General features: G+C 35.5%; 1 protein-coding gene across 1 annotated transcript; it reads left to right on the forward strand.

Moving 5' to 3' along the window:
• Nucleotides 1-27688: 27688 nt before the first annotated feature.
• LOC129234334 (ras-related and estrogen-regulated growth inhibitor-like protein) lies at nucleotides 27689-57611 on the forward strand. The gene is made up of 3 exons (XM_054868326.1): nucleotides 27689-27758; nucleotides 32059-32156; nucleotides 57092-57611. The coding sequence occupies exons 1-3, from the start codon at nucleotides 27689-27691 to the stop codon at nucleotides 57536-57538; spliced, it is 615 nt and encodes a 204-aa protein (XP_054724301.1). The 3' UTR covers nucleotides 57539-57611.
• The last annotated feature ends 2358 nt before the right edge of the window (nucleotides 57612-59969 follow it).

The following is a 59969-nucleotide window of genomic DNA, read 5'->3' on the forward strand; positions in this document are numbered from 1 at the left end:
AGTGCCAACAAACTGGCAGATAAAGAAAATATATCTCACCAGCGAGAGTCCGCAAACACGTAAGTTTTGATTTCTTTGTAAAAGCAACAGGGGCGTGCACAGGGGTGGGGGAGGGGCGAGAAGGGACACCTGTTGGCCCTGGTCCGAGCTCGAAGAGGGCCCGATATTTTTAAAATGATGGGTGAAATATGTGTAGAGGGACGCACGGGTAAACAATATGGTGGGGGCCTGTAACAGACTCCAACATTTCTAAGCACGCCCCTGATGTTCAGCAATGCAATAATGCAGTCTCTTGGAGTGAAAATAACACTGCTAAACAGCGGTTTGATTGTCTTACTTGGATGTCAAATCTTTCACATTAATTCTTTGTCATTACCTGAGAGCAGGGCTTTAGGAAGCTAATGCGGGCCCCTTGTCAGTTATGTCGCCGAGTCCCTCCCGTCCTCCAAAAAAAAGGAGGAAATTGAAAAGAAAAGGGGAAAAAGAAAAAAGGGTGGGGATCAAAACTGCTTATTAGAAAACAATTAACTCTATTTTAAGTGCCACAACAGTAAATACTAAAAGAGCAAAAATTTTACTTAATCTTTACGTTTTCTCTATTTTGGAGTGTTTTCGCCTTTTTTTTTTTCTTCCTTCCTTTTCTTTCTTTTTTTTTTCTTTCCTTCCTTTCGATTTTTTTTTTTTTTTTTTTTTTTTTTTGCGTTAGTGTCGTCGGGCCCCCTAAGGCCCACTTGAGCATAATTAATTTTCAGAAGTTCATACTGTCTTGAAAACTAGAATTTTGGGTGTGACATTGAAAACAAAATTTTTATTGATACGCATAGTGACTAAGAAAAAACCGGGACAGTTTTTATGGTTTTGCTTCAAGGCTTTTTGGATACCGACTTTTATGCACAACATGCATAGTAAAAACATAGAATCTTCCTTCACTAACAAATCAGAAAAAATATTTCTATTGTCTAGGAATGGCTCAAAATTTTCGATGTGAACGTTTTTGGTTGTGCGTCACCGACGTCCGTATCCTCGTTGGTTTTGGCCTCTTTTATGACAGCATGTTTGCACTTGATTCAGAATCAGGAAAAATCACTTAAATTAACAACATGTTACAAAAAATGAAGAATTCAAGTGGCGCAACTTCAGAATTTTTCCTTGAAATTAACTTCCGAAATTTTGGGAATACTAACTGGATTCCTTACGTAAATTTAAATGTTCATTTCGAAAGATTTTTGATTTCGGCATTGTTTTCGATCAAGTTTCTCAGCAAGCAATGAATAAAAAACCAGAAGCAGTTGTAAAGTGATGGGGGAAAACTGATTAAAAGTAAGGATAGTGTTGAAGTAAATAGAAACTAATTTAACAAAAGTTTAAATTACATAAATAATGATGTGCATACACATGGCACTATTGATCTTTCTCACGGCAACCAAGAACTCTTCAGAAACTACAAGCGAACGTATTTTTCTTAGACGTGCTAAATTCGTGGGACTTGCATATAACATCTGAATCAGTATTTCTTAAGATGATTAAGCTACGTTTAATTAGAGTTATGTTAAAATCAGCGATACTCAAGCTTTTATTTCCCTCAGTCGCGTACACATAAAACGTATTTCTCAGTCGCCGCAATATAAAAAGTAATGTAAATGGAAGTGATTTCTATGAAAATGTCTCTAATATATCTAACAGATAACAGACAGTCCTTTTTAGGAGTCAAAGTATAATGTGCTTGCAAAATGGGGCAGAGAGGGGGGGGGGGGGGGGGTTTGAGGATGCTTATACAGAAAAAAGTTGTTTGGTTTGTTGAAGAAAAGAAAGGCAAGGTGTGTTTTCGGACAACATTTATGTCTTGTGTTGAATATACATATCGTGCAGCCAGCATATAATCTGCTTCGTGATTACTAAGACTTTTTTTTTTCACTTTTAGGTAGTTTTCTAAACAAATGTTTACGCTTCTATTTCGAACGAAAACTCAAACTAGTGTTTAAGGTGTCTAATTTTATTCACACATCTCACAGTCTCACATATAATCTGCTTTATGACTAGTTAGGCTGTATGTTTTCTTTTACGCTGTTCTTTAAGCAAATGTTTACGCTTTTATCCCGCACGAAAATTCAAACTGTAGTTTGGGGAAGCCTAGCCCAGTAGTATCGCAATGCTGTGATTAGGATCTGCGTAGCTTTCAACAATGCTGCCAGGATAGGTTTGCCCCGACAATTGTATTCAAGATGTTTAATTTTACTCACACATTTCACAAAAAAAGGTAGATTCGTTTTTCTCGCCTCAAACAGGCTAAGTGGGCGGAAAATAACAGGTTTCGAATCGGAGCAATCGAGAAACATCTCCACTCGACTTTCATGCCATTCAAAGGAAGAAAACAAAGAGCGTCGCTGATCTAGTGTGTTATTCTTGTTGGCAGGTAGATAATGATAAGAGTTGTCCAAAATAAAAGACATGAAGACGACACCAGTAACTCATTTGCATGCAGCAAATTTTGGGGTAAAGTACTCGTATCTGCTGTTAGTAGATTTTGAACCACTCTTTTTTTCTCTTTATAACATTGCCTGGACAATGGGTTTCCAACATGGAAAATTACTAAGCGCGTTGCCATTTGATGTAAGGTTACGTGCGAATTTGATGACGCTAAGATTACTTAACTTAACTGAAAACGGTGTGAAACCAGTCTGGGTAGAATTTTAAAGGAAAGTAACCGGAGAGCCAAAATTTTTATGAATATATCGTTTCGGAATTTTTTTTAATTTGCGTTATGCTTTGAACAGTTTTTCCTGATTGTATCTTAATAGATAGTTTAAAGTACGTGCGATGTTTGAGACTATAAGTTTGGGAAACATATGCAGATTATGTTCTGAGATGTTTAGGGATCATTACGTGCAGAAGATTTTAGTCTATATATTAAAATAAACATTTTTACTTTTGATTCATTTGTTAGCATAAATATGCAAAAAAGAAAAACCACTTAGATATATTTGTACCTCAGAGTCAGACTGGCGTAAGTCACTACTTTACAGGAGAGAAGAAAAATGTTTGCCTGGTGCGTAAAAAGGGTGAGACTTGCGCTCTTTTAACGCTGTTAAACAATTACAAAGGTTTTGTATTTTAGAATTACGTTCAAATGTCTAGATGCGGATTACGAATCTACAATCAGGGTTGCCAGATGTCCCGAATTTCAAGGGACAGTCCCGTATTTTGAAAAATTGTCCTGCAACCCGGAGAACATCCATACGAGACGGCTAAAGTCCCGTATTTTGGCTGATAATAATATTTTACAGAATGAGACATTGTTTTAAGGGAAAAAATAAAGTAAAACAAAAAATGTGAAATAAAGAGCAAATAAAATATCACGTGACAGCAAATGCAAAAATTGCTTTCCTTTTGATTTGTTTGGTATGTTTTTGTTTTGGCAGCAGACCATGAGACTAATGTTGGAAATTATATATCTACGCATGCGTCGTCGATCGCAATAAAAACGATTTTTATACTTTGATAGGTGACATTTTGGGAGGTTTAATGCTTTGATGCGATTGAATTTTTCAGATTTATGTTGAACAGACATCTCAAAAATATCCCTTCCCCTCCCGCCTCCTTTTTAACTCCCAGAAGCCTGTCCCGTATTTGGTGTTCTTAATTCTGGCAACCCTGTCTACAATTCTACATACAACAGGCTAATAAACTGAAAATCGCAATTTTTGGGCTTACGCTAGTCTGGCCCAGCTCTGCCTACCTCTGAGGTACAGATACGTGTGCCTGAAATAAGTATGATCTTTAATCCTGTAACATATTTAAACGGTACATCACGCTCTTCAGAGAATTTGAATTAAGCGAGAATGCAGTCTTGTTTGCATTTTTACGCATGTGCAAAATTCATTATTGCGTTTGAACATTTTAGGCTTCTTTCACACAAGGTAACTTAGTTGAATCAACTTTCGAACGGGCGGTAATCAGGATGTGTAACCAGGTAGGGCTCGACCGATGGCATTTTTTGGCCGATGGGCCGATGCCGATTGTTGGCCGATTGTTCAAAGATGGCCGATGGCCGATGGCCGATTGTTTTCCTCCAAATGGCCGATTGCCGATGGCCGATGGCCGATGCTGTTGGCCGATGGCAAAAAAAAAAAAAAATCTAACAGAAATAAATTGATAAAATTGTCAAGGATTTAAAGGATCACTGATTCATTTCACTTTACTTCCTTTCTACGGATAAGGAATTGTAATACTCTCCCCCCCCCCCAAAAAAAAAATCAGATTTCGACCTAAATTTGTATTTTATGATCATCCAATTTAAACTTCACAAGTTTTTTCTGCGCATATGTACATGCATATGTACCTAAGAACATATAGATGACCGAAATATCCATTTTGAAAGCCTCCTTAGTTAAAATTATCGCAAATTCTCTTGTGATGTTTTCATGCGCGTAAACTTACGTCACTCAAAAACGTTATGAAATAGTAAGTTGAAAACTCATACGTAGGTAGTATGATCTAAAAGTTCGAGGACAAGTTGTATAAAAATTTACCGTGAATCTATCTACAAAATAGTCACCTTTAACAACTATGCACTTCTGCCACCGTTCGTATAGCTTTTAGAAGGACTCCTGGAAGACATTTATCGCAACCACCTGTAAGGGCTCTTTCGCTGCTGCTTTGACTTCATCGTGGAGAAGAAGGCGACTTTCATGTTGAGGATGCAAACCAATAACATCACGTTTCGTCGGACTTAGCTCCGTGTGACTTTTACCTGTTCCCAGCAAAAAAAACATTTGCATGGACGCCGCTTTCTTCCGTCAGGAGAAGATAAAGCTGCATCACAGAAGGTAGTGAAAAATGGCTTCCAGGAGTTTTTCCAAAAGTTATATGAACACTGGCAGAAGTACATAGTCCCTCAAGATGACCTTTTGTAGGTGGATGTACTTCGGTAATGTGAACTATTCTGGGTAAGGTTTTATACAGCTTATCCCTCGAAATTTTGGATCGTACTACGTACAATCTGTATAGGGTGTAGTCATGCTTCTCCTTTTTTGACTGCTGTATGATGGAAGACGAAAAACAGCAGCCAAAAAAAAAAAAAAAAAGAGGAAAAACAAAGAGACTGTTTAATAACCAATTGATTTTTTTTTAATTGAACATATAACTAAGATTTCAGTAACATTTTAATAATGCTTGGATTTAGGTAAACTAAACATAGTTAAAAAGCATTAAATTATGTTGTTTAATCATTCAAAAAAAAAAAAAAAGCTATGAAACCGTCAACAAATTACGCTATTAAAGTGGAAAGATTGCACGTAGACATTTTTTAGTCATCAAGTTAAACAAAAAAGGCAACAGATAAATTACAATATTAAATCATAATAGGAATATTTTTATATTTATTTAAAATTTATGAATAGAAAAGTTGGCATTTTTCATAAAATGTATAACAGTGGCGTAAATTTTGCGGAAAAAAGAAATAGCCACGAAATGAGTGAGATTCTTAAAACGCAGCTACCAATAAACAAACTCAATATTTACCCCAAGTTAATAACTGAATACATATACATACTACTTGATTTGATGTTTGCACACGTAATATTGAACAATTTGATTGATTAATCTTTTACGGAGCACTACAAACACGTTCAAATCAAATTTTTCAATTTAACAATAATTTTTTGAAATTTAAAAAATTGCATAGTAGAAAATCCTTGAAACTTTTCTATAACATATTATTAAATATATGATGAAAACGAAAATAACTTATTCATTGATTTTATATTGTTACAAATCCTGTAAATAGTAATTATTGTAGTAACGTAACCTGTAATAGTTTCCCGTAATGAATATACAACCCCTTTTTCATATGGCTAAAATATACGACCCCTATTCCCTTTTTGTTCATTGATAAAATTTGATAACGGTCTACGCATTTCGAGAAGCGTGTGGAATATTTGAGAAAATTCTTTTCGGTGTATTTAAGCCGTTAGCGATGGATAAACAGGGAGTTTCGATTCAGATTTCGAACTGAGTGTGTGTATTAGCTCTGTTTATAGCGAGGCATTTCGCTGTGTTGTTTTCGTATTTGGAAGTAAATACGTGTGTAAACGTTGAGTTTACGGTGTTGTGTGATAATTGCTGATGAATAATTTAGCAGTTGTTAACGGTTTCTCCTGTACATAGTGTAAATAAATTTCCTGTGTTTTTATCAAGAACTGTGTCTTCATTTCAAGAAAGTGGAAGTCGCACCGAATCCGTTACAATTGGCGCCCAACGTGGGGCTTCTTCTGGACTTTCTTGGAGTAAGTGTGACTTTGGACATTTTTTCATAAAGACTTTTTTGAATTAGGACTTTATTTTTATGGTGATTACTCGCGCAATGGATGAACAATTAAAACAACTTCTTGACGCAATCACCTCTGTGAAGAGTGATATGGCGGCTAATCAAGAACAATTAAAAAGTGACTTGACTGCAAGTTTTACAGCTAATCAAGAACAATTAAAAAATGATATGGCAGCTAATCAAGAACAATTAAAAAATGATATGGCAGCTAATCAAGAACAATTAAAAAATGATATGGCGGCTAATCAAAACCAATTGAAAAGTGATTTAACAGTGCTGAAAAATGACCTAGTTTCTAACCAGGAGGAAATTAAAAACGATCTTACTTCGGTAAAGACTGTGATGGAAAATAAATTTAATGAGATAGAGCATCGAGTTGATGCTATCGAAGAGAAATTTGAAGAAAAATTAAGTTCCGTGGAAGGCCGATGCAATGCTGTAGAAAATAAACTGGAAGAAGAAGATAGAAAATTTCATCAACTTAAAGAAGACATCTTTAAAGACCTGGAAAGGAGATTGGCGACCGCGGAAAGCAGCTCTGTACAGTTTGGCGCTCCCACATCGGTTGCTCGACCGTCCATTAAACTTGCCACATTTGATGGGAAAACTTCGTGGCAGGTTTACAAAACTCAGTTCATGATAGTGACGGAAGCGAACGGATGGGACTCTGCTACCAAGGCCTGCCATCTTGCAGCATCCCTGAGAGGTGACGCAGCGGACATTCTTCAGAACCTTCCGGACGGCCAGCGCCTGGATTTCGCCGCCCTCACATCTGCGTTGGAGCTTCGCTTCGGTGAGAAGTGCCAGAAAGATTTCAGCCGACTCCAGTTGAAGTCCCGTTTCCAGAGAACCGGAGAAACCCTGCAAGAGCTCGCGGCGGACATCGAAAGACTGTCTCATCTTGCTTTTTGCGACTGTCCTGCGGATGTTCGGGACAACCTGGCACTCAACTACTACATCGACGGGGTTCGAGATCCGGAAATCCAGAAAGCTCTACGAATGGCGGATGTCAAAGACCTGAATTCTGCCGTTGTGTATGCGATGAGATACGAGGCCGCCCAAGAAGCAGCCCGTGTGGATCGCCATCTAATCCGGACTCAGGAAGCTGATGAGTCTGATTCCAGGACGTCCCACCTCGCTGAACTTGAGAGACAACTCGGTGACTTGACAAGACATCTGAGCAGCATAACAGCCCAAAAGAAACAAGAGCAGAAGTGCTGGAAATGCGGTAGTGAAGGACACCTGCGAAGGAGTTGTCCGGCTCGCCAAGCTACGCGAGGGAAGGAAATCACCACCACTAGAGCTCTGCAGATTTCCTCTTCTAGTAGTGGCAGTGATGGACTTTTCATTTACGCACATGTAAATGGGAACCCCTGCAGACTGATTGTTGACACTGGAGCCAATGTGACAATCATTAGGACAGATGTGGCTCGTGAATTTGGATTGAAACTGCTGTGGACATCGCCACGCGTAAGTCTCCAGACTGTGACAGGTGACAAGATCGAGATTGACGGTAAAGTGGACTTGGAAATAGTGTTTGGGAATGCCACCTACCATCATACGGCATTCGTCGCTAACATCACGGACCCCTTCATTCTCGGATTGGACTTTTTGAAGAAATATGACTTCACTCTCGACTTCAAGACTAATGAGCTGCACTCGATGAGAGAAGACATAGCCGTTTTCCCTGCAGAAAGTGATGTAAAATCCGCTCATCAAATAATAGCCCAAACAGATATATCGATTCCCTCAAGGTCAGAATCATTAATACCTGGCTCCCTTGCAGAAAGCAATAGCTTTCGATTTGGAATCATTGAATACCCTAACCTAAGCAATTACCTAAAAGGAGTGCTGGTAGCATCTACGCTTGTGGACCTTTCTAAGGATGTAATTCCTGTGAGAGTCGCCAACGTGAGTGAAAGGCCAAGGAATATCCGGAAAGGTGAAGTGTTAGCAACTTGTACTCCAGTAAACTGCATCATTAGAAGAATCAATTCCCCCGAGACTGTGTCTTCTGAGTCCTTGACATCGAAGTTAATTGGGAGTGCACCCTTATCGAAGGATCAAAGAACTGCTGCGGAACAATTGGTGGACGACTTCAAGCATCTGTTTTCATCTACATCGGAGGATGTTGGCCGTACGAATTTAACGCAGCATAGGATTTACACTGGAGAACACCCCCCTATTAAACAGCATCCAAGACGACTACCGTTCGCTAAGAAGGAAGAGGTTGAAACCCTTCTGAAAGAGATGAAGGAGAATGATGTAATCGAACCTTCAGCCAGTCCTTGGGCCTCTCCCATCGTCTTGGTCCGAAAGAAAGATGGCTCCACCAGATTTTGTGTCGATTACCGACGGCTGAATGAAATCACCAAGAAAGACAGTTACCCTCTTCTACGGATAGACGACACCTTGGACACTCTTTCCGGACACAAGTGATTTTCGACCCTGGATTTGAAGAGCGGCTACTGGCAGGTTGAGATACACCCTGATGACCGAGAGAAGACAGCGTTTACAACTGGACAAGGCTTATGGCAGTTTAAAGTGATGCCCTTCGGCCTCTGCAATGCACCAGCTACGTTCGAGCGTCTTATGGAAACAGTGTTAAGAGGACTTTCCTACGAATCCTGTCTGGTCTACTTAGACGATATCATCATCGTGGGACGCAGTTTCGAAGAACATCTGGCAAATCTTAGGAAGGTGCTGCAAAAGCTTAAGGAAGCCAATCTGAAGTTAAGCCCGTCCAAATGTAATTTGTTCCGCCGGGAAGTGAACTACCTTGGTCACATCATCTCTTCTGAAGGTGTACAAACCGATCCAGAAAAGGTATCTGCAGTCAAGAGTTGGAGTCGTCCCGAAGACATCCATCAGCTGCGAAGTTTCCTGGGGCTCTGCACGTACTACAGGAAGTTTGTAAAGGGTTTTTCCAACATTGCACGACCTTTGCATAAGCTGACGGAGAGCAAGCAAAAGTTTGAATGGTCCAAAGAATGCGAAGATGCATTTCTACGACTGAAGGAGGCTTTAACATCAACGCCTATCCTCGCCTATCCTCAGCCTGAAAAATCCTTCATCCTGGACACTGATGCGAGCAACGAGGGCATCGGAGCTGTTTTATCCCAAGAAATTGACGGAAATGAACATGTCATCGCTTACTGGAGCAAATGCTTATCCAAGTCGGAGCGAAATTACTGCGTCACCAGAAAGGAGTTACTGGCCATAGTGAAAGCTGTAGAACACTTCCATCATTACCTCTACGGCCGAAAATTTCTGCTTCGGACAGATCATGCCTCATTAACTTGGCTTTTGAACTTCAAAAATCCGGAAGGCCAGATAGCCAGATGGATACAGCGGCTCCAGGAATATGACATGGAGATCAAGCATCGAAAAGGGTTATCTCACGGTAATGCTGACGCTTTATCAAGGAGACCCTGTCCTGAGAACTGCCACTATTGTTCCCGAATCGAGAAACAGTATGGAACGACTAGCCCTACTGCCTATCAGGTGACAGTGACTTCAACATCATCAGAACCTGATCCATGGAGTGACGACCAAGTTCGAAAAGATCAACTTGAAGACCCCGACATAAAACCAATTTTGGAATTCATGGAAAGTGACAGTCGGCGACCTAGCTGGCAGGACGTTTCCATCTTCACTCCTGCAACAAAAAGATACTGGGCTTTATGGAATTCGCTCCATTTACGGAACGGCGTGCTACACCGAAAATGGGAATCTGACGACGGCAAAACATCTAGGTGGCAGTTACTACTTCCCCGATCAAGGATTTCAGATGTTCTGAAAGAAATACATAGTAGTGCGACTGGAGGACATTTTGGTGTGTTGAAAACCCTCAATAAAGTTCGGGAGCGCTTCTTCTGGAGCAAGGCGAAGGATGACGTGGAGAAGTGGTGCCATTCTTGTGACGCCTGTGCTGCTCGTAAAGGACCGAAGAAGAGAAGCAGAGGGAAGCTACATCTGTACAACGTTGGAGCTCCTTTCGAACGAATTGGGATCGACATCCTGGGTCCTCTACCAAGAACTGCTGATGGGAACAAATACATTCTTGTTTCCATCGACTACTTCACCAAATGGCCGGAAGCATATCCCATTCCAGATCAAGAGGCTACCACCGTAGCAGAGACTCTAGTCCAACATTGGATCTCGAGATACGGAACACCTTTGCAGATTCATTCCGATCAAGGGAGGAATTTCATCTCTGCTGTGTTTAAGGGCCTATGTCAAATTTTCGGAATTGAGAAAACTAGGACAACACCACTACACCCACAATCGGACGGCATGGTGGAGAGATTTAACCGCACAATCCTAAATAATCTCTCGCTTATGGTATCCAGAAATCAACAGGATTGGGACAAGAAGCTACCTTTGTTCCTGCTGGCTTACCGCAGTGCTGTCCACGAGACTACCGGATATGCCCCATCTCAGATGCTCTTCGGACGAGAGCTTCGGCTACCTTGTGATCTCGTCTTCGGTCGTCCTCCGGATGCGCCTGCATCGCCTGAGGAGTACATCCAGGATCTCCAGGCCCGGTTGGAAGACGTTCATAACTTCGCACGAGAGCGAATCAACATCGCGGCGGAGAAGATGAAGACCCGATACGACACAAGGTCTACTGGACATGAATTCAATGAAGGCGACAAGGTTTGGTTATGGAATCCCATCCGACGGAAAGGTCTGTCACCCAAATTGCAGTCGCATTGGGATGGACCCTACAAAGTCCTTAACCGACTAAATGACGTCGTAGTGAGGATCCAGAAATCACCTAATGCAAAACCTAGGGTTGTACATTATGATCGGTTAGCCCCATACTATGGCCATAGTTCATGAGTATTACGTAAACAACCATGGTTGATAACATAAAAGTTGTAGATAATTTTTGCTTTTAATGTTTAGTAATATTTCTTGTTATTATTGTATTTTCTGTATCTGTTAGTTATTAATTAATGTGTATATTTGTGAACATGTGAGAGAAGTTTGGCACCCTTTCTGGGGATTGTACTACCCGGGACGTGCAGTCCTTAGGAAGGGGGCAATGTTACAAATCCTGTAAATAGTAATTATTGTAGTAACGTAACCTGTAATAGTTTCCCGTAATGAATATACAACCCCTTTTTCATATGGCTAAAATATACGACCCCTATTCCCTTTTTGTTCATTGATAAAATTTGATAACGGTCAACGCATTTCGAGAAGCGTGTGGAATATTTGAGAAAATTCTTTTCGGTGTATTTAAGCCGTTAGCGATGGATAAACAGGGAGTTTCGATTCAGATTTCGAACTGAGTGTGTGTATTAGCTCTGTTTATAGCGAGGCATTTCGCTGTGTTGTTTTCGTATTTGGAAGTAAATACGTGTGTAAACGTTGAGTTTACGGTGTTGTGTGATAATTGCTGATGAATAATTTAGCAGTTGTTAACGGTTTCTCCTGTACATAGTGTAAATAAATTTCCTGTGTTTTTATCAAGAACTGTGTCTTCATTTCAAGAAAGTGGAAGTCGCACCGAATCCGTTACAATATAAATACATAAAAATAGTCACAACAGAAAAAAAAATCGATCGCTATTAATGATGCGAAAAAGGTGGCGCATTACAAAATATAGGTATAGGAAACAAGTATAAAAAATACGCAAAATGACATTTCGTGACCAAAATAAATAATCGCTAAATATTTAAGAAATGCTTGAAACGACGAGGGCGGATTAGGGGGTCACCCTCTAATTTTGGAGTAACTCACAATGTTAAACTTCGGCCCCAACTTCGGCTTAATTCTTTTAGTACAGAAGCGCTACCACCAACGCCTCGGAAGAGTTTCTGAATCTACTTCAGCACTTCCGAAGAAAAATTCAAAATCTCTTTGTTTTCCGAATTGTGTCACAATTCAAAACGTTTTTAATCAATTTCTAATTAATGCTCTAAACTCTTCCTAAACAATAGATAAAACTTGAAAAAAAAAAAAAAAATCTCTAATTTTATGAATGGTGTTAGTTTTAACCCTTTCAGGGGCGCGTCATTAATTTTTGAGAAATCTTAAGAAAAAAACACCACAAATGGGTTTATTTGATCATCTAGACATAGATTTTTCAGTTAAAAATTTTTTTTTCAGAATTTTTTTTCACTGGGGGTGGTGTCCCCATTTATTCACACCCCCGCCTGGGGAAGGACAAAAACATGTTTATGCATGTAAAAATGAATTTGAATCTTTTCGAACAATATGATTGACTACCGCAGTAAAAAAGAAGAAAAATGATTCACTCTTTCAGCACTAATTAAAAATTTTAAAATCTGAAAAAAATTCCAATTTTTGGGGTAAACGAAAAATTGAAAATTTGATGATTTGAACAAGAAATTGAGCCTACGAAAATTTTTTTTTGTTATTTTGCCATTTAATGCTGTTTATTGAACTTAAAAGAATAGGACTCAAGCGATTTTGATTCAAAAAATTTGGAAAAAAGAGAGAAAAAAATTCATAAATTAGCGGTTTCACAGCGCAACCACCGCCCCTGAAAGTGTTAAACAACTCAGAAGTACAACTTTAGTTTAATTTCAGAAATTGAGGGAGTAGGAGGAGGAGCACGCAAGTGTTCTCGGAAATGCAAAAAATAGTCGCAAAAAATAGAGTTCAAAATAATAATAAACAATGAGCAGAAAAACCCTTTTAAAACTTGCACCCGAGTTTGTTTTGACGTGCAGTGGCGGATTTAAAATGTAGCAAATGTTGCAATTGCGCGAGGGCTCCATAACCATAGGGGCACCGTAGGAGTTACAACAATGCTTTTGATAAATGTTTTACAACTTCTGTGATAGAGAAATACGGCCCCAAAATGTATTTCGACGGGCCCCAATCTTGTAGCTCCGCCGAAGCGATACAGAAGACTGCATTACTGTGATTCATATTACGAACATCGAAAAATTAAAAATTACCGTCGGTTCAACGGGAATCGAACAAAATGAAACAAAACCGGTTTCGCCATCTCATATTTGTTTCCACGGTCTCTAATTCGGTAATATATCACCAAATGATCGTCAGTCAGAGACGCTATATTAGTTTCGCATTGAAATAAGTAATTAATAGCCACAAAAAATCAGTTAATAGGCTTTTTAGAACATCCGATCGAAAACAAAAAGGGAAGGTCACAACTGGAACGTGCGCACTTCCCACAGGCGAAAATTTAGCCTTCTACAGCTTACCATTTTTTAGTTATGACTTATGAGAGATACATACGTGCATCTAGCCGCAAGAAACAACGCAATAATTAACGTGTTTGGTACCTGAATGCAGTATTAAAAACTCTTTCAGGGGTGACTAAAATATAAATTCATACTGAAATTTAAGTAAACAATTTTGTTTGAAAACAACAACTCCCTTTACCTTGTATTAAAAAGTAAAACAAAGGTCTTTTTTTTTTTTCAAAAACATCGGCCAATTCCATCGGCTTTTCGATGTTTTTAAGGCCGATGGGCCGATGTTTCCTGCAAGTTAGCATCGGCCGCCGATGCCGATGCCGATGGCTAAATTGTTGAACCATCGGCGCCGATGCATCGGCCAGGCCGATGTTGACATTGACATGATGCATCGGCCAGGCCGATGCATCGGTCGAGTCCTATAACCAGGTAGAAAAATGAAGGAATCGCCCGCCATCCTTCACACGACAGTAAACTCGTCTGGCACGCCAGGCATATACGTGCCGCCACCATTCTCATCCCGATGAGTTTTAATAAACTATTTAGCTGATTCAACTCAACATTGTTTTTTTAAAGTTATTAATATATTTATTTTTAATATCCGTGATTGTGAATAACCGTGTAAAAAGTGGACAGTAAACTTCCGAAGAAACAGAAGAAGTGATTCTTAGGGATGCAAAATGCTATCAAACCAGGGCCTTTACCAGACTTTTGTATCGGACAGGGTTTTACTAAACACATTTTTTGTAAAATCTATACGATCAATAAAATTTGATTTTATTTGTATATTCTACTGATTTTTGTTACAATAGGGTTTTTAAATGAAAAGGTGCTGCTTTAAGGGCTGTAACATGGGCAAATGTAAAAAAAAAAAAAAAAAAAAAATTATAAGTATCTCAAATGAAGGAAAGAAATCGGATGTGTACACTACATAACTTCAATCCTGTTAATATTTAATGCATTTTTAGCAACAATAGAATAGAATAGATGCGTGCACTCAAATACGTGCATTTGAAAACCCTAAAACCTCACCCCTTAAATACAGCCCTGTATTGAACCTTTTAATTCGATGTATTGGTAAATAGTAGTATGAAGATGGTTTCATGTGACATTTAGAACAAAACATGATTAGCTTAAAATAGGAAAATTTATTTATGTTTCATCTAAACATCTTCACAAGAAGAACCGGAATTAACGCAAAATATTTTTCTTGATAAAATAATCTGTGATGATGTTAAATCTGAAAGTTTTGTCATTATCTTTTTATTTGCATTATACAATCATTATCTAAGTATAGTTTTAAATAAACGAGGTTTTGTGCACTTTGTTTTCAAAAATGGGGGGAAAAAACCCACCCATTTGCCTGTGTTGCATTTATAAATGTGTTTATGGAAAATTTCAAGAAAATATAACAAATTATTTTTTTTTCTGACAAAAATAAGTTATATTTTTGAGGGAAAGTTCCAAAAATAAATAAATAAAAGACAAATCCCAGCATTCCCAGCATAGCAAATCAATCAGTTCTGGAGCCCTAAATGTATAGATGCAAAATACGCAATGCGTTTAAAAATTTTATAGTTGAAAACTACATGAGAAGTATAAAAGACCTCAACTGGCCAATACTTATAAAAATCAGCTGAAATTTTAGCAATACCGTAAAATTTCCATTTTAGTTATCGATATTTTTTGTATCTTTCACATTTTGTTGCAAAACTTTCTTAAAATGCTCTTTTTTTCGGCTTACGATCACAATCCTAGAAAGTTTTGAACTCAGTATCTAAATTTATGCCAGTTATTAGTGATGGCTACACGTATGGTTAAAATCCCTGCTGAAAAACCAGTTTAATCAAAGCAGGAGTGAAAGCAAAATAATAGAAGAGCCTAATTATAGAAGGCGCGCCGTGGCTGTCGTTTCAAGCTGATTTCAAACTTGATCGCAGGTTAATAACATTTTTCAAATGCTCCAGGCAACTTTTAATGTCTTTATTTGAGCATCTTAAATTTTTTCATGCCTCGCGAAACAAACTCGAGAAGAATATAGCTCATTCTTCTAACATTTTTGGAAATTTATACGGAGAATTTCATATTGCCAAAATTTATTCAGTAGCTTCAAATGAGTGATTGAAATTAAATAATTGTGAGGATTGAGTTTTGAAACCCCCATGTATTTGTGATGGGAACAAGGGCTTGCCCAGAAATTCGGGGGTCCGTCACAAATGACTTTTATTGGCCCCTTCCATATTGTCCCTACGTCCCTACATATTTCACCCTTCATTTTAAAAATCTCGGGCCCCCTTCAAGTTCGAAACCGGACCAACAGGTGTCCCAACAGTCCCATCGCAGGCTAGTGTTATCCGTGCATTTTGCTTTCCTGAGCTAATCTAAAATTAATTAGCACATACACAGGGGTGCGCCCCTCTAAAGGCAAAGACGCACAGTCCCTCAATATCGCGGAGATCCCCTCAAATGCAACAGCTCTCCCCCCACCAAAAAAAACAGGAAAATACCCTTCAAAACAGCCCGTCCCTAGACATTTCAATGTCGCAGCCTGCGCCATGACCCCCCCCCCAACCCCCCTAGCTGGGCACCTCTGACCAGGGCTGCGGAGTCGGAAGGAAAATGGCCGATCCCGACTCCAACTCCGACTCCTGATTTTATTATTATTATTTATTTTTTTTTAATTGTACTTTTTCAATTCCCTTTTTCCCTTCAGGGGAAGGGGGAAAACCTCTAAACAGAGATTGAAATATTCATTCTTTTTTTATGAAAATTTCGCATTTTGCTTTTTATTGTAAACCCAAGACGCATACAACGTTAGAAATTCAATTTAAAAATCAAAGTTTCCAATAGTTACGAGTTTAAAAGTGAGATGACTGAAAAATCCCTTTAAAAAAATGAAAAAGATTAGCTGTAATCCCCCCCCCCCTTTAATGTTCAACAAATAGATATTGATCAAATCGTGTGCTTTCAATTTTTGAAAGCTGTAACTTGATAAAAAAAAAGCTTTTTTTCAAAGTCCAAGTTCTTGAGAAGGGGTGGTTTGGGCCGGGTGACAACCATCTGGTAGGTGACTTCCAAAGTTAATTTCAGAGTTTATAAAAAATATAAATACTTTAATTCTGAAAATTTTCCCGAATATATTTTAAATTATACTTCATCAATGAAATTTCAACAAAAATAGGGCACATATACGTCAGGAGCTAAATTTACACAAAATGCGGCGGTATACAAATGTGTGCGAATAGCTTTTACTATACCTATATTTCTTCTTCGCGAAATTTTTAATTTAAATTTTATTGGTTGCTTTAGAATTTACCTTCATATGAAGATTTTAAGATTAACTGCAATTATTGAGTGCTGTAACCAAGAAATCATTTTTACACTTATTTTGTTCCATACTTTTTAGTGAGAACCAAGCTTATAGAAATAGTCTTAATAAAGAAAAAAAATAGATTATTTCATCGGATCTTTTGGATTCGTGCTTTCGCGCCAGAACTTATTTGAATTTGCGACTCACTCTCAAAAGTTTCCACCTGAGCTACGAGCCTCGTCTTACTAAATTGTTATTTTCCTTTTACTATTTTATAACTGAGATTGAACAAAACACCATATTTCTATTTTTATTTGAAAGTGATTACTTGAAAATGTTAGGCAACAAAACCGTCTGCTGACAGTTGCTATTAGTTAAGTTAAAAGGCAAGAAAACTAGGGGACGGCTACAGAAAGTTCGGTAAGCACCCAAGCTAGCTGATTGCCATAATGGCAGTTATTTTCTCATTAGTAGCTTTTTATACATGTAATTGAATCAATTGGTAGTCAGTTTTTAAAAAATGCAAGGAGAGTTTGAAAATGAAAGAAAAAAAGAAGTCGGAGTCGACATGGTTTCTAACAATTCCGACTCCGACTCCTTTACCCAAAAATCAGTCCGACTCCGACTCCACAACCCTGCCTCTGACATACAATTGTAAGTTCAGTGCAGATCAGTGCTTATTTTCTTTATATTTATTAAGGCTACGGACGCTGAAAAAATAGTGATACATGACAAGCAAAAGAAAAACAGAATACCCCTGCTTTCAGCCAAAATGCATCCCTTTCCATGCGAAAATTTCGAAATATCCTGGTTTACACCTTTAACCTCTCATATTAGGGTCGCGAGATATGTTAAAGATAATGCGACAAGTGCAGACGTTTCAGCAGGTTTTTAAAAAACAAATTACAATAATTCAATTATGCAGCGTATTAGATACTGATTCTTTGAAGGTCAAATGAATGCATGTAGGTCAGCCAGATGCCAAGGGTCAAGAATTAGAGATGTGTGTTAAAGATTTACATCTCTATTTATCTCTTGTTACTTGAAGCAAACTCTAATGAAGTAAAATAAAGTTATTTCTTGACAAGCCAATCGTTCAAATCAGTGCTTTGGTAGCTTCTTGAAAAAAGCAAAGCAAGTAAAAAGACGAAAATTTTATCCATTGCTAATATGTACCAGAATAGTAAGCAGTAGTGTAGGCTCCCCATCAAAAACTAACTTTTGCAATGAGTTACCACACGATTACTCATGAACTAAAAAACGAAATATTGTGGAAAAAGTATTTTATATTTTTAGTGGGTATAATTTGGGTTTCTGAAACACCTATCTCTCACATACAATATTTAGTTCTTGTTTACTAAGATTCGATAACATCTTTGGCCATCAACGTCTTAGTAGTCAAGATTTTTTTTTCCCACTGCAGCTGAACTAATGGAAGAAGGTATTTAAATTCTTCCTAATGTTTTGTGATACGGGTATTTTATGTTTGGATCATCGTAACATCCATCAACATAGTCACTCACAATTTTTTCGTTGCTCACTTTAGTCTTGATATCGGTGAAATTGTAATCCCACAACCACAACTTAGGATCTATGCATAGAAATAAGAAATTTTTAGGAGACAGAATTGACTTAAGCAATTCCACAGGTAACTGACTGACATTTTTGAACCAAACAATACGTATTTTGCAACATTCAGCGAAAATTATACATTGTAAAAACAATCTTTTCCCGTTGTATTTTCTGTGCTGAGTTCAATGGCACATTTAAATTCTCAAAATACATTTTGGACAGCTTAAAAAAGGTATTAAAAGCATGGTAACAGAATGGCATACTTGTTTTTTAAATGTCAGTTAGTTAAAATGTTTTTAGTAAATATTTAAAAATCATCCAAAATGTACTTCGGGGATTCAATTATACCGTTAAATTCAGCTTAAAAAATACAATATTTTAGGGCAAAAGATCGTTCACACAATATATATTTTGCGTTGAATGGTTCAAAATTATGCTTCAAAAATGTCAGTCAGTCACCCGTGGAATTGCCCACTTATCGCTATTTACTGCAGTCTCTAGTGGTTTTATGTGGTGACATCTGGATATTGTTAAAATGCTGAAAACTTATCCAAAGTCAAACCACAGGTCTTAGAATCTGCACTAACAGCAAACATGCATTTACAATAAAGATTATACTTGGGGAACTAGCGGCCCCGTGTCCGTATGTATCCTCCGTGGTTTTCTTGTGCGGTCAAATAAAAATTTATACATATTAGAATAAAACAACCCGGATTATGTGCAAAAGAAGTCAAATTATTCGTGCCAGAGTATCCACAATTGTGGGTTTTTAAATCTGTTTACTGAGCATAGCCATTGTGATGAAAGTTGACGAGCATAGTGAGTGTGATGCGCGAGAGACAAAATTTTGTCTTGGATGCTTTAATGCGAGATTATTATAGAAGAGAAATATTTCTTTCCTAATTTGGAAGTACTTATTGATGCAAGTCAACATTTTCGCTTTTGGTCAAGGTTAAAAATAGTTTTAAAACGGTAAATTACAGATGCTTAATTAGAAGATCAATAAGACCTTTCGACTAAGAAGTTTGATATTCACTTACTCTTAAGTAAGAAACAAAAGCCAATGACCCGTTCACGTTTTCATTGAATTTTAAAATTATTTTATGCATTATTGTTATGGTTATGTTATTTTTTTGTAAACTTAACTTGTTGCATTGCCCAGCTTTGCACGGCCTAAATCGAAAATAAAGGTTGTGTCAAGTGGCGTATGTTCAACAACTAGGCTTAAATTAAAGAAAAAAAATGCCTCTCCATCCTGTATAAAAGAGCAATTAATATTTTTCCAATAAATATCTTTAAAATTCAAATCTGAATACTTTTTGAGAAATATTTGCAAACACTTCTACTTTATTATTTTCATTTGAAGTGGAATTTAAATATGTAGTTGGTTATTAAACATAATTAAAGACTAATGCTGTAGCAAATGGTTTCCCTTTTGTAAGTATAGTACAACTAGAAAATCACCCGTCGAGGAATGATGGGTGAAAATTGCTTCTACATTTGAACGAAGCAATTGCCTGTTTGAGGATATTTTGATAAAGAAAATTTTAACCCTAACTCCTGTGGATTAACCCTAAACTCCAGTAGATAAAGTTAGTTGTTGACCACTTTTTCGTTTCTTCTTTCTCCTAAAATGACAGTCTTACCAGTAAAACAGTTAAGTTACCGGATCTAGTTCCGCTTAGAGCCGCTATATATACAGGCCGACGCATCAGCTTAAATTTAGCCATTTTGGATCGGATTTTTCATTGTTGCACTGCTTGAGTTACCACAGCAAAGTTTCGAATTTCGCCAAATTTGCAGAAAATAATATTTTATTTTATAAACAATTCACGTGCCGCTAATAATTACTTACAGTGAACAATCACCAACGCGATAACTCGCCGGAAAAGACAACCACTCAAACACGCGCTCCGAAGGGGCCTTAGTTCCGCTGGTCGAAATAAAGCATTTCCCTGCATGTCAAACGTTACTGAAAAATATTATGAAATTATGATGCTATGGCGCGAGTTTCATTGTTGGTGACGTCAGCGTTACGCGATCAGGAGGATTCTTTGATTTGCAGAGGATACTTTTTCTTGACTGGAATAGACTACATGTTTTTTACACAATTAAAATATTACCAGGTGGGAGGCTCTAAAAGTAGAGTAAATATTTCACCATTTCACTTTTCCCCCCACATTCCTCTACTTTTAATTTCAATTTCAAGTGCAGATTGGGTATGGTACATTTTGAAGCATAGAGACCTAGTTTCAAAATGTTTATTTATTTTTTAATACAAAACTGATTACAAAAACTAGGCTTGTTTTTGGAAACAAAATGTTGATAAAATGAAAAGGTTATATGGTTAAGACATCGTTAATAAAAATGCGCTTCGATACGAAGAAATAATGACTTAGTTAAGCGTAAAAAGTTAGAGAAGGGGATAGCAACAGTTAATTTTCTCTTGAAAAAGCGGCTAAAAGTGCAATCGGTAACTAATGACATTTACAGTTATCTTAAATGTGCAAAAAAGAGTAGTTTGAAACTTTTAATTTCTTAGTTTTTAAACTTATATTCATGCTGTGCTAGTTGAAACTTCAAAAGTTTTTTAACTGAAAGAAAGTGCTGAAATTCTACAGAACAGACTGCTTAAAAAATAATAATTATTATTATTATTAATAAAAAAAAATACAGTTGAAATCTCTTATATTGTTTTCTATTATTAACACTATTTATTTTTCAAGATATGAAGGATTAAAAATATTAAATTATAAATTTTGCAATATCATTACAAGCTGCGTGCACTACATAAAACTTTGCTGTCATTCCCTCTGTTTTGAAAATACACCTCATAAACTAACTTTATGTTTGAAGAAACTCAACATTTGAAACTATTTTATGTCGATGATATGAACTACGGAACAATTTAATTTAAACGGAACTTATCTGAAAATGTATGGACTATATTCTTGTATATGACGGGAATATTGTGCTAAAATGTCTCAATAGGGAGAAGTATATTACTTCGAACACAGCAGCGAAGAATACTTACAAATCTGTTCCATTGTGCAAGTACATTCTCGGTGTGATTGCTTTGTGATTTCTCAAATGAGTGAAATTACTTGGCAAGTTATTGAAGACACGTTAGTTGAATTGGGCTGTATATTGGAGCGGATGTATGCTTCGCAGTAGACAATAAATGTAGAAATAATTCACTTTCTTTATAACCTCTAACTGGTGTGACTTGTAAATCTTATACCACAGAAGAACTGAACTTTTGCATTCAAACGTTTTGTAATGCTTACATAAATGACTTTATATGGATATGTATGCCTTTTGCGATACTGTTTCAGTTGTATTTATAATACATTATATTACACTCCATGGTCCCCCGTACCAGGCTTACACATGGTGTAACCGGTTAGATGAAGCCCTAAAGATAGCTATTTCTTTGATCCAAACCCAGAGCCGAGAAACCCCTGGCCCAACACTCCCAGAGGTATTGATTGGGAATGAAAATTTGGGGGACTCTGTGACCACGACATATTTAACGTGCCTCGGTCACCATTGTACTCAACGTGCCTCAATCATCTCTCTACATTTGTCACTGCACCCTATTACTTTTCATGTATTCCTTTAAAAGAAGTAATAAATCTTCTAGAAAAGCTGTCTTTCTCTTGTGAAGTTAATCAATGCAATATTTAATGGATACTTACAAAATTCATTCCGTGACATTGTTAGAACATCACCCTCTGAAATAATAGAAGATGAAGCAGGGTTCTTAAACAGGCTTTAAATTTTTTTTTTTCAAAAATACTAAACTTTCTTGAAATTACTACATAGTTTATAAAGTAGTGACTAAATAGTTATCCAGTCAAATCCCGATATAACGAACACTCAGCGAACTGGCTTAGGAAATTATTTTCAAATCCCCACTTGCTAACATACTTCTATAATGAATGTTTTTTATTACACGATATTTCTATTTATAGGATAAAATTAAATAAAATATTAATAGTCTACTACTTGTTTACCTAGTTTCTGCAGTAAATAATCTCCTCAAAACATTGTCAGTTGCCTTAGAATTACAGGGTGGGGCGCGGAAATTTCCTGTTTTGAATTAGGCGCGCAAAACGTGTGAAGCATCACAGAGTAGTGGGGAGGGGCTCAACGAAAGATCTGAATGGGAAGTACAGTTGCCATCGTGCTTTGGTCGAACCAGCATCGCGATTTTACTGTGGAGGCGTATTTTTCTAACAGCCGCTCGATCGGAATAGGGACTTTAACTGGCCTGAACGCTCGCCTGATTTAGCCCCCTGTGACTAATTCTTGTGGGGTTATCTGAAGTCGTGGGGTTTATAATGATCGTCCACGAACCCTGGAGGAACCGCATCCGAGCCGGAAATGCCAGTATACCGGTCGACGTGCCCTGAAGAGTTGACCAAAACTTCAGAGTTCGACTGAATCAGTGTATTGACAATGGAGGCAACACTTACAAGATATTATTTTCAAAACAGTGTAAAACATAATCTCCCGTTACATACATTAACTACATAGGGCTTCCGTTGAGACTTTTAAAAAAGTTCTACAGCCGGAAGATCGATGTATCCCGGGTTCGCTCTTGAGGTGTTCGATTGTAATAGTAATTATAAAGATTATTATTTTTCCTTTAATTGTTTCTTCGCACGGTTTCCTTTTTGTTTGGAAGCATATCACAGAATTTTCAGAAGGAGAAAATAGTTCTTTGTTTTCTTGTTATGAGGCCATGTTGAAGAAAACAGACTTATTAGTTCTAGACAAGCAACTTTTGCGATTTTCTGGCAGAGTTTTACTCTTTCGTCACCCTGTAATCCATTTTAATTTTGTTTTGAGTTACAAAACACCTTTCACCCATTTCGTGATTCGACATTGAAATTAACCGACTTTGCTAGTATATTTAGAATTCTGTAACTGCCACTGTCTTTCATTTTTTCCCCCGTTTTGTTCGTAAAAAATGCGCGTATCTTATAAACATTTTCTCCTATTTTCAAATTCCTCGACTTTTTCTGAACCAGTTCTCGAAAATTGTTCCAGAACTCACGATTAAAGACTTTTTGCTCATCTACTCTTACAAGCACGACTCCCGAAGGCGATATTCTAATATAAATGATATTTTTGCAACAATGGTGTTTCATTTTCGAGTTCTTTTCTAAAATGCCTTCCATTCCATCTCAATGACTTATATTTTGTTGCATCAATAGAAATCAATCTCCAGAAGCAAGGAAAATCACTCAAGAGGCCAATGCTTCAAAATGGTTCGTTAAAAGGCGACCTCTTTATTCCTCGAAATGGAACGAGACTCCATCACTGAAGTGAAATGCATAATATTAACGAAGAATAAAAAGAAAAAGAGGACTGGTAGCCGCGGACGTCTTAGAGTATCGGATTAAGTTCTCAATAGCCACTTCAAACTTACCTGGGCTCGGAGAAGTAGCGGAAAGCCGAAAAGAAAATAAGAACCGGATAGAGTCGTTCGAAGTATCGAATGGGGGCTGTGGAATTTGCTCGGTTTCTCACGATGGAATCTCCTTGTAAGGTTTGAGAACAGAACCTTTGATTTTCGAGTAAAAGGCGGGAACAAACAAAAAATAAAATGAAAGGGTTACGCAATAATTCATGTATTGAGTTTCGTGATCAAAAATTCGTAGTTTTGAGGGGAAAAAAAATTGTCTTCAAACTCAGATTGAATCTGCTACTATAAAAGCACTTATTTTCGCGAGGCTTTATTCTTCGCGATTTTCGCAATCCCGTCGTGATCGCAAAAATTTTATGCCTCGTGAAATATTTTTTTCGCGGCGGATTTTTCTACTTTTGATTCTTGTAAAGTAAAATTCGCCTGTAGCAAACCGTAAAACCCAGTAAAATTCGCGAAAATTAAGGTTCAAGAAAATAATTACTTTTAGACCAGTGGTTTCCAAACTTTTTGAGCACATCCCCCCCCCTTTCTTCCTTGAAAAAACCGTAAGGTGACGCTGTTGAACATCAATATTTTTGAAATTATAAACAAATGAAAGGGGGCACATGTGAACATTTTTTTTTTTAATTTCTTAATTTCTCAAAAAATATTATCAATTTCTCGAAGCAGAACTGTCGCCATGATTAAATAGTTTTTTTTTTTTTTTTTTTTTGTGTGTGTGTGTGTGTGCCCTGGAATTTTTTCAGATTTTTTGAAAAATTATTTCTTTATTTTATAGAATTTTTTTTAAAAAATGTCTTCAATTGCTCACATGTGCCCCTATGGGTATCAACAACGCACATAAAAAGATTTGATTTAGTTCTTTTAATAAAATAACTTTCCTTATAACAAACTTTTTTCTTTCTTTCTTTCTTTCTTCTTTTTTTTTTTTTTTTTTTGATACAGTATCTGCTCAATGACTGTTTCTAGGTTTTCAAGCCTAGTATTAACTTCACTAAATAGTAACATGACAATGCAGGAAGTATAGCAAAAACAATTTTTCCAACATATTTAACAAGCACATTTGCTCATAACTAGGACATGATTCAATTTAAATTTCAATAAACAATTATTCATAGTAACAAATTGTATTTTTGAATTAAAGTTCGTAGAATAATTAGCAATTAAATATAGTTTTAAATAATAATTATAGATTTAAATAGCAAAACATCATGTTTGTAAATGAAAACTAATAGGCGGCACTTAAAAGTAAGCGGTACTTGTTTATTGTTAAATATTAATTAGTTTTTCATTTCGCGAAAAAACATTTTTCTCGTTTCATATCAAATCTATATCTATTTGAATACTGGTTGCAAGAACGGATACAAGGGAAGGAAGGAGGCGATGGGGTTGATCGCCCCCTCCTTGAGCCGAGAGACAGGAACGTTCTTCGTGTTCGTTCGTCCTTCGTGTCTCTTTCGATATTCAAGTTTCAAAAATGCAATTTTATTCAATGTTCGATGGTATTAGAAGAAAAAGAGCTCTTCCCCGGAATTCTTTCAGAGTTGAAGTCTTGAACACGCAATCGTAGCCCATCTCTAATCACTCTGGGGATATGCACTGGAACCACAGGATTTTTTTTTTTTTGAAAACAAAGTTCCAAAATCTCAATTTTAGACGATGATATTTTCCAAAGAGCAAAGAGTAAAAAACGATCGCCCCCTCCTTGAACATGTTCTGGATCCGTCTATGACTAATTGAAACGGAATATTTGGAAATTTATTTTCCGTTAAATAATATCAATTCCTATGAAGCAAAAAGAAGCAATGCAATAAATTTTAATTACTTAATTTTGGCAAGATCTTTATTGCTGTTGTTGCTGTTTCTACAAATTGAAACAAATTGTAGGTTTTCAAAGCTAAGATTTCAATGTAATATCTCATTTGATGATAAATAAAAATTTACACCGTTGAAAAAGATATGTGTAAGGCCATTCCACGAAAAATTGACCGTTTTGTACCCCACGTAACAGTTTATATGTTTCATTAAAAAGTATACTTATAAAGGGTAATGACAAAAAAAAAAAATTTTAAGCAAGCACGCGTGCGTTTGTGATTTCTGAAGCAAAAAGATTTTGTTCATTTACACTTGTAAACTTCTATTTTGTGATTATATAAGAGTCATTTTGTCCCGCATGTAACGCCTCATAATATGAGGCGTCACGTGCGGGACAAAATGACTGTTTGCCGTTTAATGGAATTCACACGTTCGTCGCAGCAAGAAGATAAATGATTCGAAATGAGAGAAATTTCCTTGTCCCAGTCGAAAAGTGAAATGCTTCCAAATTTCAGCCAAAGAATCCAGGCAATTAGCTTTCTTGGGTTACACACATAGTAGATTCAGATGGAGTTTAAATTTGAGAAAATATTAGTGGTACTAGTCACGAAAAGCAAGGTAAGTAAGGAGTGGGACGTGGGTATCTTTGTAGCAAATTTGGAAACTATTTTACCCATTTACCTCATCCTTTGAAGCAAAGAAATCATACATTTAATCTTTTTTTTTTTTTTTCATGACCTTAAACTTTGAACCCTACTCAAGGACAAACAAATCACTTTTTTTTAAAAAAGAAACTTCACTTTTTCTTCTTACACTACCACTAACACATCCTGAAATTTTTACGAAAATTGAAGACATCAAATATCAAAAGTGTCCATCTTTTTAAAAAATGACTCTTAAGGAGCCAAGATTATAAGTAATAAAAATTATTTCATTGAAGAGTTGGCAAAAAAGTCATTCCAAGATGATAGACGCGTTAGCTTGAAATTAGCCAATCGAAGATAGATATGCAAGAAATTGGATGACGTTTCACGTTTCATTCATAGGCTTGCCACTTTTCCATCAAAAAAGGGGTTCCTTGTTGGCCTGAAACACTTGTATCAAATTTCTTCTCCTCACGGTTCTTCTCTAATTTCCTGCTATTTACTTTGTAATATTTTCTTTTAAAAATATCTGGAGTATTTTTCCAAAAAAAACTCAGTTATTTACATGTTAGAAATGTTTGTAATCCGCAATTTAATTTGCATTTGAAACCTGAAGGCAACTAGCAGGAAGTCACCTCCCCTAAGTCAGGGCTAAGGCAGAACCACATGAGTTATAAACTGTAGTCTCTGGATATGATAACCGGGCTGTCTGGTATATTTAGGCTTGTCAGACGTCCCTGTTTGACCGGGACAATCCTGGATTTCAGACAAAACTCCGGTGTCCCGGCCGGTTTATTTCATGTCCCGGAAAATTATAAATTTAATAAAAGATGTCCAAAAACCTCTAAAAAGAAGAAACTGAAGGATTATTTAGGATAGTTAATTTGCCATTTGTAACATTAACATAAAAATTAATATTGGATTAGTTTTTGAAGATTTTTACAACAAGATTTGAAAAAAAAAAAAAAAAAACCGAAATTTCTGGTCCATCAAAAGTACATGAACATATTGATCAAATCTTTATTCCCCATTTAAATAGTTTCTACTAACTAAAGTAAAAAATAAAATGTTTTATAATTTATTTGCTTGTTTCGTGGGTTTTGTGTCACCTCTGGATTTGGTTTATAGTTAGTAACCATTTATTCATAGCATTGAGAAGGAACTACACTCTAAAATAATAAACTAAAAACCAACCAAGGATGTGTAACCCTTCTGAATACCTGCGACATTAGGGGGAGGGTCCCACTTCTCGTGTCCCGGTTGAACATTTCAGAAATCTGGCAGCCTAGGTATATTGCATATGGTTCTCTCTTAGCCCTGACTTAGGGGCGGTAATTTACTGCTAATACCCAAGCTTTGCCTACAATTTTCGAGTCCAATCGCACCATGATGCGATTGGACTCGAAAGTCCAATCGCATCATGGTGCGATTCTCTCGCACCATGGGTCTCTCGCAGGTAAGACAAATTTCCTTTATCTACTAGTTTCAGTTATCTATAGCATCGATGAAATGACATCTGCCTCCAGCAGTGGCGTAGCTAGACCCGACTTTCGGGGGGGGGGGGTTACTTCTTTTATATATATATATATATATATATATATATATATATATATATATATATATATATATATATATATATATATATATATATATATATATATATATATATATATATATATATATATATATATATATATATATATATATATATATATATATATATATATATATATATATATATATATATATATATATATATATATATATAATCGCTTGGAATTTTTTCCTTTTCTTCTTTTTTTTTTCTTTCTCTTCTCTCTTCTTTTTCTCTTTTTTTTTGAGAGTAACTTTTCGGGGGGGGTTTTGTCCCCAAAACCCCCCCCTTAGCTACGCCCCTGGCCTCCAGCTTGGTTATATATTCACCATTCCAGACTGATGAGTTCTAATAAGAACGAAACTGCAGTCTCTGGATGTAATAACCCGGCTGTCTTTTATATTGTATCTGAAGTCGACTGTGAACCCATCCTCTAACAGCTTAATACAGAGTTCAAATAATCACTTCAACGTTTTGTTTGGTCTCTGATCCTTTCAATCGGTTACTTTACGGTTACGGTACTGTTCAACGGTTACAGTACGCTTACGTAATTAAATGCTGTAATGCATTGATTGCTATCATAATAGCCCGCAATCATGTAAAAGCAAGTTGTTTTTTCAGTGGGAAATTAAGTTGGTAGTATACATTTACGAATTCTCTCATCTCGTTTTTCCCCGTTAAAAGAAAGCGAAAGCTTCAAATCAAGATTCCTAAGTCTCTTTTTTTTGTATAGTCTGTTTACTTCCTTGCAAGACATCTGAACACGTGAGCCATTTTTCCCCCTAATGGCGCCAACTCGTCGTGGGTCTGGGGCTCGAAGAGTTGAGTGACCCAAATCAGCTGCAGACCCCGATACTTGTGTTCCGAAGATCGAACTTCATTTCCGGGTGAGGGAAATGGAAATAGAAGCCTAGTTGAGAGAAAAAACAAAAAAAAAAGTAAAAAATTTGAGAATTTTTTACGAAGAAGATAGATTACCGTTCCTTGCTCAAAGCTTAAAACTAACTTGTTTGCTGTGGTACTACATAGATCTTCTGACAGTTCATTTAAGAAGAAAAACATTTTCAAGCCCACGCCCTAAAAAAAGTATAAAACTTGCCGTGAAATTGCATAACACAACAGAAAAAGAGTCCTGAAGTTTAGATGATTAATATTCATGTCTGACCTGATTATAAGATTTTCGTGAATAGCAAATTCAATACATTGTAATTTGACAGCATAAACCTACTTTTTTGGAGCTTTTCCTTTGTTTTCAGTCATAATTTCATGGGATTAACAATTATTGTGTCTGAATATGTTATTATAATATCTATAACTATAATATTATTGTTTACAGTGACATAGCGTCGATTATACGAATTTATTAGAACAAGATAAGGGTACCAAGTACAGGCTCTGCTTACATAGAACGAAAAATTAGAATGAAAAAAAAGCTAAACCAATGCACATATATATACAGGGTGTGTCTGAACTCTTGGGCAATCTTCAAGGGGTCATACATCAGGACAAAACATATAATGGCAAAAATAAGGGTCCCAAACGTCTTCCGAAGGAGATAGGCGCCATTTAAGTTTAGGGTCTAAAATTTCAAATGATCATTAAAAAAAACGAGAAAATTGGTCGATTTGTTTGCGGTTTTCGCTAAAATGATTATTTTTATTCGTTCTTTCTTGAAAATAAATTTTGAAGATGTTGTTTAAAAAATGCCGATAGAGGGCGCTTTTGACTTTGGTGTAAAGAACAACTATTTTTTGCGGCTATTTTTGAATCTCATTAAATGTTTTCTAATGTTTGGACTTAAACTTAAATTTTCAACTCAAAATCCGAATCATTGGGCGTGATTCAGTTGAGCAAACTGAAATGTGTTCAGAAGTTGAAATACACAATGTGATCTGAAATACACTTCACAAAAAAAAAAAAAAAAAAAACGTTAACCCAGAAGGAAACGAGTGATCTTCACGAAATTTAAAATGGATGTGGCCTATGACTAGATAAGGAAATAATTGCAAATTCAGAACGAAAGATTGTTTTATTAAGAAGTTATGATAAAATAAAGGTTACAAAACAGTAAGTTGTACATCCTATTCTAGTAGCTATACAAGATTAAACACGGCGTGGTATGGAGTGAAATAGGTTACCTGTGACCACTGGGACTAAATCGGGATTCATCTTTGAAGATAACTTGCCTCTTGTCTGTCATAACCCAGATAATCAAGTGCAACGAAAATCCAATCGACGAAATACCAAACCATCGCAATGGGCGCCGGTTCGAGATACCAGTGGCTTTCAGGCTAATCAGAATTGTTTTTCTTGATACCATCAGTTTCTTGGAAGGTATTAAACGGCATGGAATTAATGTTAACGACCTTGTTGATTGGCCGCTCCTATGATGTGCGATCTTCGGGCTCATTTCTGTTTCTAGAATGCCGTAACCGATCGCAATGGAGTGATTCATTTATTTTTACCTACACTAAGCTACTATCATATCGCTCCGACCGTGGTGACGGCAGATTTGCGCTACACCCAACCAGCTTCTCTGAGACCTGCTGTACGTCCCTTTAAAAAGTCCAACAATTGTTCGCAATACCTCTAAAAGGTCGTTCTAGTCACAATAGCGTCCTTACAACTCGACAGTTTCGTTTGAAGTGCCCTTTGACACAAGCTTTCACCATTTCAATCGTACCTATCTGCGCATCTTGTATGTGCAAAGCGCGCTTACCCTTTCGTCACTGGCGACGAAATTTAAATCATCTCTTACCAAACTACATTCCTGCCGAGTTTGTTGGTTACAGCTCAATTTATTCTTGATGCATACATTTTTTTGTGACAAAGTGTATTTCAACCTTTGAAGACAATTCAGTTTTCGCTACTTAATCACTCACAGCAATTCAGATTTTGAGCTAAAAGTTTATGTTTAAGTCCAAGCATTAGAAAAATTTAATGAGATTCAAAAATAGCGGTAAAAATAGTTGTTCATTACTTCAAAGTTTATAGCGCCCTCTATCGGCATTTTTTAAATTACATCTTCAAAATTTATCTTCAAGAAAATACTGATAAAAAGAATAATTTTAGCGAAAACCACAAACGAATCGACCAATTTTTCCGTTTTTTATGATCGTTTGAAATTTTGGGCCCTAAACTTTAATCGCTCATATCTCCTTCGGAAGACGTTTGGGACCCTTATTTTGGCTATTATATTGTTTTTTTTTATGTATACTATCCCTCCTTAAAGTTTTGCCCAAGAGTTCAGAAACACCCTGTATGTAGTATTATGTATATTCATTAATGTTTTGCTTTTTTACATAAATTTTACTTTTGCATTTATTAATTTCAAAAAATCTCCGCTGTCACTTGTAGTTGAACCGTCAGTTATTTATGGATCTCTACTTTCCTCCAACTTTGATCGACTTAAATTTTCTTACTGAAATACGTGTTAATTTAGAAAAATGTCAAACAGTTGAAATCAATACATATTTCATGAATTTATCTCATTCACGATATTTATGTTTTAAAGAGTAGGCTTAATTTTTAACAAAAGAAAAGCGGAAATCTTTTTATTTTCAGTTATGATTCTTATAAGTTCCCATTTGGTTTTCCCGTCTTTAAAGTGACGCTATAAGGGTTAAATACTTGTAATATTCCGAGAGGATTTTAGACAACTACTAACTACCTGCTGTGTTTCAATTGTCGCTAGCACGATAGTTAAGCATTCGAATAATTTCTCTCTCCCAAGGCCAATGCAAAACAAGGATAGTTGACAAAGATTTTCTTCTATATTCCTATTCAGTGACCGCCGTTTATATGAGTCACATTTGTTCTAAGCAATTTTGATTCCATAAAGCGTCTGATTCAATAAAGCGGCTAATTAAATAAAGCTGGATTTTATTCTGTTTTTGACAATTTGATGCATTAAAGCGGCTGATTCAATTCACCACTGATTCATTTAACTGGCGTCCACTGTATGCTATCTTATTTTATCAACCATGTTTCTATCGTATATCCAGTTATTATTATTATTATTATTATTATTATTATTTTATCGTTTCAAGTGGACTTTTGTTTACTACCAGTTCAAAAGCTTGACTTCATTAATGTCTCGTTTACAAACCGTATTATCTAAACAATTTATTTTCAATTCAACAAAACTGTACTGTACTGAAAGTGTCCATTTCTTCCTTTCCAGAATTCTTGTACAAACAAGCGGTCAGCTTCGACAACATCACAACGCAAGTCGAGATCCTGGACACATCTCTCTGCGAAGTAAGACCCTTTTTTTTCTCTCTCAGCCGTTTTAGCTTTCCTCTCACGTACACATCGAAGATTACTTCCGCCAAAAATATTTTAGTTTCAATTCAGACCTTTTGATTCCATTTGACGTACACTTCCCGTCCGGCAGAGTTCGTAGCGCAAATCTCTCGGGATTAAAACGAATTCGGTGATGGTTGCACGTTCTATTACTGAAGTTATGACAGCTGCAGTTATGAATGTTTAAAGACAAAGTTTTGCATATCTTCATCAGACTGAAATACGCATAAAAAAAATTACAAAATGAATGGATTTAATTCTGTGCAGGTCCAAGGGATGAGCACAATATGCTCATGACCACCAGAAACGCTAACAACAAAACAATTATTTAAAACATGTAAAATTTTGAAATAAACTGAAGCATGCATTCTAATACCTAAGAGACAAATTAGAATGGTAAACAGAAGAATCCTATTAAACGTGGCAAAGGTATATTAAGTATATGTCTAATCTATAAAATCTAACGGATAAATGAGAAATTTCAATATAGCGAAGTACAATAGCTAGTTAAAAAATCGAGTTGCCAAGGAAGAAATTTTGCTTTTATCAAAAGAATGCACCTAGTACCAATAAAAAAAATCCTATAAAATGAGTGAAAAATCTCAGTAATTGAGGGGAATATTTCAAAGCTAAAGAATAAAGTACTCTAATGCCTTGAGGAAAAATAAAATTCTAAGAAGCGCATACAAGTGGGAATAAAAGTGCGAGGGAAAATATTCAAGTGAGACTGAGAAAATGAAAATCAACCAATCTTGCTTAAAGAGAAAACCGTTCGTTGAGGCAATTCTTCAGAGCAGTTGACTCCAAATACATAATACAGTGGATGCGGTTAATTGAATCAGTTGTTAATTGAGTCAGCCGCTTTAATGAATCAAATTGTCAAAACCAGAACAAACTCCAGCTTTATTGAATTAGCCACTTTATTGAATAAGCCACTTTATGGAATCAAAACTGTTTAGAACAAATGTGATTCATATAAGCGGCGGCCACTGTAGCACCAGTTTCAATCTGGGTTTATCTGTACATGAATTTGGTTTTAGTCTTCGTATTACTTTTTGAAATAAAACACCTCCAAGAAACGTACACACAGACTTTTTCCAAAAATGATCAAACTGTCGTCGGCCCCACTTAAAACATGTAAACCTTTCAAAATGTGAAAAAAAAAAAAAAAAATGCGCGAATCTAATACTTTTTATACATACTTCATATCATAGAAGGATTTTGAAATTTAGATGATACAAGGGGAAAACTGTTGACATTGGTGGTAAGTAAACTACTTCCACAGCAAAAACTGAATAAATGCCTTTTTGCAACACAAAGTAACTGTTTCAAAATCAACTAATAAATGCCTAAATTTGCAACTGAATTGCAAACACATGTCTCGGGATTTTTAGAAACCTCAGAACAAGTAGTGTCTGTAATTCTGCAATTCTTTCTTGAAATTCGGCATTCACCAAAACGTTGTTTTTGCTATAGTTACTTCCACAGCCTTGGAAAAGTAAACTTAACTTCGACATCCTACTGGAACATAATCAAGCTTATTTTCGCCACCTAAAGAGGACATACATTTTTCTTCAAAATATATTGAGCTAATTGTCATTCCAGTAATACGTGCTTTATGTAGATTCTTGAACAAAAGTACAAATAGTGATCGAGTAAAAGAAACTGCTGAAGCACAATTAAGCTCATATTCGGTCATCTAAAGAGGACGTACATTCTTTGGTCGAGGAGTTTACTCTCAAAATGGATTATATCCACCTTTTAAAAAAAAAAAAAATTTTCTTTTTCCTTTTCAGAATCTCTAATATAAGCCCTATCGCTTCATGAACTTCTTTCTGCTCGAAGTGTTTTATATCTACTGTTAAAAAATGCGTAAACATTGGTTTTACCACCTAAACGGTGTATATCCATCCCCTTATTTCTCGCTAATTCTTTTACAGCAAAGTGGAACTTATCCCTTATTTGCTTATCCCCTAATTCACTTTTATATCAAAAGGGCACATATCCAAATTTGAATTTTCCACTTCTAGCTCAAAAGAAGTTCACAAATAAAATGGCGGAGCGAAGTACTGGCTGAGCATTTCCAATTAAGTGTGATACCCGTCCGTAGATAGCAGCACCTTGCGCCTTGGGCAAGTCTTATCAGTTAGGCAAGCGCGCCCTAAAATTGTGATTACGAAATTAATATTATTATTAAATTGTGATTAATTAATGATTTAATTGTGATAAAAATTGTGGATAGCTGTGGTAAAAATTGTAATCTATTGATATTAATACCCACAACTTCGTTATTTGAATCGGCTTGGGTGGTTTCATTGTTCATACTTAATTGGATAGAAGGTCCTTTTTTTTTTTGAAATGTTCAATGAAAAGAATAAAGTAAGTAGGAAGGAATAAAGTAGAGTAAATATATATATACGTATTAAAAAATGTTGAATATTTTGTTTCAATTTTAAAGTTTATTTTTGATTTAAAAAAAAGCGTGTTTTTTTTTTTTTGCAAAAGTGATGATATCCACTGTTTTACACCAAAAGGGAATATATACAAAATAAAATTTACAATTTAGGTCTAATAAAATAGTGGAAAAATTCCTAGACTTATGTCAATAGTCACTTGTTATTCTACCAAAACATTGTGAAAGATTCGAAACGTTAACAGTTAGTGTTTGTGTGTAAAACGTATATTTTGTTTTGCCAAAAAAATTTAAAACTGAATATAATCCGTTTTGAATGTAAACTAGTAAATGCATATTTTTTTGCAAAAGGGATGATATCCACTGTTTTACACCAAAAGGGAATATATACAAAATAAAATTGGCAATTTAGGTCTAATAAAATAGTGGAAAAATTCGTAGACTTATGCCAATAGTCACTTGTTGCTCTACGAAAACATAGTGAAAAATTCGAAATTCTAACAGTTAGTGTTAGTGCGTAAAATATTTTTTTTTTCGTTTTGCCAAAAAAATACAAAACTGGATATAATCCGTTTTGAAAGTAACCTCCTCATATCGAACTCATTGTCCCCCCATTAACACATATTTATCTAGATTGCTGAATAAAAGTACAACGAGTGATAGCGTAAAAAAAAAACATTGTTCCATATTTATCTTAATCGCTTTCGCACACATCAGTACGTAACCGGATATTTATTTGAAGTAAATATTCAAAATGAAATATTTTTCACTTGAGCTCTGCAAAGATCATATTAATCCACTTTCTAAGTTGCACCACACAACAAACTGTGGACGAATTAAGTCAGTAGGTTATCGCTCAGTAGGTTAGTAGTTATGTTACTGTAGTGTCTTATATTTTCACTGAATTAAGCTTTGAAAGAAAGGAGATAAAAATTAGACTCCATTAGCATGCCAAAAATGTAATCCAGTTGCACATCTTGGGATGAAAAATAAGTTCTCTGGGCTTTTTTTTTTTCTATTGCTTCATTACATGATTCACGTTATGCATACAAATGTTATTTAACCAAAGTAGGTGTCATGGTTTTTGTCTATTAAATTTATGGTACTATTTTTTCATGTTTATTCAAATTGCCTTTTCGTTCATGTGTTTTGTACTTCCTATTCAACAAAATATGTTAAGTCTGTTGAGAAAGTGTCAACATTCTGTGAAAAATAACTCTTGTTGTTCCATCAGTAGATTAGTCCAAATACCGCTTTAGTCGTCAGTTATATACAGTTCTGGTCAAGAGAATTGGGAAGCTTTGATTTTGAAACACCTTAAATATATCAAGGAGTATAAAGGACCATTCTAATATTCACGGAATTTCTCGTTCCTGTGGTTTTACAAAATGAATGTTTTTTTTTTTTTTTTTTTGTTGTTCTTTTTAAAGAGAAAATTGGTACTAAATGCAAAAACGTTCACATCCAACGTTTACTGTCTTGTTTTTACATATTTTAATGTATTATATACTTTTTTTTCGTATGATGGGGGCTGCGTCTTAGGCTATTTAGCCTTTAGCAGACCTATTGTGATCCCCTGATACGGCATCCAGTCTTTCATATGCCACTATTAAAGGCGCAGATGTCAATGGCACGGATAATTTGGACGCCCAGTTTCCACCTGATGGAGGAACCTGGGCTCTCTTTGATCCGAAATTGGCACTAGGAATTTTAATTTTTCCGAGGGAACTCTAAGCCAAACGAATGCCCAAAGGATTTTTTACATTCCGCATAATCATACGAAATGGGCGCTGATGATTTTCTACTTCTCGAAAATCCACTGACTGGCCATCCCAGGTCAGAACCTGGATCCACAGGAATGGAAGGCCGGCGCCTAACCATCACTCCACCAGTCGAGATAGGCGCCCATATGGGAGGAGTGGGGACTCCAGCCCCCCCCCCCTAGAAATTAAAACGTCCTTGTTTTTAGTACTTTTTTCCTTTCAAAAATGTAAAAACATTTCTTGTCTAATCATTAATGAATACGTTATTAAAAAAGTCAAACTTTAATAACTCTAATATGTACTGAAATCGGTTTCCACGGTAAAAATATCCTGCTAAACCATGGGGACAAAATCCGAGCTCCCCCCCCCCCATTAAAGTTTTGCATATTGGAGTCCATGCCAGCCCGCACGTTATACAGTAAAAACTGATGATCGATGCAAGTGATTTTCATTTTAACCGAACGAATACACTTGTTTTTTTAAAGTGTTTTTTTTATAAGTGAAGCGTGAACTGTTTGTTTATTTTTCACCGAAAGAAAAGGAGAAAATCTTTAAACAGTTGTGGAATTTAAAGCATTCCTACAAAAAACACCTTTGAGAAATAATATATACAGCCGATTCTCGATAACACGAGTTCCCAAGGGACTGGCTAAAACTTTCGAGTTATCGGTAGTTCGAGTTATCGAAAGTACAAGTATTTCAAGATAATTTTATTTATTTATTTATTTTTTCAGGAATAGTGCATAATAGATAGATTATAACACCTATTTTGTTTGAGTAAAATTTAATTATTAGTACAAGAAAAATATCTTCACAGAGAATGAATTTTATTGAAAAAAAAAAAAAAAAAACTTAAATTTGTAAACACAATTTGATTTTTAAATGGCTTTTGGAGTTTTCCTGGTACTGCAGTAAAATGTTTTCAAAATCTGTTGCTTGCTGATTAGTTAGAGGTGATAAAAATTCCTCATCGTTATCTTCATCAGAATCTCAATCTGTATAAGCACTCTCCACGAACAGCTTCCATAATCACTCCGCATAGAACAAGGATTCATATGTAGAACTACGTGTGAATGTAACTTTACATTTTCCTCATAATATTCAAGTAATCGTCCAATTTCCATACAGATCACAGCAACAAAGATACTCTCCGTTCTCGAAAGCCAAGACTACCACTCAGGACAGATTCCATTTCAAAAAGGGGCGCTAGGTTGAGGAGCTCGCACTTGCTATCTTTGTCTTTTTTGGCGCTACATTGGAAGGAAAACTTCGAGATAAAGGAATATTTGAGTTATAACGCTTCGAGTTATCGAAAGTCGTGTTACGTTGCAAAAAGATGGGAGCGTGTGAAAGCAAAGTCATGCATTCCATTCAAAAGCTCTCATTTTCTTGCTTTTAAAAACGGGTTCCTTGAAACACTAAAATGCACGTCTACCTTTTTTTATTGCTATTTTACGCTTTAAACTTCGCTTTCTCCTTCATCTTTTTTTCTTCTGTTTTTACGAGTGATTATATGATGAACTTTGTTCATTTTTATATTTTTCGCTAATCGCTAGAAAAATTGCGTTTCCTGCACGTTTTGAGAGAAGTGCAGCCTTCATTAAGCATATTGAATTGTGATAGATTATGCATTTTTAACTCCTCATCGTAATGTAGTTCGTGGGTTGTGGAGTCCGGTAATTTTATACCAAGCGGATATGAAATTTTACATATGCAGGGTGTTTATACATGATATTGTTACAAATTCTGTAAAAATAGTAATTATTTTTATGACTAATTTGTTGTAATCTAGCTAAATTTGGCGTTTATTCCATTATTTTTCATCTAAAATTATCTTGGTATCGTGACCTGTAAACAGTTTCTTGTAATGTACATACAACCCCCTAACATTCGGCTGAAGTATATGGTCCCCGGATAATATTTGTGGATGGAATAAAAAGAAAATTTTGTCGAAACTTCTCTAGGATTTATAAATAGCCACATCCGACGGCGGGAAGAGTTAGTCTCGTTTTAGTTCTTGCTTTGGAAAGTGCGTTTTAGCCTTGCGCTGTATTTTTGCGTATTTTGATGTAAATACGTGGTTGGCCATTGAGTATACGGTGTTAATCGATATTTGCCTAATTGCTATGGTTAATTTAGCAGTTATTAACGATATTTCTTGTACATAGTTGTAAATAAATTTCCTGTGTTTTCTCAAGAACTGTGTCGTTCTTTAAAAAAAGTTTGAAGTTGTATACCGAACTCTTAACAATATTTATACATCAGAGCTATAAATTTCAAGCGGGCATATGCTTCACTCGGATTAGTTTGTCGTTTTATATTTGTGGAAAATGTTTTAAGGGATAATACGCATTCCTTTCAAATTTGCGCTCAAGTGTTGCCCATGTGAGAAGTGGGAACAATCCCTTTTGATCCTTCCAAGAATCATTGAAATACAGCTCATTAGATCACCGATACCTTTCTATAAATTTTCGAGAAATTCAATCGGAATTCTTTTATTAGTTTCCACGAAACTTGTCATCGAAATGTGAAGGTTATAAATTGTTTTCCTTCGTGCATGCGTAGGGGAAAATTATCTGCTTCAAATGCGCATATTTTTATTCAAATTTTCAAAATTTGAATTTTCAAATTAATGTTTCTCTCGTATGCTGTCGAGTTTTCGGCAACTTTGATAAAATTTGACGGAAAATTGCGTATGAGGATACAAAAACTTGCGAACTAAATTGGTATTTTGAAAGAAATGCTTATATCTTCGTAACTACAAGTAACACTTTTACAAGTATATATAAAACATTTTTGCATGTTAGTAAGTCGACTTCTTTATGAAATATGCAGCTCTTTACGTTGCAAAATGATCAGAAAACCGTTAGTTTCTTCCATTTTTTTTGTTGGAACCCCTGAATGCTTACGTGATTGAATCTTTAGTGAAAAGTGTGAGTGGATCGATGCACAATTTTTATTTGACACATGATACAGAACAATCTTTCTTGTTCTTGAGTAGTGCTAATTTTCCTTTTTTTTGCTCATAGTTTTGAGATGATTGAATAATCAATAAGTGATGATTGAATAATAATTAATAAGTGAATGTTATAATTATGTGTTAATAAGTGAGAAATTGCAATCAAAATTATCTCGATGCGATAAAATCCAAACTACGTTCTATCTTCTCAATCTATATTTTAACACAAATGGCATATTATATGTATTGTCTCATGAGAAAAATATTTTACTTGGATTAAATTTAAGAATCTTTTTTTCCAACGATTTAAGTTTTTTGTGCAGTGATTGATAAGGTAGAGGTTTAATTAACACATTAAAACACTATTTTTTCTATATTTTGACTATATTTAAGCTAGCGAATCACGTTCTCAGAAAAATTCATTAGATATTTCACAGCAGAAAATTATCGAAAAAGCAAAATTAAAATATCTTTCACTAACATTTTAAATACTTAGTACTCCGTAACGAAACGTTTTTCAAATTGTGTTCCATAGAACAGGGGTTCTCTGACTGAGTGCTGCGGCACCCTGGATTGCGTAAGAAGGGAGGAAAGGTGCGGCGAAGTGTCTATGTTTTCCATATATATCGTCAGCACCATGCTAAACTAACGGAAAATTACCACTTTTCAGGAAAGTCAAAATAATGATTTTTTTTCCACCTGACGCGTTAAGTTATTTTCAATGTTTTAATTTTTATAGATAACTTTAAGTGTCAAACTATCGCTTTAAATAGTTATAACCAGCAGGTAGGCCTACGGCAAACCATCCAGTTTGAAAAACGCGAGTCGCGATTTTTCACATTCGTTAGTTGAGCATGACGCTGACGATATGTTAGGTTAGGTTAGAATTTTTCTTTTTATGATCCATGCTCCTGTAAAGGCGAAAAATCCTTGCCTTTGGAAAAAAAATGCTGAAAATCAAAATTAAACCTTAAATTTTCCCTTAGTTTTTTTTTCCTTCTTACTTTTTATGAGTCGTCTGATGAATGTACAAAAGCTGGAGAAGTTCAATCTTAAAGAAGCGAGGTATTTGGTTTTGAACCTTAGGGCAGTATTATTCGGCGCACTTAAGCACTTTCCTCAGCGCCGTGTCCAAGGGGAGGGTTTTAGGGGTTAAACCCCTCCCTTGGGGAAAAAATAAGCAAAATGAAGAAAATGTACCATATTTGACTTAAATTTACTTTAATGAGAAAGTTTGCGTTCAGCGTTTTTATTTCATTTTAATTTTCTCTCTGAAGTTTTTTGCGATTTACAACTGCTAAAGCCTTACAAACTGATGCAATATTTCGGAAAAAGTATGGCGGACGAACCGCTGAATGATCTACCAATGCAAAGAAAGAATATTGCTTATTGTAAGGAGCTTATGGTGAATTTGGCATATGTTACATTTATGAAGATGCATTAGTGATTGTGCTTGGCTATGTAATTTGCATCTGCAAAGAGCTCTTTCTTGTTTAGTTTATTAAGCATTATTTCAGAACATAACAACCTGATATACATTCTACATTATAAAAGAATTTGTGAAGAGTTTTTAATGCTCATTGCAATATACTACATAGTAAAGAGATTTAATTAAAAAGAAGCAAGCAAAGTTTGATTAAAGCGAATCTGTAAAACGAAGGAATACTTTGGTAACTTGTACAGCTAGAGGTATCCTTGAAGAATACAGCAATCCTTACATGTGAATAAACGCCGTCTTGGATCGGCAATTTGTCATAAAACTAAAAGCTGTAAGGGGGTTGAATTACCCCCCCCCCCTACTGGTAAGATTAAAACCCCTCCCTTTATGAAAATCTGGACACGGGCCTGACTTTCCTCATATAGTAATAGAGATGGACTGGTGTACCGGGAGAAAATTTTAATTCTTCAAAGGGTGCCGCGAGTCGGAAAAGTTTGAGAACCCCTGGCATAGAAAGTAAAAAAACGTGCTGTCGTGTTGTCTGCTGCAAATAAAACTATTTCATGTCCAGCAAAATCTACAAGAAATTCAGATCTATTTGATGTCTAATATAATGCCTAAACTATAGCAAGTTCTAATAAAATTTAGAAAATTGCAGAATATTGCAGAGAAATAACAGTTAAAAATATGTGTACATAGTGAAATAATTAGGGCTCGACCGATGGCATTTTTTGGCCGATGGGTCGATGCCGATTGTTGGCCGATTGTTCAAGGATGGCCGATGGCCGATGGCCGATAGTTTTCCACCAAATGGCCGATTGCCGATGGCCGATGCTGTTGGCCGATGGCAAAAAAAAAAAAAAAAAAAATCAAAACAGAAATAAATTGATAAAATTATCAGGGATTTAAAGGATCCTTGATTCATTTCACTTTACTTCCTTTCTACGAACAAGGAATTCACGGGGAACGACAAGGAAACACGAACAAGGAATCACAAAAAGAAATCAGATTTTGACCTAAATTTCTATTTTACGATCACATAATTTAATCTTCACAAGATTTTTCGGCACATCTGTACATGCATATATGTACCTAAGAACAGGGGTGGACTGGCCAGGTCGGCTAGTCGGGGATCCCCGACTGGACCAACCGCCGAGTGGGCCACTTTCAGCAATTTTTTTTATTGAACTGAATACGTATAAATTCACACCTACAGGGCTCCCAACACATTTTAGCTCCAGAAAAGGGTAAAAGAGGACCATTTTCAATCAAAAAGTGGACCAAAGAGGACCAGTTAGAATTAAAAAGAGGACCTTGGGAGCAGTGGCGTAGCTAGACCCGACTTTCGGGGGGGGGGGGGGGTACTTCTTTTATATATATCTATATCTATCTATATATCTATATATCTATCTATCTATCTATCTATCTATCTATCTATCTATATATATATATATATATATATATATATATATATATATATATATATATATATATATATATATATATATATATATATATATATATATATATATATATATATATATGTGTGTGCATGTGTGTGTGTGTGTGTGTGTGTGTGTGTGTGTAATCGCTTGGAATTTTTTCCTTTCTCTTCTCTCTTCTTTTTCTCTTTTTTTTTTGAGACTAACTTTTCGGGGGGGGGGGGGTTTGTCCCCAAAACCCCCCCCCTTAGCTACGCCCCTGCTTGGGAGGACCACTCATAGTTAAACAAAGGGAAGCACCTAAAGGCAAATTAGTTGCCAGCTGCTAAATTCGTGAAGATAATTCGTTAATTAACTATAATAATGAGAGATACAATTCTTTTATCACCTGTGAAACTGATCTTCTTATCCATTGAATAATATTATTTATACAAATATTTGGATTGGGGGAGGGGTGGGGCACTTAGTTCAGCACTTAAGGCAGCCTCTTTAGAACTAAATAGGCATAATAATACATTTTGACTTGAACCAGGGATGCTGGTAGTCTCACTTAAGGATAGATGAAGCTGTGCTTCATCTTTATTTAGCTTAAAATTACTTTTATGTTTTTCTGTCTTGTAATGCTTCTTAACAGCGTTATCATACACCAAACGAAAAAACGTTATTCTCTTGTTGTTTTCCCCAGTCTCTAATTTTATTCCCATCTAACTATTTGAAGAGAAATTTGCAGTTCCTCATGACTCACACTGAAACCTAAAAAATATTGTTTTGATTTTAAACAAAGCTACAACTGAGTTTATAATAAAATTATTTTATATTTGAATTTTAAATTTAATCTCTTATCACAGGGTTCATACCATTTAGGAAGAAAAAAATTTAAGCACTTTTCAAGAGTAAAAAAATATTTTTCAAGGTACTACTCTAAATTCGTACTATAAATATTACATGCACATTTCATTTAATGCTAACATATAAATAACAGAAAGTAATATAAAAAGTATAGGAAAACAAACTACTTTTTCTACAAGAGACACTTTGATAAAAGATTTACTGTATTGAAAGTTTTCTTAAAAATGTCTGAAATGCTTAATCACAAAGAGAAGCAGATCACAGGAGGTTTAGTTTTGCAATTTTCATATTGAAAGTATATTTTCAAAAATCATAAAACTTAGATTTAAAAAAAAAAAAACCTTCCATGATTGCAAAGCCATGAGTGCTTTGAACTTTTATGGGGGGGGGACTAATTCCCCTCTTTAGCAGGCATCATGACAATGAAATGATGTACGTAAATTCAACTTTATAAAATTTTATAATTCAACTTTGTTTTAAATGCAAACACTAAGTTAAAATGTTATGCACTCAATTGTTTACATTTAATATCCCCCCCCTCGTAAAATCAGCAATAACCGAGAATAAGCTAATGATAATTAATATTAAGTTTACAAAACTAGAAATTTGAACTTTAAAAAAAATTATTAATTTTATAGTTATTTAAATAAAAAATTAAAACGAGTTAATCTAATGTAACATGTCAAAGTAACTTTAAATTGCCAAAAATATAAAAATATTTATTAGATGCAAAACGGTTGAAAGCTCAAATAAGCAAATTTTCACAAACCAAGTTCAATTTTGGCATATTTCCCATAAAATAAACTTATTTATTTTCTACTAAATTAAACATAAAACATGCTAATCTGAGGTAGCATTTGGGAAAATAACATTCGATTGGGCAAAATATTTTAATATTTTCATGATGCAAAAAGATTGAAATTTCGAACACTAAAACTTATTTTCCGCGAAGTCCGAGTAAGTTCAATGTTGCCATGGTTTCCAAAATAATTACTTCGTTATTTATTGAAATTAAATGAAAAATAAGCTAATCTAAAGTAGTATTTGTTAAAATAACTTCCTGCTGTAAAAAACATCAAAATATTTACAAGATGCAAAAGGATTGAAATTTAAAACGCGAGAAGCAGTTTTCCGCGAAGTCTGAGCAAAGTTTAATGTTGTCATGGTTTCCAAACTGATTCCTTCGTTAATTATTGAAATTAAACGAAAAATAAGCTAATCTGAAATAGTATATGTCAAAATAACTTACTACTGTCAAAAACATCAAAAGATTTACAAGATGCAAAAGGATTGAAATTTCAAACGCGGGAAGCAATTTTCCGCGAAGTCCGATTAAGTTCAATGATGTCATAGTTTCCAAACTAATTCCTTCGTTTATTATTGAAATTAAACGAAAAATAAGCTAATCTAAGGTAGCACAAAATAACTTCCGATTGTAAAAAACATCAAAATATACAAGATGCAAAAGGATTGAAACCTCAAACACGAAAGCAATTTTTCGCGATACTGTATATCGAACCTATGTTCAGAAAATCGCACTCATAAAATTTTTAAAAGAATTACAAGCAATCAAAAATATGCTTTAGATTGCTTGTAATGATTTTTGAAAGAATTCAAGCAATCAAATTTTCATACTTTTTTAAGGCTTTCAAGCACTTGGAAAATAAACTCTTTTTTTTTTCAGAAACTTTTCAAGGTTTTTCAAGGGCGTAAAATTTACGAACATATGCGCCTGTAAAAAAAATGGCGCATGCGAGACGAAATTACTACCGAATTCATTTGCAAAAGGGGTGGTTCATAGCAGCGTTATACAGTCAACGCGCGACAACTCTAAGTCCCAAGAGACCGGCTAAAACGTTCCGAGGAATGGGAAGTTTCCACAACAGTCTCAAGAGCTTGGGATCCAATGAAAACTTTGAGATAAAGGAATATTCGAGTTATCGAGATCAGAAAGTTCATTCGTTATTGGAAAGGCGAGGCTGAAATTCTGAGAAATATCGGTAGCACCCTACTCCGCGATTCGACGTCATAACTCCTCCCCCAAACCTCTTTTGTATGGATTTCCATGCTGCAGCGGTTGTAGGTATCTTTTAACGTAATGGAAAATTTTTAAAATCTGATTTTGAAGTAAATACTATATAAAAGCGGACTAATCGGACCAAAATGTTAAAAAGCGGTCTAAAGCGGACTTCACCTTAAAAAACGGACTTTGGCGGGAAAAGCGGACCATTTGGGAGCCCTGCACCTAACATTTTCTTTAATGTCATAAGAAAAAAAATAATAATAAAAAAAGATGTAATTTGTTTTCTCTATGTAAAAAAAGCGTTTGGAAACAGGTTTATTCTTTTTCCATCCTTAGTAGGGATCAAAGTAAATAACCCCCAGGTCTACACGTCCGAATGCTTTTCTCTCATCAACTTTCTCTCTAGTTTTTAGAGCTTTAGGGGTCTAGGCTCCCATTTTGAGGAAACGGGAGGGGGTCAGAGAAATTGGGGTCCAACGCGGCCTGAAAAAGGGCCCGGGACGAAAAACAAGGGTATTTGTACATCTATTAACAAAAATTGAAGGGGCCTGCACCATTAGACAAAGCGACTTTGGCCCTGCCATAAATGCGTAGGTCATGTTTGGGTTGTTTATACAAATGAGTAGGGGCATGCACAAGGGGGGGAGGGGGGAAGGACACCTGTCGGCCCGGTTCCGAGCCTGAAGGAGGCCCGAGATTTTTTTTTAATGAGGGGTGAAATCTATGTAGGGAGAAACAAGGGCGTCCGTAAGTCATTTGTGACGGGCCCCAAAATTTATGTGCACGCCCCTGGTATTCACTGGTTGTAACCGATTCAACCAAATACTGTCACTTGGCAAGATATTTCATTGGTGTATTGTAAATTATCTCTATACGAGTGTTTTCATCTCAGAATCGCATACGGGAAAGCAAGCCAGAACTAAACTGAATCTGAAACAGGACAAAATTTCGACTTAGAATGGAGAGTTCCTGAACTTAAGCAGATTTAGGATTGCAACCAGGGGGGGGGGGGCATTTTTTTTTTTTTTTTTTTTTTTTTTTTTTTTTTTTTTTTTTTTTTTTTTTTAGAGCAACATTAGTTGTAATCAGGGTCAGATTGAGACTTAACGAGGTCCCTAAGGTATTTCAGGTATGCGGTTTCCTCGTAGTCTTAAAGTCACCATCGATAGTCTAAAGTCTACAATGGGGTTGCTCTCTTTCGAAACTTTAAAAACATTTTTCTTTAAAAGAACATACTTAGAAACAGAGGTTTTTACCATTATTTAAATAATTTGGCAAAGTTTAATATATTTTAACAATTATTTTAAATGGTGCAATTTCATTTTTTACGTTTCTGCGCATGACATCACAAGTGATGAAATGCCATTAGCGCAGATCGCAACGTTTAACTCGCTTCTTTACTCACATGTACTGGCAACGATATGGTTGACAGCTAGTGTAGAGTGGAATATTTATTTCGCTTCTTAATTATCATAACCTGGAAACGCGGTAGAGAGCAAGCGTAAGCACTGAGGGCGCCAGTGGAGATGCGCCAAAGTTTATCACCTGTGACGTCATAAAGACCAAGCCTCATTTTTAAAATCAGAGATTTTAAAAATTAAGGGTTGAGAAAAGGAAAGTTTTTTGTCGCTCCATGTTTTTTTATCACTTATTTATTTATTTATTTTTTGCTTATTCTATCAATTTTAGTGGCTAAAAGTAATACTCTTGACTGAAGGAAACAACCCCATTGAGGACCTTGATGCAAGAACCAGTTACGTCAAAACTTTTCCCTTTTTTTAAATTCAATTTTTACGTGGGGAGAATATTAATGTTCCCCGATTGGTGCAAAAATGAAACACAAATATAAGATCATACCTCTGCTTTGTGCTTTGTAGTAAATAATGTGCTAGAGATATTAGCCTTTCTATCGGACACTGAAGTTATTTGTTGGACTTACCGAAAATGAGTGAGTTTGGACTTACCTGGTTCTTGGATGAAATCTCCTTATTTGAGTTTTTCAGATTTAGCTATCGAAAATTGCCAAAGTCTTAAGACCTTCGCCAGTCCCTTATAATTACTAAATATAGCTTAAAATTTCACTGATAGAAATTTCCATGGGAGAACTCCGTAATCCTTTTATCTGCACTTTAGCCTAAAATTGATTTCAGTTTCGGAAAAAAATACCCAGAGGGGACTAGTGTTTTCCTCAGATCAAAGAAAGGGCAGAGCGCGTTCTGATAAAAGGGTACTTTTTAAGCGAAATTTTATCAAATAAAAAAGGTGCTTCTTTTACTTTTTGGTATAGGTGCTACAAAGTTCAAGTGTTTTCGATAGTAATTGTTTTTTAAATATTAAAAAGCTTTTTGATGTTTAATTTTAAAGGTAATGCAAAAAACATTCAGATATATTCGAATCATTTTCTTATGGATAAGTGATTGAAACGAGGGAGTGATGTTTCAAGGACTGGCTTGTGTGAATCTTTACCTTTTGGAACACAATTCGCTTTTGTGAAGTTTTGTTTAAACCTTTAAGGGGCAAGGAGGGTTGATTAAGTTTAGAGTCAAAGGTTAACTTAAAAGAGGTAAGGCACGGCACCCTCCAAAAAAATCTTAGGGGAAACACTCGGGAAAACTGTCCTTTTTCCTTTTAATATTCCCAAGCATATTATCAGATTATTTTAAATTTTCAATGTCGGCAGAGTCGCCGGATTCCCTGTGGTAACTGAATTGTAGTTTAAAATTGGGTCAAGTATACTTCAGTTTTTAAATGCTTCCAAATGAGATCACTCAGTTTTCTACTCTCTCAAACGTGATCTCCTAAAGATGTTTTTGCGTTTTTTAATTGCTCAAAACCGAAACGTTTTCGTAGAGAGCTCCCGATGCTTCCCTGTTCCATTAATTTTACCAATGGTAGCCTAAAATTACATTTCTAAAACTTCCCATTTCGAAGAAATTCTGGGAAGAGCCTCTGACATTTTATTGTAAACAAAGATAGACTTAAATATATTTCAATTTTGGAAAAAAAAAGAAGACAAAATCGTGGAGAAACCCCCTTTTTTTCCTCTCCTCTAACGTTACTGAAAATTGTAAAATTGGGGTTTTTGACATCAACTTTGAAAATATCGCTTGGAAGGGAACTATAGAACCCCTTCTCCTGATTCTTTTCTCCTTAGGCCTATATAGAACAATCAATTTCAAAAACTTTCCGAGGTAATTAACCTGATTTCTCCCTTTCCTCGTGTCCTTCCGATGTTGTCAGTATAGAAGAGTAAAGATGTGCCTTTTCAAACTTATGACCATTAGCAGGGCCCAATTAAAATAGCAGGGGCCCCTTGGTCAAATGGTTTTTCGGGGCCCATTTGTAGTTAATCCTCACAAAGTGATAGGAACAGGGGGCCCTGGGGGGTTATGTTATGCAGTCAATCCTTACAATTTTAACCATTGGCTAAAAGATTTTAGGTCATTTGGGGACCCTTAAAAATCGGGGGCTCTATGCCACGGCCTAGTTGGCCTATTCAGAAATCAAGCTCTGACCATTAATATCTTTCTTTCAAGGTACATAAAAAATGTGTCAATAGTAGCTTTGTTTTACGTTTCACAATTTTTCTTTTTTAGAACTTTAAAATTTGATTTAGAAACTTAAAGGGAACTAGGAACTAGCGGTAGTTTAATGTCTTAGCTCGACTCGGAAGAATCGAGATCCGGTACTGTGTGATTTAACTTTTTTAATTTACAGAGGTGGGCCAAAATATTCTTTTGCCGACTGGCCAAAGTCAGCCAGTCCGCCCCTGCCTAAGAACATATAGATGACCGAAATATCCATTTTGAATGTCTCCTCAGTTAATTATCGCAAATTCTCTTGTGATCTCTTCATGTGCTTAAACTTGTGTCACTCTAAAACGTTATGAAATAGTAAGTTGAAAACTCATACGTACGTAGTATGATCTAAAAGTTCGAGAACAAATTGTATAAAACCTTACCCTGAATAGTTTACATTACCGAAGCACATCTATCTACAAAATAGTCACCTCGAACGACTATGCACTTCTGCCAACGTTTGTATAGCTTTTAGAAGCACTCCTGAAAGACATTTTTCGCAACCTCCTGTAAGGCCTCTTGCGCTGCTGCTTTAACTTCATCATGGGGAAGAAGGCGATTTTCATGTTGAGGATGCACGGTTCGATTGGTCAATACTCTGATACAGTGATTGGAAGTAGCGCGCTACAAGTAGCGACGCTACTGTAGTAGCTACATTTTTGAGTAGTTTGTAGTGTAGCGCACTACTTTTTTCAAAAAGTAGTGTAGTGAGTAGTTAACTACAAAAAATAGTAGTTTGTAGCGATTTCTGGAAACTACTTTTAAATAAACTGAAAAAAAAAAGGTTCAAACGAATTTGACTGGCGCAAATTTTACACAAGACATCAGCGGATGCAATAAGAAATAAGAATCATAAAAATACGAGATGACCTCAGGCATTTCATTTTAACGCCATACGTTCTATCTGTTTGACGCCATTAGTTTTTTTGCCGTCGTAATTTTCATATTTCACCAATATTCATATTGCAAAAAGCGCTTATTTTCGCGAAAATGAATATGTCGGTGATTTCGCGAGTTGAAAATTTGGTGAATTTTATATGAACAGACCGAAGATTTAAAAACAAATATTTTAGCGAGGTTTAAATTTTCGACAGTATTCACCAAATAAAAAGAAGCTACTGAAAATTCTATAGAAAAGGATGAAATTGAACTGTTCTGGAGGACTTAACAATAAATACGAGCATTACAGTGTGTGAGAGTATGATAACGGACAGTTTTCAATGTCTTCTGATGAGCTAATTTATCAATCTTTTTTTGTTCAATCCTCTTACGGTGTGTGTGTGTGTGTATTACGGTGTACCCCCCCCCCCCCCAAAAAAAAATCGAAAGTTGATTTTTCAAGTTGCACACTCTCTTATATTTTGTCCTTTTACGTCAAAAAAAAAAAAAAAATCATATAATTTGAACAACGGCAGCAAATGCCGATTATGTCTGAAAGTGTGAACCAGCACTTGTGTAATGCTAGGCCAAATTAAAATAAAATGTTTTTTTTATAAACTCAATATTAAAAACCATTTAGATATCCCACACGTGCCTAACATTTATAATTTTCTTCAAAAAATTAAGTTTTTGATGCATACTTTCAGAAATGTAAGATTTTACGAAATTATCAAGCTAAAAAATATAAACAGTAAAGTAGAAAAGTAGGTAATTACAGTTAAATAGAAATTTTTGTTTTCCTGCAATTTTTAAGTCTCCCACATAGTACTCAAAGATCTGGTTTTTTTCCAGGTTGAGTTAAATTTTTCATTTAAAATATATTATTTTTTATTATTCGTTTGTAATTGTTGATCTGTAAATATGTTCGGCAGTAATTTTTGAACTTGGTATTCAACTTAAATTTATATGCAATTTTTCAAAAGATAACTGAATAATTGGAAAAAAAATCAATTTTTTAAATAAAATTATAAATTTTAGATCAAGTGTGGCATATCTAAATGTTCTTGTGGCACATATGGGGTGTTGGGTACAGGGGCAACGTTTTATCAATAGAAATTTCGAGTTTCTAAAAAAAGTCCCCCCCCCCCCCCGATGTGGCCTAGCATACAAGTACTGTTTTACACTTTCAGATGCAAGTCGGCACGGGTTGCCGTTGTGCAAATTATATGAAACTTTTTCTCACGATAGTTTTGACACAGGAAGAAAAATACAGGAGTGTATGCGACTTGAAAGAATGACTTTCATTTTTTGAGGGACAACCAATTGTGTATGCTTTTTATTTACTTATTTTTTGAAAAGTAGCGAAGTAGCGACTACATTTCAAAAGTAGTTTGTAGTAGCTACATTTTGAAAAAAGTAGTTCTAGTTGTAGTTAACTACATTTGTAACAAAGTAGTTGTAGTTGTAGTTCGCTACAAAAAAAATGTAGTTTTTCCAACCACTGCTCTGATATGACAAACAAATAACATAACGTTTCGTCGGACTCAGCTCCGTGTGACTTTTAACCTGTTCCCAGCAAAAAAAAAAAAAACGTTTGCATGGACGCCGCTTTCTTCCTTCAGGAGAAGATAAAGCTGCATTATAGAAATCTCATCGAAAAATGGTTTCCAGGAGTGCTTCCAAAAGTTATATGAACACTGGCAGAAATAATAGTCCCTCAAGGTAACCTTTTGAAGGTGGATGTGTTTCGGTATGAACTATTCTGGGTAAGGTTTTATACAGCTTGTCCCCAAACTTTTGGATCGTACTACGTACAATCTTTATAGGTTATAGCTATGCTTCTCCTTTTTTACTGCTGTATGATGAAAGAGAAGGAACAACAGCGGGAGAAAAAATAGAAAGAAAAGAAAGAAAAAAGGAAGAAAGAGGAAGAGATTGTTTAATAACCAATTGATTTGTTTGTTTGTTTTTTTAATTGAATACTTACTAAGATTTCAGTAATACTATTGTACTAATGTATGGATTTAGGTACATTAAACATAGTTAAAAAATATTAAATTATGTTGATTAATCATTAAAAAAAAGAATAAAACTATGAAACCGTCAACAAATTACGCAATTAAAGTGGAAAGATTACACGTAGACATTTTTTACTCATCAAATTAAACAAAAAAGGTAACAGATAAGTTTCAATATTAAATCATAATAGAAATATTTTTATACTTATTTAAAATTTATGAATAGAAAAGTTGGCATTTTTCATAAAAGCCATAACAGTGACATAAATTTTGCTGAAAAAAATAGCCATGAAAAGAGCGATGTTTTTAAAACGCAGCTACAATAAACAAACTCAATATTTACACCAAGTTAATAACTGAATACATATACTACTTGATCTGATGTTTGCACACATAATATTGAAGAACTTGATTGTTTAATCTTTTATGAAGCTTTACAAATAAGTTCAAATTAAATTTTTCAATTTAACAATAATTTTCTGAAATTCAAAAAATTCCATAAAAGAAAACCCTTGAAACTTTTCTATAAAAAACGAAAATAACTTATTCATTGATTTTATATAAATACATAAAAATAGTTACTTACAACAAAAAAAAATCGATCGCTATTAATGATGCAAAAAAGATGGCGCATTACGAAATATAGGTGAAACAAGTATGAGAAATATGCAAAATGACATTTCTTGACTAAAATAAATAATTGTTAAATATTTAAGAAATGCTTGAAACTTAGAGAGAGGGTTAGGGGGGGGTCACTCTCTGGTTTTGGAGTAATTCACACTTCGGCCCCAACCTCGGCCTAAATTTTTTAGTAAAGAACCGCTAAAACCAACGCCTCGGAAGAGTTATTGAATCTATTTCAGCACTTCCGAAGAAAAAATTCAAAAGTCCCATGGATTTCCGAATTATGTCACCATTCAAAACGTCTTTAATCAATTTCTTACATTAATACTCTGAATTCCTTCTAAACAATAGATACAGTTTTTAAAAAAAAATCTCTAATTTTATGAATGGTGTTAGTTTTAAACAACTCAGAAGTACAACTATAGAGTTTAATATCAGAAATTGAGGGAGTAGGATGAGGAGCACGCAAGTGTTCTCGGAAATTCAAAAAATAGTCGTAAAAAATAGAGTTCAAAATAATCATAAACATTGAACGGAAAAACCCTTTCAAAACTTGCACCCGAGTTTGTTTTGACGTGCAGTGGCGGATTTAAAATATAGCAAATGCTGCAATTGCGCGAGAGGTCCCATAACCATAGGGGCACCGTAGGAGTTACAAAACTGCTTATGATAAATGTTTTACAACTTGTGTGATAGAGAAATAGGGCCCCATAATGTATTTCGACGGGCCTCAAACTTGTAACTCCGCCGACGCGATACAGAAAAGAAAGACTGCATTACTGTGATTTATATTTTAAATATCGAAAAATTAAAAATTACCGTCGGCTCAACGGGAATCTAAAAAAATGACACAAAAACCGGTTTTGCCATCTCATATTTGTTTCTATAGTCTCCAATTCGGCAATATATCACCAAATGATCGTCAGTCTGAGACGCTATATTAGTTTTGCATTAAAATAAGTAAATTAATAGCCAAAAAAATGAGTAAAGAGGCTTTTCAGAATACCCGATCGAAAACAAAAAGAGAAGTGCACAACTGGAACGTACTCACACAACCCACATGCGAAAATTTATCCTTCTACAGCTTAGCATTTTTGAATTATGACTTATGAGAGATACGTACATCCAGCTGCAAGAAACAAAGCAATAATTAACTTGTTTGGTACCTGAATGCAGTATTAAAAATTCTTTCAAAGAGGACTAAAATAGAAAGTCATACTGAAATTTAAGCAAATAATTTTATATGAAAAAAATAACTCCCTTTACTTTGTATTAAAAAGTAAAACATCAAAGGTCTTTTTTTTTTCCGAAAACATCGGCCAATTCCATCGGCTTTTCGATATTTTTTAAGGCCGATGGGCCGATGTTTCCTGCAAGTTAGCATCGGCCGCCGATGCCGATGCCGATGGCTAAATTGTTGAACCATCGGCGCCGATGCATCGGCCAGGCCGATGCATCGGTCGAGTCCTAGAAATAATGGTGTTTTTCTCAGTAAAAATATTAACAGCGCATATTTTTTTTTTAAATAACAGTACAAGGAGTTCCGTCAGAATTTCAATATTTACGTGCAGTGTTCCATCAAAGGGAAAATGTAAGAAACCTTGAATTATACCATAAAAACACACCAGCTTTTTCTTTTCTTTTTCAAAATTTATTTGAAAATTCACCGAATTTCAACCCAAAAAGTCAGAGGATCAAAAAAGAGAAGTTTCCCATTTCTAAAAATATTTAAATTGAAATAATGACATGTGCACTGAGAGACATCCAGCTGGTTTTGTTCAACCGGCAAAATGTCTTAAAACTTTCATTCCATACCTACCATGCCGGAAGAAGCGAAGAATTACATTCATCTTCAAGGACTCCCAACAGTTTCTATGACCCAAGTTCGTTTTCGAAAGAAGAGAAGAGGGGCAGTCACAGCCCAAAGACCAGTTCCTACTACCATAAACATAAATTTCGTTTTTCGTCGTCTGCGAATTCGGAAACAATTAACTGTTGGAAACAATTCAAAACCGTATTATTATCACGCAGAAAGGGAAAAGAATTTACTTAATAATGTATATGAAAGGGAATAAAAGGCAATTCTAATACATTTAATAATAGCATAGTTTAAAAAAAAAGCTCAAAATAAACCTTTTGATAGTAAAAAGCATAATTTCAGTAAATAAATTTCTCTATTTTTGAATGGCAATACTTATGAAAGAAACAAGTTTATGATGAAGAGAAGATTTTTGAAGGGCATTGCTTCATTTTTACTCATAGACTAATAATAAGAGTAGACCGAGCTATGGCAACCCTTTTGCTGCTCATAAACCAAACCATGTGACTGGTGGATATCCTAGCAACAGAGGGCGTTAATCGTAGCAGACGATCAACGCCAGCGCGAAATAAAATAAATAGAATTAATGGAACACGGAAGAATGATCTTTTATGGAGTCCGATTTGTAAATTTGTTATTCTAAGTTGTAAATATTTTGTTTATATAGTGAGTTTTTCGTTTAGATAGCATTGTGCATTTTCTTTAGTCAATTTCAATAACTCTCTAAGCAATAAAAGATGCAAGCGACCAAGAAGAATCAGCAAACGGTAAGATTTTTACCTACAGTTTCAATTTAAGATACCGATTAGTACATTTTTGCGTTAACGCAAAACGTTTACGCCATTTCGTTCACGCCAACTCTGACAGCTCCAAATGAAATAAAAGTTACCGAAAACTGATCAAAAACTATTACTAATGTCAAAATAATGCATAACTAAAAGAAAAACAGTTCAATCTCTGCACCTGGAAGTTTTTTTTAATGAAAACACATTGTCGTAAAATACATGTCGAGTGCCAAACTATAGATAATGCTGCCATCTAGCAACCATGCTGCCAAAGTCTTCGCCAAGCCCTTCCACTAGTCACATGATACATCTATGAACCAATTTTCTTTATCAGAAGAATGAGAAAGCTCGGTCTACTCTTATTATTAGTCTATGTTTTTACTTTCTTCTATCTTTTCTTTACTAATATTTTCTCAATGATTTAAAATTTTTAACTGTTGCCATCTTATGTTTGTTAACAAATAAAAATTTGGAATTAACTCAAGCAAGGCTTTTAAAATAACTTTAAATTTTCGCTCTTTGTTTTGCTTTTGCGATAGTGGGGTCGTTTCCAAAATTTTAAAAGTATTTTTTTCTGAAAGAGCATGCTTAAAAACATAGGATCTGACCATTTTTTAAAATAATTTAAGTTTAATATTTTAAAAAATTAAATCGGTGCGCTGTTATTGCTTAAGCTTTTGCCGATGACATCACAAATGATGAAATGCCATTCAGTGTTGCCATTCACAGAGCGAAATATTTAATTCTCGTCTTTACTCACGTGTATTGGCAACGATATGGTTGATAGCAAGCGTAGAGTGCAATTTTAATTCGCTTCTTGATTATCATAACTTGGAAACGGCGATAGAAAGATGCGCAAAAGAGCATCATTTGTGGCGTCATCAAAACCGCGCTTTGCTGGAAAAATTGGACATTTTAAAAAAATAATTAAAAAATAACTGTTGGGAAAATAAAAGTATTTTCTGGGTCCATGTTTTTTTAATTATTATTATTATTTTTTATTCTATCAATTTCAGTGACAAAAAGTACTACTTTTGACTGAAGGAAACAACCCCATTCGGAAAGTCCTTAAGCTTTTTGTGTGCGTAATTTTATTTTTTCTGGAAATATTGCTTTCTCCTCAAGCATGAGGAAGGACAGAATTCATAAGAAGTATAGAGAAGAAAGTTTCGTGATGGCCACAACATATTAGTTTTCTTCTGTGTATGAAGAAAAGGAAATATTGTATCGAAGAAAATTTTTAAAATTCAAATGATTGCTTATTTTAATGACCCCTAAAATAAATGTTGACTCGTTTTTTCAACACATCCGTTATGTGGGCAATCGAAACCGCCATTTAAACATTTTGGAGGAAACGATCGGCTGTAATGCGATGCATTTTGCATAAATTTTAATTTATGCAAAAATAATTAATAAATTTTAATAAGCTTTAAAGCTTATTCAATAATAAAAAGATGAGTGTTTTAGAATACAACTTGTTTTTAAAATGAAAGCCGCGCCTTGTTGAAAGTCGCGCCATTAACGATCGGGAAATTTTCATTCGGGAAAGTTTTAATTAATTTTGCTAACATCATAAAGTATTAAGCACAGTTTTAACTTCCAGTACGATCATCATTAGCGGAACATATATCCCGAATACTGGTTTCTGATAATGATAATTAGTCAACTTCCGATAGTCTGCCGTTCAATACAGAACTTAAAACCGTGATAGTGTTGTACACATGAGGATGTGCGACAAAATTCAGTGGTAATTAAAAGGAATACAAGCCAAGAAAATATAGGAATCTTTAATCTCGCCTATTGTCGTCATATTTTCGGGGTTAACATGTTGAACCAAGAAATGTTACAAAAAATTCTTGACACTAGACTCGTTATTTACGGGATCAGGAGAAGGTAAATATCCCCCCCCCCCGCCCCGATTTTGAGAAATCAATGCATTTACCTACAAGTAGGCGTGATTTTTGTTGTTTTTCACACCAAGTTGCATTAACTATATATGCCTTTTGACCCCCGTCCTTGTCTGTCTCGCAAAAATCGAAATGACGGCCAACGAACTTAAACATTTTATTACCACGTTTAAAATTTTTGATTTTCCATTCATAACAATGACACACTCTACTCATTTTCAAGGAATTTCGCTGAAGTAACCATCTCCCTTACAGAAGATTTCAGTTGGCGGATTATAGTAAGAAGGTCGGGGTAGTTTCATTCCAATATGATCAACTTTTCATTTTCTCCATATCTCACTGTAATGTTCTGAAATCATCGTTACAATTCTATGAAATGTCTTTTATTTTCAGGAACGATGCTGTCTACCAAACCACATAGAGTGGGCAGATGCTTTCGTGGTAGTGTACAGTGTATGCGACAGGGGCACATTCGAAGAGGCTCGACGACTTCTTGAAGCGGTGGCTCTAGGCAAAGGTGCCAGAAGGGCACCAGCTATTCTACTAGGAAACAAGCGAGATCTTGAGCGAGGGCGGCGTGTGGCAGTGGATGATGGACACGAAGCGTCTCTCAGGCATCGGTGTCAGTTCTACGAGGTGTCTGCAGCGGAAAACTATGTGGGAGTCTCTTTGGCCTTCCAGTCTTTGATGCGCGAAGCTAGGGCAGCGCAACAACTGAGGACATTACCAGTGTCGAGAAGAAAGGCTGGGCCAGCTCTGTCCAAAATGATTGGAATGGTTTTTGGACGAGGCGACAAGGGTGCGTCGGACAGAAAAAAGAGACCATCTCTATCGATCTGATGAAAGTAAAGTAGGAGCAAACTCAACCTGACAGTATTGTGAAGGCTGGGCAGCTCCTAATAGCAACATTACGACGCTGCCAGGTTAGGTAAGCCCTAACTATAGATTGTTGAAAATAACTAGGAGCAGTTACTGAATGCCACTTTGAAACATTCATCATGCATCCCAAATGCTGCCAATTCAATGGAACGGGCGTCAAGCTCTACTTAAGTTGCTTTGATTTCTGATTCTATAAGAACGGTTGATGCCTTCGTGATGGTGTATAATCGAGGACAGGATTTTAGACGCTATTCATGCTCCAAAGGAGAACCTGGTAGAAAAAAAGAATTTCATTTTCGAAAAAGAAATTCTAGTTTTTGGAAAATATTTTCGGTTTCCTAGTAGAGATGAAAAATGTAAAACACGGAACAGTTCCTGACATAGTAGAAAGCAAACAGTGGATTAAAAAAGAAAAAAAAAGATCCTTCCTACTCATCTAAGGACATTACGAGGTAAAACCGTGGAACACATTTCTCAATCAAGATGTTTAGGTGGTAAAAGGATTGCATGAAACGTGAGTGATATGCAAATACCAAGAGCAAGAAAGTCATAAAACAGCATTAGGCTCGCTCATGGGGTCATCAGCGGTACTATAGTTACCCAATTGGCAAAAAAGAAGAGAAAAAAAAGGGGGGGGGGGGTAAAGAGCAAAAAAATGCTGTAAAGCGTACTGTACAGGTTACATCTTATAAACGCATTTTCGAAGTTGCATATCGTGGGGTGTATCCTACAAGTAGGTTACTCCACTCAGTGAGTACCACCCAGTAAATGCACCTCATTTTTTTAATGAAAAATTAAGGTTTCAAAACATTTTTTTTTAGATGAATTGGCAATAGTAACTCCCTTTTACCCATTTCCAGAAAGAAACGACTAGAAAATGCTGTGTTTGTCCACCAGTTAGAGTGTTCATTCAACTTTAGGGTGTTTATTCAAAAGTTGGGGAACTTTTTTTCATTTCAACCCCCTAAAAAGCTTAGATTCATAACCATAAAAACTCATACATTAAAAAAAAAAAAACTGCATACATCATTTAATGCGTTTTTACTGTCATGTGGTAGACACAACAGTTTTTAACGGTGCTATGAATCTCTGAAAAAGAAAATGTGCTTAAGTGTTCATTCACTATTCTGTCTTATAGATGTAGTATAACTAGATGCACATTGCACAACTGCGAAGCGGAAAGCATTGGCCGCCTTTGAATGCGCGAATCTTGAATTAAACAAAAGCAAAAGTAAAAGCAAGCCGTAGTGTACGAGACTCGCAACGGGACTAGAATCTAGATATCTGACGTCCACAGAGTTAGGAGGCGCCTTTCATTGGTCTCCACAAGATTCTCTCTATTGTGTGGACACTTAACGAGCGTCCGCAATATGAATGCTTCTCCCCTTTCGGAAAACGTTCGTCTGTCTGCTTGTCGTGGTTAACGTGATGTGCGGACGATGTTTGAATTAAGCTTTTAACGGCAAAAGTCGTTTCCACGCATGCGCTTTTCGGATTTTTGCACGTCTAATGGTTCGTCTCGGTTACCCATGGAACCGGTTTCTAGTTATGTATCTAGTTCATACTACATCTATGGTCGGTCTACCCTATTCATTTTTTTCCATGCAGCTACGAGGAAAACTCTTCAAATATATATATATATTTTTTTTTTCACGATTTTTGAGGAATGTGAAGATTTGACTTTAATGCATCCATTCAAATCAACATCAAATGTTATTCTTGGTTTAAATGGAGCATGTGAGATTTGTTTAATGCTACTAAACATTTCCAAATTTTATTTTATCAGAAGAATTTGTTTTCTTTCGAACAAAAACTTACAACAAAAATGAAACATTCTACTGTTTTCAGATTACGTTTTTAGCACCAGGAACATAAAACAGTCACACGGTGATAAATCAGGCGAAGAGCGAGGGTCAAAAAGAACTTAAAAAAATTTTTCTGAAGACAGTGAAATTTTCGGAAACTATGACGGGGAGGGAGGTCGAACATCCCCCCTCTCCTTGTAAAAACTCTTCAAACATGCATACAAAAATTATTGAAAAGAAAAACGTTTATAAAAGTTTTTTTAAAATAATTTTTCAGTTTTAGAATGTGTTGTCAACCAATTTTATATTCGGAAACGGCAAGCCGGAAATTTCGGATCGCAAACACTCCTGTCGGGGGCACAAAATTATTTTCTGTTCTTGTAACTGAAAACTGCAATGAAAGGAGCTTTTTACGATTATCTCTCTATATTTTTACGATTATATTTTTGCTTTAAGAGCATTCGAAGCACAAAGCTGACCATTCATTATAAAGGAAAAAAAAAGTAACACCACATACAAGGTGACACAAAAAAGGGAGCTCTTTACATTCATTTTGCATATATAACATTTCACTTTGCATAAATGTT

This window comes from Uloborus diversus, chromosome 1 (assembly GCF_026930045.1).
Source record: "Uloborus diversus isolate 005 chromosome 1, Udiv.v.3.1, whole genome shotgun sequence".
Classification (NCBI taxonomy): domain Eukaryota; kingdom Metazoa; phylum Arthropoda; class Arachnida; order Araneae; family Uloboridae; genus Uloborus; species Uloborus diversus.

What these genes read in the sequence shown, in the direction of transcription:
- LOC129234334 (XM_054868326.1), top strand. Translation starts at nt 27,689, where the DNA reads ATGATGCGATTGGACTCGAAAGTCCAATCGCATCATGGTGCGATTCTC. An exon ending in GCACCATGGGTCTCTCGCAG is followed by an intron (nt 27,759 to 32,058) that starts GTAAGACAAATT and finishes CTGTACTGAAAG; the next exon opens with TGTCCATTTCTTCCTTTCCA. An exon ending in TGGACACATCTCTCTGCGAA is followed by an intron (nt 32,157 to 57,091) that starts GTAAGACCCTTT and finishes TTTTATTTTCAG; the next exon opens with GAACGATGCTGTCTACCAAA.